We start from the raw sequence: 71,812 nt of genomic DNA, 5'->3' as shown, positions 1-71,812 counted from the left end.
CAAGTGCAGTTGATTTGCAAGCAAAACTTTAGAACTTGTAAGCAAAGAGGACTGATTTGCAAACAAAACTTTATAACTCGCAAGCAAAGTGGACTGATTAGCAAGCAAAGGTTTTTGACTTTAAAGCAAAGAGGACTGATTTATAAGCAAAATGGTCCGGGTATGAAAGTATAATCCGTTTTTCTGTCAAAACCAAAAAACCAATAAACTGAAACAGCGCCCCTTTTTCCTTCTTTCGTTTTGAATCAAAAACGAAAAAACCAAAACCAAATAACGGCCGAAATTTGGTTTTTGCAAATTCATTTTTTCGTTTTTCGTTTCTTTTTTTCATGAATATGATGGCGAATATGACGGCAGACAGACCGGAAGCGGAAGTGAAGTGTAAAACTGTCAAAATAATAGTTTAGCGTGCTGGCGCTAACTTCTTAGCATATTATAGACTACCATCCTCTTTCTACACCATATGGTTCACATTTATTTTACTTCTATGAAACTATAACAGCTGGTTGTTTGGAAGAACGTGTTAGGCCTATAATTATAATTTTATGCAGTTTATTCGACAATGCTGTAAACCAACAACCACGCCCCTTCCAGGAGGCTATCGTGGAACTGATCACTGTGTCGCGGCAGCAAGGGTAAAGACAAAAGGAAGAAAACAGATAGCTGTTGCTATCGTTTATTTTGTTTAAATGGGCGAAGGTTGATCTGCAATGCTCAGCTGTCAGAAATTAAAAGCTTGCCTCATTGTCATATTTGGCTGTGATCACTTTTTTGTAGGCTATTCCTCACAGCTCTCCATTAAATCAACCTGCTCCTCCCGACTGAAATGAAGTGATCACAGGCGCAGCTCATCACCGCCGTGACACCAGTTGGGTCTGTCAGGGGATTTAGTTTTTGTTGAGCCGCATCATGAACACAGAGCCTGGCTGTGTTGGCCATTATCCGCCGTGGTAGCCCTGAGGTCTACTATTCATGTAAAAACTGCGCCACCCTGTGGCTAAACAACTGCACTTAAATTCTCATTTTCAAAATCATTCAAGACAGTCTGGCTGCAGACCTGCACTGTCAGGACACCTAGTCTTGACTGTGGGTGACTTGATAGATGTTCTTAATTTAGGCAGGGAATGTAAAGCCTAGCTAATAGTAAAGTTTTTCCACAAAGTGCATTCACACACTCGGCTAAAATTATAATTATAGGCCTAACACGTTCTTCCAAACAACCAGCTGTTATAGTTTCACAGAAGTAAAATAAATGTGAACCATATGGTGTAGAGAGAGGACGGTAGTCTATAATATGCTAAGAAGTTAGCGCCAGCACGCTAAACTATTATTTTGACGGTTTTACACTTCACTTCCGCTTCCGGTCTGTCCTCCGTCATATTTGCCGTCATATTCATAAAAATAAAGAAACGAAAAACGAAAAAAATGAATTTGCAAAAACCAAATTTCAGCCGTTATTTGGTTTTGGTTTTTTGGTTTTCTCGTTTTTTGATGCTGACAGCAAAAACCGTTTTACCGTTTTTGATTCAAAACGAAAAAAGGAAAAAGTGGCGCTGTTTCCGTTTATTCGTTTTTTTGGTTTTGACAGAAAAACGGATTATACTTTCATACCCAGACCCAAAATGGTTGTATGTTTTTACTTACAAACATTAGTTTTGATTGAAGTTGAAGAAATTTGCTCTCTAACATTTGTCTTTAAATTGCAACCTGTTCTGTTTCGATCTAAAAAATAATAATAAATTGATTGCCACTTTCTCTCACATCTCTTTTTTGGTTTCAATTCTATTCTATTTGATTGAATAAAAAAAGGAACAAAATTCTCTCCATATTTCTCGGTATGAGCACACTCTGTATGAGAACTTTAACACAAAATTGTACAAATTCCATGATGTATCTTTTAAAGCAGAAACCCATTATTACATTTGTACTTGAACCCAATTCCTGTCCTCTCCATGTGTCCCTCTAGTTAGAAAAGTGCTATCCCCATTAAAAGAGAAGTTGACTGGATTCTCAAGATGTGGTTACAGTTATAAGTTAACTTGCACACAAGTCTAGGGTAAAATCATGCAGAGCTCACGTATCTAGGTTGTCTAATCAGGGTCTGGATTACCAGGCAAAGGTTATATGATTATTCTGAAAAATGTGTTGATGAAGGTTTGACCCCTTTTTACATTTGAACAGGAAAAAATTACTTATTTTATCAGTATGAACACTTTTAATACAAAATTGTGCAATTTCTGTGATGTATCTTTTTAAGCAGAAGCCCATGAGGGAGGGTGTGTCAGAAATTGATCCTTGCAGCCTTGATGAGGAGGGCAGTAAGACGGATGAGGTGAGAGTACCATCAGTGTCATTCAGTGTAGTGTAGTGGTTCTGAATCCAGGTCTTCAAGGCCACAGAACATTTTATTTTTTCATCTTGTATTTTTAACAGTCAGTGATTATGTCAGGGGTCTTGTCTTAGCCAGGACTTGGTTGCTCGATGTTGACTGGCTAAAGACAGTTGATGTAATGAAACAAGTGTCAGAGTATGGTGAAGTGGAAAACCTTCAGTGCTGTTGATGTAGAGGACGAAAGATTTAGGGCGAATCCTGGAGCGTTTACCCTATTGGTGCAGTTCGTTTGGGAAGGTGTGAACACATCAATCGCACTCGGGTGCGGACCTAAACAACTGGACCGAGACCTTGTTGAAGAGGTGGTCTCGGTCAAATTTCAAACAAACTCTGGTACGATTCGTTTGTGGTGAGAACATGATCCAACCTCGATCCGACCCAACTGCAGGAAGCATTAAGCATGTTTTCGACTAAACCACCTCCCATAGCCTGCTATGCTGTGCATTATTGCTAGAATAGCCTTTACAACATGCAGCATGAACAATGATGTACTCCAACAGAAAGTCTCCTCTGTCAAATGGAGCAGATGTGAAGATGCCAAGACCTATTTGAGACACAAAAAACAAAGTAGTGACATATAGTAAAATCATAATTTAAAGTTTAATCATGACTAAAAAGTCAGAAGATTCAACTTACTTTTGAAGGCATTGATGTATTTGATGTCAAGTCCCACTTTGTCCTTTCCAGTAGTCACATAAAATTTTGCATCTTCCTTTGGATTTATGCGTCTTCACCTTTGCCTGTTTCACTGGCAGGTGTCATTAGACTGATGATGATAGATAATCATGATCAGAAAAATAAAACAGCTTGTACACTACTGATAACATCGTTACTGAATCCAGACTTACTTTTACACTGCTTAACAAATTAATTTACTACATGTGCACATATTTATATAGCACAAAACAAGCTTACAAAGTCCTTCACAGAAGAAGAAAAAACATCAGATAAATAAACACAGATAACAAAACCAACTCCCGGGAACCTCTAGTAGGCCTCATGGACTATGATCACCATCTAAAAGTCCTACAGACAGGGCTAGGAGAGCAAAATGTTTGAACTGACATTCGCCAGCAACATAGCAGCTTAGCCAGACACACATTTCATATAAACTATAAAAATAAAGGGGGAAAAAAACAGGAGAAAAGTTATCAGTCAACTGTGCTGTTACTTTAATGGGGGATGCACATGTGAGATTCACAACGGTGTCAAGTCAATTGATGTGGCTGCAGAACCACTTCTAATAAGCATGAAAGAGGAAGATATCACATCAATACACAAGATGAGCAAGACGGGTGAGGTAATTCAGACATTAAACTCATTTGGTCAAATGCTCTAGTTGGATGAGCTGATGACATGTCATGGCACTGTAAAAAAAGATGGTGGTGTGAAACTGGAATAATGCACCCTAAAGTAAAATGTCATTGGCCATTTTAAACCTCACTTTGGGGCAAAGTCTAAGTCGATCTGAACTATCGCGAGTCTTGTTCATCTTGTCCGGCGCGGCTTCCGTTGTGCAATCGGCTGTGAGGGAGACTCGCGTTAACGCGGAGTGTGCCTCCAGTGGACGAGCAGTATGGAGGAATTTTACAAAGTTTTTGTGTAGTTTTATGGACCTTTTCCTCTCGGGCACAATTGACGCTCGTTATTAGGGCTGAGTACCGAACTTCGGGTCTTTAATGGCACCGACCGAAATGCTTCTGTAGTACCGAGTATCAAAATATGCCTTGTCTTTCGATGCCAAGTTTCGGTTCCCAGAGGTTAATCACGGGATCAAGATCTGATAATGCTGCCGATGATTGGCTGTAACGTTACGGCATGCCGGAAGTGTTTGACTGCAAGACAAGCGGACCGACCATCCTCCTCTCAGCACTTAAGTCCGCCTGTGCAGGGCTCTATACTGCGAGTATTTCACTCGCATTTGCCCCTTGAAAAATGTATGTGCGAACCGGGAAAATGATTTTGGAGTACAGTGTGCGAGCAAAGGTCACAAGTTACCATCACAACCACAAGTTACCAGCCCTTTTCACACAGACGCCGCATTATCGCCGTAGCGGCGGTTCGCCAATTCTCCACCATTGGTTGTTCACACAGAGCCGAGCAGCTCCAGCGTAAAAGACGAACCAGAGCATAATTCACACAGAAAGTCGGCGCCTGTGAGGGTTGACATACAGTTGGTGAGTTTAAGTTTTTTGACAGGGACAGATGCTGTTTTTCGGCCAGAAATGTGACGAAGAGTCGGTCGGACAGACAGGGGGCCAGAGGCTTTTCCTCATATAAGTTGCCGAAGACACGACCAGTTACTACCTTACAGTTGTATGGTCATGTGATGTTGCTTTGTGGGACATTTCTCTATATTTTGTTGAGTGATGGACCTGTTCAGTTATCAGACAGTGAACACAAAAATCATTGTTTTGCAAAAAAAAAAGTTTTGTGTTGCCTGCAATGAAAAAAATTAAATCAAATACTGTAAATCTGTTGAAAAACAGCTGAAAAATAAAACTCAAGATTTGTACTGTAATGTGTTATGTAATATTATTTGTGTTAGAACTAATATTATAAAATTGGTATCGAAAAAAGTATCGTTCAGGAACCGGTATAGAAATGAAGGTATCGGTATTGGTGCCGGTATCGAACATTTTTGATTGATACTCAGCCCTACTCGTTATATGGATTATTCCTGCTGGAGAGTACCCCCCTCGGGTCTCCAGCTGCACTTTGAGGAAAAAGAAACTACACCGGACTTCTCATCAGCATGAGGGTGAGTCGATAATGACTGAATTTTGTTTTAGAGTGAACTATTCCTTTAAAGCTATCTACAACCAGTGGGATTGAGACCTGTTGCCCAGGAGCTCAGCACGTCCCTGATCTGGAAGCAAAACTGACTGTGGACTCTTTTAATGGACTCTTAAAAGTATCTTTTAATTCATATTATTGACCTTGTAATAAAATAATATATTTGTAGAAGAACATTCCCCTCTGGTCTCTGCTGTTTGGGGTGGTTGCTCCCCTAACAGAAATAATTGTGGTCTTGCACCCTGTCCCAGTCACTCCACTCGGTGACAGATACACTAATAATAAATGTTATTTATTAATCACTGGCGATCAATAAAGCACTCGCTTTATGTGACGGGGCACCACCTCCATGGTTTGTCTGTTTGAATAATCCGGGGGGAATTAATCAAATCTGGACAAGGTTAACTTGTAACAATTCTAATCAATTTCAGATCAATTTATTCAATCTCATAGCTGAAGTAGTGATTTCTACAGTATCCATCGGTTCTCCACATTAAAAACAAACCTGCACAGACAACGACATACGGCTAAATATGTTTAACTAGATAAATCAGGGTGAATAAATGAAATGGTAATTTAAACAACAAAAGATAACAGTAAATTTGGAGTCTGTAATGATAAAGGTAATGGGATTATATGAACATGTGCGGATGGTAAGATCGCGGGTCGGGTGAAGCCTTCAAATATTACAAGAATAATTTTAGTACTAACAAAACCCTAACCGAATTTCTCTTAAGATAAACAGATATGAATCAGAAGCCAAAAGACACCAACTCGTGTTTCATGTGTGAATCAAGCTGTTATGAGCGATGGAGAACCTACTTTCTTAGCAGAGTTGTGGAGTCAGCAGCGGCAGGTTTCTCTCCAGTGATTTGCGACTCTAGCTGGCAGTCCCGGTCCAATGGCCGAGTGTCGCAGCTCGTCCGGTATCCGCCGGTTGGCGACCTCGGTCCGATGTCGTAGGAAGAGTGCAGCTCGTCCATTACCGAGCCGGTGACAATTTTGGCTCAATGCCCAGCGGGATGGTACTGCTAGTGAGCGTTGGGTTCAGAGCCGGTGTCGTGCCAAAAAGTGATCGTCTGCCAGAATTTGACTTCCGGTCGCGGGAGCGCGCACAGCAGCCCGTTGAGCGGTAGCGTTTAAACGTCTGGTTTTCTCTGGATTAAACGGTCATAATATGCAGATACACACATCTGTACGTCCGCAATTATAGCAAAGGTATGTGTCTTAGAAAGTGTAACGTTTGTTGTTACGTAATTATCACAACTGTGACCTAAAGAAGTGTAGTTTGTAGCGAAATCAGCCCTGACAATTACGTGATAGACATGTCTCTATGTGCTGGGTATGTCTGATGCCTTTGTTTAGCCCTGTTTTATGAATTAGACTGTAATGAATGTGATTTATAGGTGTGGATTTTCAATAAAGAAATGATCACTTTTGCAAGTATCCTCGTGACTCTGCATGATCTTTTATCTGATCTGGGCTCTACATTTGCTTCCCATGTTTGGATGTGTCTTGTATATCTAATATTCTTGTTTATGCCTAATATTTGGAGACAATACTATGAAAGACATGATTCGGGAGGGTCACATAAGCCTATAAACTAACGAACAGTTTTCACCTGCCAAAAAGGGATTGAAGGCCATATAGGCTACAGTTACTGAGAGGTTATTTCTGCCTAAATATGACTTGATCTCTTTCTTGAGCTTCATAATATAAAGATCTGAGCTCACAGGACAGCTTGAAATTCTTTTAAAGGACCATTACAACACAAAATAGTCGTTTTTCACCTGCCAAAAAGTGATTGAAGGCCATATACAGTTACTGAGAGGTTATTTCTGCCTAAATATGACTTGATCTCATTCTTGAGCTTCATAATATAAATATCTGAGCTCAAGAGACAGCTTAAAAATCTTTTAAAGGACCATTACAACACAAAATGGGCCTTTTCACCTGCCAAAAAGTGATTGAAGGACATATGCAGTTACTGGGAGGTTATTTCTGCCTAATTATGACTTGATCTCATTCCTGAGCTTCATAATATAAAGATCTGAGCTCACAGGACAGCTTGAAATTCTTTTAAAGGACCATTACAACACAAAATGGGCCTTTTCACCTGCCAAAAAGTGATTGAAGGACATATACAGTTACTGAAAAGTTATTTCTGCCTAAATATGACTTGATCTCTTTCTTGAGCTTCATAATATAAAGATCTGAGCTCAAGAGACAGCTTAAAAATCTTTTAAAGGACCATTACAACACAAAATGGGCCTTTTCACCTGCCAAAAAGTGATTGAAGGCCAAATACAGTTACTGAGAGGTTATTTCTGCCTAAATATGACTTGATCTCTTTCTTGAGCTTCATAATATAAAGATCTGAGCTCAAGAGACAGCTTGAAATTCTTTTAAAGGACCATTACAACACAAAATGGGCCTTTTCACCTGCCAAAAAGTGATTGAAGGCCAAATACAGTTACTGAGAGGTTATTTCTGCCTAAATATGACTTGATCTCTTTCTTGAGCTTCATAATATAAAGATCTGAGCTCACAGGACAGCTTGAAATTCTTTTAAAGGACCATTACAACACAAAATAGTCGTTTTTCACCTGCCAAAAAGTGATTGAAGGCCATATACAGTTACTGAGAGGTTATTTCTGCCTAAATATGACTTGATCTCATTCCTGAGCTTCATAATATAAATATCTGAGCTCAAGAGACAGCTTGAAATTCTTTTAAAGGACCATTACAACACAAAATGGGCCTTTTCACCTGCCAAAAAGTGATTGAAGGCCAAATACAGTTACTGAAAAGTTATTTCTGCCTAAATATGACTTGATCTCATTCTTAAGCTTTATAATATAAAGATCTGAGCTCAAGAGACAGCTTAAAATTCTTTTAAAGGACCATTACAACACAAAATGGGCCTTTTCACCTGCCAAAAAGTGATTGAAGGACATATACAGTTACTGAGAGGTTATTTCTGCCTAAATATGACTTGATCTCATTCTTGAGCTTCATAATATAAAGATCTGAGCTCACAGGACAGCTTGAAATTCTTTTAAAGGACCATTACAACACAAAATGGGCCTTTTCACCTGCCAAAAAGTGATTGAAGGCCAAATACAGTTACTGAGAGGTTATTTCTGCCTAAATATGACTTGATCTCTTTCTTGAGCTTCATAATATAAAGATCTGAGCTCAAGAGACAGCTTGAAATTCTTTTAAAGGACCATTACAACACAAAATGGGCCTTTTCACCTGCCAAAAAGTGATTGAAGGCCAAATACAGTTACTGAGAGGTTATTTCTGCCTAAATATGACTTGATCTCTTTCTTGAGCTTCATAATATAAAGATCTGAGCTCACAGGACAGCTTGAAATTCTTTTAAAGGACCATTACAACACAAAATAGTCGTTTTTCACCTGCCAAAAAGTGATTGAAGGCCATATACAGTTACTGAGAGGTTATTTCTGCCTAAATATGACTTGATCTCTTTCTTGAGCTTCATAATATAAAGATCTGAGCTCAAGAGACAGCTTGAAATTCTTTTAAAGGACCATTACAACACAAAATGGGCCTTTTCACCTGCCAAAAAGTGATTGAAGGCCAAATACAGTTACTGAGAGGTTATTTCTGCCTAAATATGACTTGATCTCTTTCTTGAGCTTCATAATATAAAGATCTGAGCTCACAGGACAGCTTGAAATTCTTTTAAAGGACCATTACAACACAAAATGGGCCTTTTCACCTGCCAAAAAGTGATTGAAGGCCAAATACAGTTACTGAGAGGTTATTTCTGCCTAAATATGACTTGATCTCATTCCTGAGCTTCATAATATAAATATCTGAGTTCAAGAGACAGCTTGAAATTCTTTTAAAGGACCATTACAACACAAAATGGGCCTTTTCACCTGCCAAAAAGTGATTGAAGGACATATGCAGTTACTGGGAGGTTATTTCTGCCTAATTATGACTTGATCTCATTCCTGAGCTTCATAATATAAATATCTGAGTTCAAGAGACAGCTTGAAATTCTTTTAAAGGACAATTACAACACAAAATGGGCCTTTTCACCTGCCAAAAAGTGATTGAAGGCCAAATACAGTTACTGAGAGGTTATCTCTGCCTAAATATGACTTGATCTCTTTCTTGAGCTTCATAATATAAAGATCTGAGCTCACAGGACAGCTTGAAATTCTTTTAAAGGACCATTACAACACAAAATGGGCCTTTTCACCTGCCAAAAAGTGATTGAAGGCCAAATACAGTTACTGAGAGGTTATTTCTGCCTAAATATGACTTGATCTCTTTCTTGAGCTTCATAATATAAAGATCTGAGCTCACAGGACAGCTTGAAAGTCTTTTAAAGGACCATTACAACACAAAATAGTCGTTTTTCACCTGCCAAAAAGTGATTGAAGGACATATGCAGTTACTGGGAGGTTATTTCTGCCTAATTATGACTTGATCTCATTCCTGAGCTTCATAATATAAATATCTGAGCTCACAGGACAGCTTGAAATTCTTTTAAAGGACCATTACAACACAAAATGGGCCTTCTCACCTGCCAAAAAGTGATTGAAGGCCAAATACAGTTACTGAGAGGTTATTTCTGCCTAAATATGACTTGATCTCTTTCTTGAGCTTCATAATATAAAGATCTGAGCTCACAGGACAGCTTGAAAGTCTTTTAAAGGACCATTACAACACAAAATGTGCTTTTTCACCTGCCAAAAATTGATTGGAGGCCAAATGCAGTTATTGAATGGTGATTTCTGCCTAAAAATGACTTGATCTCATTCAAGAGCTTCATAATATAAACCCTCGAGCTCACAGGACCATGTGGAACTCCTTTAAAGGACCATTACAACACAAAAAGTGCTTTTTCACCTGCCAAAAATTGATTGGAGGCCAAATGCAGTTATTGAATGGTGATTTCTGCCTAAAAATGACTTGATCTCATTCAAGAGCTTCATAATATAGACACTAAAGCTCACAGGGCCATGTGGAACTCTTTTAAAGGACCATTACAACATAAAATGTGCTTTTTCACCTGCCAAAAATTGATTGGAGGCCAAATGCAGTTACTGGTAGGTGATTTCTGCGTAAATATGACTTGATCTCATTCAAGAGCTTCATAATATAGACACTAAAGCTCACAGGGCCATGTGGAACTCATTTAAAGGACCATTACAACACAAAATGTGCTTTTTCACCTGCCAAAAATTGATTGGAGGCCAAATGCAGTTATTGAATGGTGATTTCTGCCTAAAAATGACTTGATCTCATTCAAGAGCTTCATAATATAGACACTAAAGCTCACAGGGCCATGTGGAACTCCTTTAAAGGACCATTACAACACAAAATGTGCTTTTTCACCTGCCAAAAATTGATTGGAGGCCAATTACAGTTACTGAATGGTGATTTCTGCCTAAAATTGACTTGATCTCATTCAAATCTGATACTTAAAATCATCTGAAGAATGTCTTCAATAAAACAATATTCCTACCCTATGACCGTAGAAACAGCATCTTAAAATAAGTAAGCCACTCCAAACATGTCATCACCAAATATTATTATTTTTTACATACATATACATACTTAGGCTACATACATTAACTATGAACTATGAACTGTCATTAAATGTCTTAACAGCATGCTACAGAAATACTACTATATACATTAGACAATAAAAAATATAACAAAATTCAACTATATACAATTGGGGTTACCAGCCAGTAGCTACCCTTGCTACTGGCATGCTGCACAAACAAATGTCTTCTTTTTTCCTCTGCCTGGCTTCTTTGTACATGTGCTATGGTACCACCGTGGGCACATGTCACAGCCAATCTGAAATTATTAGACATTTACAATATTAAACACTAAAATGTTTTTGGCTTTGTGTATTATTTTCTCATGAAATTTGAAATGATGTTTAGCCAAAAAAAACAAAAAAAGCTTAAGAAGGACAAAGAAAACATAAGCAGTTACCCAATTGGTGTCCCCATCCAGCTCCCCACAGATGTGACAGAGGTTTGACAAGTCATCTGCAAAAACATGGAATAAACATAATTTTCATAACTATGAGTAATGTTTGTCAGAGCAAATGAGCCTAATATATCTTAATTTTAAAATGTAAGAAAAAAGAATAACCTGTGTTCTCATGAAGAGAGACTGCAATGCCCTCTCTTATATGGTTGACACCTGTAGTGGAGTTGTCAAACTGCAAGGGCAGTCCACCCAAGATGCACTCAGCAAACTGTGAATAAAAGATGCAAGAATGTATTTATCATGGGAAGGAACAGTAATCCTAAAATAATTATTTGAATTTCATTGAACTGTACAATGCCCAACATCAACATTAGCTTTAATCTTTGTGTAATTTTAATTAATTAAAGCAACCCATGCATGTAAAATTTGACTGCCTTTGCATCCATGCATGGTTATTAAACATGTTTTTGTGTAACATCAAACACTTAAGGCAAAGTTCAGAGTTTATAACATCTAATCAATGATGGAGTTAATGTGAGTTGTACACAACTTTCAAACGTCTCTAGTAAATGTTTCTAGATTGACTACATCAAATCATCAATAGCCATGTGCACATTATCAATTAAACTTGCTATTTTGATGACCCAAGAGGTTTTGCTGCTTGTGATTAAACATTCAAATTCTTATAGTATGCTTAATCATACTGTATACCTTCAATGCATAGGCCCCACAGGACGTTGCATCATTTTGGATTGGGTGGGGCATGGTCTCACATGCCCATCTTGAGGGATTTAGCCCCCTGTGTCTCATGAATGATCTAAAAGACAAATACATATCATATGTAGTAAAAATTGGTGCAACGTTACTTGAAAAGTCATTTAACACAATGAACATTTTAAATGTCCATTGCATCACTGTCATTAAAAATTTGATAACACCAAAATATGCAAAGTTTCTTACAGTTTCAAACCACATTTTTATTGGAATACAGCACTGTGTCGCAAGTAAAATGTATTTATGTCTACTTCACTCTTATACACAGATTTTACTTTGCTGTCTATGATTTTTAACCTAATGTACTTAAAGTGTCAAAGAAGAATTCACACTAATTTACCTTGTAACATTCTTGCAGTGATTGACTGATGTTTTCTTTTCACCCAGTGGATCCAGAAAAAGAGTTTTTTTCTCTGCTGGCAAGATCACCTAAATATAGAGTTAAAAATTAATAAATATACTGTAAGAGTAGCGCTAAAGTTCTTCATCAATACTATGCAGACTGCATATTCACCATGTACACACACACACACACACACACACACACACACACACACACACACACACACACACACACACACACACACACAAAATTACCACCAGCATCCAGTGATGACCCTCGTTTACGATACCCACGATGAAATTGTATAGCAGTGGGTCAATCTGCAAGATAACATAAGAAATCAAAAAATTCTGGTGATTATACAGTAGCATATTTTGGTGTATTAATTATTGCAATAACATGAGATAATATTGTTTATTACCTTAACTTTGGGTTTCTGTCCCTCCCAAATGCGGGTGATTTCAAATGAGTCCAATACAAACGCCTTGTCTGTGTTCTCATCATTATATTTTTTGACAAGCAGGGTCAGATATGCATTGATAACCTGTAATTTAAAAAGAAAATGTTCAAAACATATTTTGCATGTCAAAAAAATAATTAAAAATGACTGTGCCTAACTTAAAGGTATGCTCAATACAGAAACCATTTCAAAAGAAAAAAAAAACTCCTCACCTCACTTTCAAACTCCCTTTGTGGCCCAGTGTTGTAAATATCCCCAAAGAAGATTTTATATGGGCCAATTTTGGAAAAGAGGACATAATCCTTCTTCCCCTCCCATGCGTCTTTCACATCTATAAAAGTAAGTTTTAAAGTTGTAGAATTACATTCTGTGAGGACTTATAAAATACACTTGAGATACAAAATAAATTTGCTCAAATGCTAAGCTTATTGAATAACATGTTTTTGTACACAAAAATGTTGTTTTTCTATTCATGATATAGGCTATTAAGGGTGTAATACATTACAATTGTTTAAATTTGGATTACTCTGATGTGTATTCGACTTCCAGGCTATTTCAAGTTTTCTGATGGAAAATATTGAGCAGAACTTTTAACTCATCACTAAATTCACAATTTATGTCTGTATTTTACTGTCATCTTTATTTGCGAAATCCTCTGAGTTGTTATGACTGATTATAAATATTTAGCAGACCGGAGCCCACCCATAAAATTTTCACCCTGAATATTTAAAACTGCAAGTGAAGTTAATAAAAGTGAATACATTTATCAAAAAGGTGCTTGCTGAGGAGTTTGTGGATGTGAGGCAGGCAGCTAACCTGAAAGGGTAGAGGCCCTTTGCCCTGAGGAGGTTGTGGTGGGTGGGACGGCCGATGAGGAGGAGGTGGGTGGAACAGCAGAGGATGAGGTGGGTGGAGCAGCAGAGGTGGAGGTGGTGGATAGGACAGCCGAGGAGGGGGTGGTGGGTGGAGCAGCAGAGGAGGAGTTAGTGGGTGGAACAGTAGAGGAGGAGGTGGTGGATGGGACAGCCGAGGAGGGGGTGGTGGATGGGACAGCCGAGGTGGAGGTGGTGGGTGGAGCAGCAGAGGAGGAGGTAGTGGGTGGAACAGTAGAGGAGGAGGTGGGTGGGACAGCCGAGGAGGGGGTGGTGGGTGGAGCAGCAGAGGAGGAGGTAGTGGGTGGAACAGTAGAGGAGGAGGTGGGTGGGACAGCCGAGGAGGGGGTGGTGGGTGGAGCAGCAGAGGAGGAGGTAGTGGGTGGAACAGTAGAGGAGGAGGTGGTGGATGGGACAGCCGAGGTGGAGGTGGTGGATGGGACAGCCGAGGTGGAGGTGGTGGGTGGAGCAGCAGAGGAGGAGGTGGTGGGTGGAACAGTAGAGGAGGGGGTGGTGGATGGGACAGTAGAGGAGGAGGTGGTGGATGGGACAGCCGAGGAGGGGGTGGTGGATGGGACAGCCGAGGAGGGGGTGGTGGATGGGACAGCCGATGAGGAGGAGGTGGGTGGAACAGCAGAGGATGAGGTGGGTGGGACAGTAGAGGAGGAGGTGGTGGATGGGACAGCCAAGGAGGGGGTGGTGGATGGGACAGCCGAGGTGGAGGTGGTGGGTGGAGCAGCAGAGGAGGAGGTAGTGGGTGGAACAGTAGAGGAGGAGGTGGGTGGGACAGCCGAGGAGGGGGTGGTGGGTGGAGCAGCAGAGGAGGAGGTAGTGGGTGGAACAGTAGAGGAGGAGGTGGTGGATGGGACAGCCGAGGTGGAGGTGGTGGATGGGACAGCCGAGGTGGAGGTGGTGGGTGGAGCAGCAGAGGAGGAGGTGGTGGGTGGAACAGTAGAGGAGGGGGTGGTGGATGGGACAGTAGAGGAGGAGGTGGTGGATGGGACAGCCGAGGAGGGGGTGGTGGATGGGACAGCCGAGGAGGGGGTGGTGGATGGGACAGCCGATGAGGAGGAGGTGGGTGGAACAGCAGAGGATGAGGTGGGTGGGACAGTAGAGGAGGAGGTGGTGGATGGGACAGCCGAGGAGGGGGTGGTGGGTGGAACAGTAGAGGAGGAGGTGGGTGGAACAGCAGAGGATGAGGTGGGTGGGACAGCAGAGGAGGTGGTGGATGGGACAGCCGAGGAGGGGGTGGTGGGTGGAACAGTAGAGGAGGAGGTGGTGGATGGGACAGCCGAGGTGGAGGTGGTGGATGGGAGTTTGTGGGGAACTCTTGGTTTTTCCTCTGTGAAAACAACCAAGTGATCTGTATTTATTTTAGGAACAGTCACTCCACGGCTGTCCAGGAGGTCCACACTTTTCCCTTGTATGGCCACAATCGTGTAGGGTCCAAGGTAAGTCGGGTCCAATTTACCCCCTTTCCTCTGCTGGCTCCTCACGTTCTTCCTCATAACTTTCATCCCCACCTTTAACTGAGGAGTGGGTTTTTTGCCTTTTGTTTTTTTTTGAGGTTTAGTGTTTTGAATGGCACTCTGAAGTGCATCATCCAGTTTGAGGATGCCCTCGGTAACCTCCTCAACAGAGAGGTTGTCCTCAACACTGCTATCCACCTATAAAAATTTCACAATTAAATTGAAGCACTAACACACAAAGTGTTGTTGTAATGTTACATTATGACTATAGTTAGTTTAGTTTGTTTATACAGAGTGCAACTCACCCTGTACTGTTCAGGTATTTGGGAGGGGTATCTCGCCTCTCTACCAAACATTAAATAGAATGGGGAATATTTTGTTGTCATTTGGCATTTGGTCCTCAGGCCAAACATGACAGCATCCAAATGTGTGTCCCAAGTTTCGGGCCTTTCCTTGACCAATTTGGACAGTGCCCTAGAAAAAAAGAAAAATAATAAAGCACTCCTTTTTAAGTCCTATATGTGCTTGTTTTTTGTTTTTTTTAAATATGAAGTTCAAAATTATTTCTACATGTTAAAATAGACATACCTCTGGATGGTCCCATTCATTCTTTCCACAAGGCCATTGGTCTGCGGATGATATGGTGAGCAAAGACTTCTTTTGATCCCCAAAATTCCGCAGACCTTTTGATTCATCTGTATTAGGGATAAATAATGACAGTAAATGTAAAAAATGCATAGATGTAATAAGATATGACTATGATATCTGAACATTTATTTAAGAGTAAAATAAGCCATTTCCAAAGTTATGTTTGCATTAGATGTTTGTTATGTATATTTATTTCATGTAGTTCTTCATACATACTTCATTAACAAATTCCCGGCCTTGATCTGTTAAAATCCTCTTGGGACATTCGAACTGGTAAACAAACTTTAAAATGCATTGGGTGACTTCTTCTGCTGATTTGTTTTTGATGGCATATGCTTGGGGCCACTTTGTCATGTAATCAATCAGTACACAGATGTACTGGTTTTCTGCTGTGCTGGTTTTAAGCTTTCCTATTAGGTCCATCCCAATGAGCTCAAATGGTGTGCTGACCTATAACAAAGACAATATAACTCATTAATAATAATAATAATTTTTTGTGTAAAAGGAAAAGATGAAACAAAAACAAAAATTCTTTCTTACCTTTATTGGTGTGTATTCCACCTCCTGCTTAATGACAGCACTGCTGGCCTGGCATGCAGTACACTGCTTCACCTGATAACAACAACCAATGAACAAAGTATTACAATGCCATAAAAGCACGTTTTCATTTCTACACCATGTAAATGTTTAGAGTGTAGCATTAACAGACAATTTCTAAAATAAAGGGAATGTTGTGTGATGGGAAACATTAGTTCATACTGACCCACAGATTTATGTCCTCTGACATGCCAGGCCAGTAAAATCTTTTTGAAATTGCAGTCCGAGTCTTCTTCTGGCCACAGTGTGCACCCACACTGCTTGCATGCAAGTCTACAAACACTGTGTTTGCCTCCTCTTGCCCACATACCACTTTTGCCTTAAGTGCTTGAGATGTTCCTTTGTACCGCAAGTAGTACAACTGTCCATCTGTAATGAGTCAAAAACATCCGAGTTGTAAGCCAGTATTAATGAAAGTGATAATATTGGAATCAGTTTCACTACAATACTAATATAATACTTCACTATTGTACAATTTTTTTTTACAGCAGCTCGTTTCAATATTTCATATGAGGCCCTATCCTGTTAAACATAAAATTATTTTCCAGCTATGTGCCCATGTGTCGCTGATGCTTCCCTGAATGGACGCAATAAACGCACTATCCATGCATCCCAGGTACGCGTAAAATCACTATCAGGGCAGGAAACCAGGACTTAACAGAAAAAACGAGGACTGAAGTTGGTTTTCATCAAAAACTACATGCTTTAACAATATTCTGAATTTAAATTGACATCAAGAAATAATGAGGGCAAAGTGCTCCGCGTTATTTCAGCACCACGACCACGGACAAGGAAAGGTCGAGACATGCGGACAGACGGCCGTCTACAGACGCTGTCGGTGCTGCGCTGCTGGAGCAGCCACTGGAGGCAGACAGACAGCTGTCTCCTCCATTATTACAATCTGTAAATAAACTGAGAATAATGTCACATTTTAGTTGTGCTCTTGCTGTGTTTTATTTCTCTGTTAAGTTAGGACTTAGTGACAGATCGTCTGTTTAGAGGCATTTTAACCCGAAGAAAAAAAGAAAAGAGGAGGAAAGTGATTGACAGACGTCAATCATCAGGTAGCGCACGTCAGGAGGAAAGCAGGAAAAACAAAAGGACATTAGAAATACTAAGAGAAAAGGAATAATAGTGGGAGAAGGAAAACCAGGGTCTATTGATAGTTTGCGGGCCGTTTTCAGCCTATAGGAGCGATTACTGTACCATCGCGTGTGGCATGATACGCGCATCAGTGCGGATCACGGGTGTGTGACAGGTAGACAGCTGTTTGCGTGTGTGGCGGTGGATGTACAGTAGGCCTGTGTGTGTATGTTAAGGTGAAACCTAGGTGATGAATTATTGTACTGTCTTTTACTTGGTGGCTGGCAGCTGGGCCCCCCCTGGTGGCTGGGGCCCGTTTCAATTGAAACGGTTGAAACATAGGTAAGGCCGCCTATAGGTGGGCCCCCAGCTGCCAGTGCGTGTATCATGCCACCGGAGGCTACTACTCGCTCCTAATTAATAATGCGGCAGGAAATATCAATAAAAGCGTGAAAACGGCCCGCAAACTATCAATAGACCCTGGTTTTCCTTCTCCCAATATTATTCCTCTTCTCTTAGTGTTTCTAATGTCCTTTAGTTTTTCCTGCTTTCCTCCTGACGTGCGCAACCTGATGATTGACGTCTGTCAATCACTTTCCTCCTCTTTTCTTTTTTCTTCGTGGGGTTAAAATGCCTCCAAACAGGCGATCTATGAGTAGGCTACGTCCTAACTTACCAGAGAAATAAAAGCAAGAGCACAACTAAAATTTGATATTATTGGCAGATTTTACTGTAATAATGGAGGAGACAGCTGGCTGCTCCAGCAACGCAGCACCGTGGTGCTGAAATAGCGCTGAGCACTTTGCTCTCATTACTTTAGTTGCCAATTTAAATTCAGAATATTGATAAAGCCTGTAGTTTCTGATTAAGATTCCTGTTCATGTCTGAAAATGTCATAATGATTTTGTTTCGACGAAAACCAACTTCAGTCCTCGTTTTTTCTGCTAGCCTAACACTCAATGTGTTGCGCAAACCTGGAGTGCATAGTGCGTTTATTAAAGCATCAGCGAACCATAAAACAAAGCTGATGCGAACCATAAAATTATTTGCCAGCTATGTGCCATAGCTGGCAAATAATTTTATGTTCAACAGGGTAGGGCCTCATATGAAAAATTGAAACGGGCCCCCAGATGTCTAAGGCCGCTGGTATAATGTGGTATAATGGTATAATCCATTTTTTCCCCTGGCTGGCAGCAATAGCCTACAGTATGCTGTCTTATCTTTTAATCTAAACTTAATTCAATTAAAAATGTAGGCTATGTACAATAAAATTAAACATTAAAATTTTGGGGGGGTCAACAGGTGTATTTAAATGGGACTATTTATGATGCACAATGTAAAGGGTACATTATACTCACCTTGCACTTCAAAGTTCTTCGTCTTTCGGTGAAAATTACTTTTTTGGGTTACTGTCATACCAACCGGGAAAGTTCCATCCTTTTTGAAAGCGAGTATCTGCTCAAACAGAGTGGGATCCATAGCGACAACAACTTGTACAGATAAAACTCCGAGATGTCAGGTGTTTCCTCCTGGATTTTTCTTGGCGGGGGGGGGGGTGCGCGCAAGATCACGGTGGTGGGGGTGGGGGAATCACGCCGTGAGCTGTGGCATTTTAATTACAGTGCATACACGAGCCACGTGTCAATCTTGATTGGAGGTCACTGTGAGGCCAATGTGTACATTTGTACATGTACATTTGTAGCCTATTTGTGTTTATTACTAACAGAGCCTTAGAGATGGAACTGGTAGTGGAAGACAAGCTTTACATTGTTTTAACATTTAGAAGAAAAAAAATCATTCTGAAGGTGTGGGGGCTTTTATTTTCAATGACATAGCCTAGAGGAAACCTTGATTTTTACAACAAAGTTATATCAAATTCTGCACGGGTCACTTGTGCGCATTGGATGCAAAATGTGCAGATTTGGATGTGTTAGCAGATTTGTATATGTGTGCACATGTGTGCAAAATTGTATATGTGTGCAGATTTTCATGTGTGCAGATATAATCAGGTAAATATGACTCTAAAGTTACATGAAGACATCGTGGCAGAAAAACATTTTAAGTATAAAATTTGGAGCAGGAATCAATTTTTGGCAAGTAAAAAACTGAATTTTGTATGCATTTGCCCTTTACACAATTTCCAGAGGGTACTATGGTTAATCTATAATGATCTTAATAATACTCTGTTGAGTAATAGACAGTCATTTTAGGCGAGAAAACACTTTTCATTAGCAAATTAATAGCCTCCAATCAATTTTTGGCAGGTGAAAAGGCACATTTTGTGTTGTAATGGTCCTTTAAAAGAGTTCCACATGGTCCTGTGAGCTTTAGTGTCTATTTTATGAAGCTCTTGAATGAGATCAAGTCATTTTTAGGCAGAAATCACCTACCAGTAACTGCATTTGGCCTCCAATCAATTTTTGGCAGGTGAAAAAGCACATTTTGTGTTGTAATGGTCCTTTAAAGGAGTTCCACATGGCCCTGTGAGCTTTAGTGTCTATATTATGAAGCTCTTGAATGAGATCAAGTCATTTTTAGGCAGAAATCACCATTCAGTAACTGCATTTGGCCTCCAATCAATTTTTGGCAGGTGAAAAAGCACTTTTTGTGTTGTAATGGTCCTTTAAAGGAGTTCCACATGGTCCTGTGAGCTCGAGGGTTTATATTATGAAGCTCTTGAATGAGATCAAGTCATTTTTAGGCAGAAATCACCATTCAGTAACTGTAATTGGCCTCCAATCAATTTTTGGCAGGTGAAAAAGCACTTTTTGTGTTGTACAGTAATGGTCCTTTAAAGGGGTTCCACATGGTCCTGTGAGCTCGAGGGTTTATATTATGAAGCTCTTGAATGAGATCAAGTCATATTTACGCAGAAATCACCTACCAGTAACTGCATTTGGCCTCCAATCAATTTTTGGCAGGTGAGAAAGCACTTTTTGTGTTGTAATGGTCCTTTAAAGGAGTTCCACATGGCCCTGTGAGCTTTAGTGTCTATATTATGAAGCTCTTGAATGAGATAAAGTCATTTTTAGGCAGAAATCACCATTCAGTAACTGTAATTGGCCTCCAATCAATTTTTGGCAGGTGAAAAAGCACTTTTTGTGTTGTAATGGTCCTTTAAAGGGGTTCCACATGGTCCTGTGAGCTCGAGGGTTTATATTATGAAGCTCTTGAATGAGATCAAGTCATATTTACGCAGAAATCACCTACCAGTAACTGCATTTGGCCTCCAATCAATTTTTGGCAGGTGAAAAAGCATTTTTTGTGTGGTAATGGTCCTTTAAAGGAGTTCCACATGGTCCTGTGAGCTCGAGGGTTTATATTATGAAGCTCTTGAATGAGATCAAGTCATTTTTAGGCAGAAATCACCATTCAATAACTGCATTTGGCCTCCAATCAATTTTTGGCAGGTGAAAAAGCACTTTTTGTGTTGTAATGGTCCTTTAAAGGAGTTCCACATGGTCCTGTGAGCTCGAGGGTTTATATTATGAAGCTCTTGAATGAGATCAAGTCATATTTACGCAGAAATCACCTACCAGTAACTGCATTTGGCCTCCAATCAATTTTTGGCAGGTGAAAAAGCACTTTTTGTGTTGTAATGGTCCTTTAAAGGAGTTCCACATGGTCCTGTGAGCTCGAGGGTTTATATTATGAAGCTCTTGAATGAGATCAAGTCATTTTTAGGCAGAAATCACCTACCAGTAACTGCATTTGGCCTCCAATCAATTTTTGGCAGGTGAAAAAGCACATTTTGTGTTGTAATGGTCCTTTAAAGGAGTTCCACATGGCCCTGTGAGCTTTAGTGTCTATATTATGAAGCTCTTGAATGAGATAAAGTCATTTTTAGGCAGAAATCACCATTCAGTAACTGTAATTGGCCTCCAATCAATTTTTGGCAGGTGAAAAAGCACTTTTTGTGTTGTAATGGTCCTTTAAAGGGGTTCCACATGGTCCTGTGAGCTCGAGGGTTTATATTATGAAGCTCTTGAATGAGATCAAGTCATATTTACGCAGAAATCACCTACCAGTAACTGCATTTGGCCTCCAATCAATTTTTGGCAGGTGAAAAAGCACTTTTTGTGTTGTAATGGTCCTTTAAAGGGGTTCCACATGGTCCTGTGAGCTCGAGGGTTTATATTATGAAGCTCTTGAATGAGATCAAGTCATATTTACGCAGAAATCACCTACCAGTAACTGCATTTGGCCTCCAATCAATTTTTGGCAGGTGAAAAAGCACTTTTTGTGTTGTAATGGTCCTTTAAAGGAGTTCCACATGGTCCTGTGAGCTCGAGGGTTTATATTATGAAGCTCTTGAATGAGATCAAGTCATTTTTAGGCAGAAATCACCATTCAGTAACTGCATTTGGCCTCCAATCAATTTTTGGCAGGTGAAAAAGCACTTTTTGTGTTGTAATGGTCCTTTAAAGGAGTTCCACATGGTCCTGTGAGCTCGAGGGTTTATATTATGAAGCTCTTGAATGAGATCAAGTCATTTTTAGGCAGAAATCACCATTCAGTAACTGTAATTGGCCTCCAATCAATTTTTGGCAGGTGAAAAAGCACTTTTTGTGTTGTACAGTAATGGTCCTTTAAAGGGGTTCCACATGGTCCTGTGAGCTCGAGGGTTTATATTATGAAGCTCTTGAATGAGATCAAGTCATATTTACGCAGAAATCACCTACCAGTAACTGCATTTGGCCTCCAATCAATTTTTGGCAGGTGAGAAAGCACTTTTTGTGTTGTAATGGTCCTTTAAAGGAGTTCCACATGGCCCTGTGAGCTTTAGTGTCTATATTATGAAGCTCTTGAATGAGATAAAGTCATTTTTAGGCAGAAATCACCATTCAGTAACTGTAATTGGCCTCCAATCAATTTTTGGCAGGTGAAAAAGCACTTTTTGTGTTGTAATGGTCCTTTAAAGGGGTTCCACATGGTCCTGTGAGCTCGAGGGTTTATATTATGAAGCTCTTGAATGAGATCAAGTCATATTTACGCAGAAATCACCTACCAGTAACTGCATTTGGCCTCCAATCAATTTTTGGCAGGTGAAAAAGCATTTTTTGTGTGGTAATGGTCCTTTAAAGGAGTTCCACATGGTCCTGTGAGCTCGAGGGTTTATATTATGAAGCTCTTGAATGAGATCAAGTCATTTTTAGGCAGAAATCACCATTCAATAACTGCATTTGGCCTCCAATCAATTTTTGGCAGGTGAAAAAGCACATTTTGTGTTGTAATGGTCCTTTAAAGGAGTTCCACATGGCCCTGTGAGCTTTAGTGTCTATATTATGAAGCTCTTGAATGAGATAAAGTCATTTTTAGGCAGAAATCACCATTCAGTAACTGTAATTGGCCTCCAATCAATTTTTGGCAGGTGAAAAAGCACTTTTTGTGTTGTAATGGTCCTTTAAAGGGGTTCCACATGGTCCTGTGAGCTCGAGGGTTTATATTATGAAGCTCTTGAATGAGATCAAGTCATATTTACGCAGAAATCACCTACCAGTAACTGCATTTGGCCTCCAATCAATTTTTGGCAGGTGAAAAAGCATTTTTTGTGTGGTAATGGTCCTTTAAAGGAGTTCCACATGGTCCTGTGAGCTCGAGGGTTTATATTATGAAGCTCTTGAATGAGATCAAGTCATTTTTAGGCAGAAATCACCATTCAATAACTGCATTTGGCCTCCAATCAATTTTTGGCAGGTGAAAAAGCACATTTTGTGTTGTAATGGTCCTTTAAAGGAGTTCCACATGGCCCTGTGAGCTTTAGTGTCTATATTATGAAGCTCTTGAATGAGATAAAGTCATTTTTAGGCAGAAATCACCATTTGGGCTCCAATCCATTTTTGGCAGGTGAAAACTGTATTTTAGGCATATTTTAGACACAAAACACATCCAAACATGGTAAGCAAATACTATAGGGCCCAGATCAGGTAAAAAAAAACAAAACAATGCAGAGTCATAAGGATCATTGCAAAAGTGACCATTACTTTATTGAAAACACGTTGTAACTTGGAGTCGGAGGAAAGATTAACAAAGGAGGCGTCACTGTGTGGCGTAAACTCTGATATATAGTGCTCTGGCTGTTAAATCAAACATACTGTAGAGACGTGTCTATCACGTAATTGCCATGCCTTATTTCGCTACAAACTACACTTCTTTTGGCCACAGCTGTGATAATGTGTGGTAAGTGTGTGTGTATATGCACATTATGACCGGTTAATCCAAAGAAAAGCAGACGTTTTATAGCGCTACCGCTCAACGGGCTGCTGTGCGCGCTCCCGCGGCCACAAATCAGATTCTGGCAGACGATCACTTTTTGGCACGACACCGGTATGGCTTGTCAAAGAGTTTCTTTCGCTGGAAACCGCTTGCACGGTTTAGGACAGCAAGTTGCTGTAGTGTCGTGATGATGATTTTAATAAAGATGTACTTCTTTGTTCCTTCGAGTGGCTCTCAGGCTGTGACTTTGTAAACTAAATTTAACTTCTTGAATAAAATAACTGAGGATGATACATTCCGTTATTACTCAATACAAGATAATTTAAATTAAGTTCACTTCCTCTAAATCAGGTTACAATACTTAACTGTATAAAACAAATTAAAACAGAACTTCGTTCTGCTAGAAACTTAATAAAAAGAAGTTAATGTGGTGAAAAATATAGTGAGAAAAATCAACGAGTGAGCACTTCGGCTGAGATCGCTGTCTTGAAGCGTGTTTCAAAGTAAAAAAATAAAGAGCGGAAAAATTAAAAGAAGAGGGTTTTTAAGAGTAGGAGATTTCAAGAGAGAGCGTTAAGAGTAAGAGTAGAGAGAAGTGATGTCTCTGTTTTGTTGTCTCCAAATGGCAGGCGTGCCTGGGGGCAGGGCTGCCGGCTTTTTGTCTCCAAGTAGATAGTAGAAAGTGTGAAAATTCACAGGAACTTACTAAAACTAAACTATAGTTTTAAATGTTTCAAAACCATGCTTCACCTTCCACAGAATGTCACCATGGCCTAATATGTGGACTTTGTCTTACACGAAATCATGTCATTATTAAAACCACTTTAACATTCAAAAAGGAATTAAAACTGGATCAAAACATCTAAACACATTTGATTATACAGAAGAACTAACCACTCATATATTTCTTACTTATTAAACAGGGCATATCAATTCACTGGTAATAATCCAAAAATGTATTAACAAGATGATTAAAAAGTTCTTCCCATTCATACCAGGACTCATCCTTAGAGGGTACTGTGGTTCCACGGAACACAGGACATTTTACACGTTGAATTTGATCTCAGTCAATCTTAATCGTAGGGAAATGTAAGAAAATCAGATTAAATAACTTTTCTGTTTAATAATTTTTTTTTAAATTAGGAAGATGAGGTTCTGGCTTAATAGCTATTTAGAATCTTGTTGAAATCTGGAGAAGTGTGGGGAACTTCACAGTGGAATGCAACCGATGAGAAAAACAAGATTGTAAATTTCTGAGCTGTTGACCCAGATCAGTAACGAAGAGGGGGGTTTTACCTTCACTCTGGAAATGTGTGTGTGTGTGTATGTTAATTTGGATCAGGAGAGAACATAGCAAATAAGCAATTGTAAATGAGATGAACAATGGCTAAGACATAAAATAACACATGATTGTCACAGTTCTTCTGTTCCTCTTGATATCTGGAGAGTGGATTAATTTGATGATGAACCTCTACTTGTCCTCCTTGCCAGGTGAAGAGGATAGCTCATATCTGTAAAGGAATGTTTGCCTTTCAGAAAACAAAACCGCAATTAAAAGCAGAGGCAAGGGACATGTTTTCCTACATTTGTAAAAGGACTTTTTTTTTACTCTGGTATGGTTAGTCCCTATTCAACGTGTAAAACCAAAATACCTTAAGAACATTCTCGTGTCCATGTTGAAGGATAAAATTTACAGGTTTATGGCCACTGATTAGAAAAGACAGACCTAGTTTACATTTCCCTAAAGATAGCCATTTCACACAAAGAAGAATAAACCAGACTTGAATCTGAGCCAAGTAATCCATCTGTGATTTAGTCAGGTTTTAGCAATACTGCTGAGACCATGGAATGTTTTGAAAGCCTGACGCTGAACACTCACGCTGATCAGCTATTCAAAAGCCATTGCATTTACAAACTGCATCAGAACACTTTATACCAGAAACAAACAACAAGAAACATGCATGTTGTTACAAGGACAGGCTTACTTTTAGTGCCAAATTAGGGCATGCATGACACACCAAGTTCTCCTGTTCACAAATACATTACCACAAATTAATAATTTAGACTTTCTCAAAAGACACCCTAGACTGTGATGGAGTACATGGCAAGTTAGTTTCGAATAAGGTGATTTCCTTACAATTCTATTTTTAAACATGGGAAATTAATTTGACATTCAACAATTTCAGGAACAGTGTTTTGCTGAGAAATCAGACTTTAGGAAAAAAAACAATGCTTCAGTACCAGCCTTTTCATTGTATTCTCCATACTATTTAAGCTGAATTTTCCTTTTGAGGGCTGTAATGCGGTTATAAACACAACATTTCAACTTCTGTCAATTCCGACTCTTCAGAGCTTGTGGTTCAGCCCTTAAACATTTCTCGCATTCACTCTTTGATGGTACAATACAAAAATGGATGAATCGATTCATTCGTCTCTCTACTGCCTCTACTTCTGCTTGCTGCCAGGGTGTTCCTTTACCTGTAAGTGAGGACAAAAACAAATGTTTAAATAAAAGTAAATGGAAGGAGCTACAGTTCCTATAAGTTGTAAGTCTTGTATGAGTATATGTATACCTACATCTATAGTAAAAGTGAAATTATGAGGCTGGTCAGACCTGGTATTACCATATGTCCTAAGTGATCTGATATAAACAGCTCTGTCTGTCAGTTCACAACTGACATTAACATGCGTCCGAGTGACCACTTGTGATCACATCTCACTTTACTGCACTATACAGATTAACACGTACATCACCAAATCACAAATAATTGAGAATTTGTCAGAGACAGTGTTTCACAAAGTTTCTCCCAATTCAACAACTCACAAAATTGAGCTTTTTTTTCAGGGAGTTTGGGGACTTTCTCCATGGGTGACAAACAAGAAGCCTACATTGGTTACTGTTTACTGTATTTTTAATATTTGACATGTTCACCGTCAATACAATGGTGCATGGTAATGGTAAGCTGGTAATTTGAGGGGCAGAGGTTGCATTAGACTTTGTCAGTGTCCGCCATTTTGGTGGACAAGGTCCTTAAATATCATAATATAGTTTTGTGGTCATTTGATATACGGGGAAAAAAAACAAAACTACAGAAAAGTGACCACATGTCCTTAAATTCTGTCAGTTGATTTGATAAACCTGATAGACATTCCATTTCAAACACCATTTCCCTTTATACAAATGGCAGCAGCAGAATTTTTTTTTTTTAAACTTTTTTTTTATTGGGTTTTGCAGACGTATACATTTGTATCAAAACATTTACAAGGAGTTAAGTATACATTTTTTCTTTTTAGAAAAACAACAGAAAGAAAAAGAGGTCACTGAGGCATTGCTGCATGCCCGAACAACTTGTATAAAACTAGAACAACCACAAAGAAGAAAATTAAATACAAAAAGTTGAAAAGTAGGACTAGGACAGAAATAGACAATTAGAAAGAAAAAGGAAAAAAAAGAAAAAGAAAAGAAAAAGAAACAAATAAGAAATACAGGCACATCAATCAGGTAACAGTAAACTGCAATACAGAAAGCAACAGAAATCCCAAGTCAAAGTAGCGACATATAACCCTCATCACAGCAGAAATAACATATCCACCTCTCTCTAAAAATCTCAGTCCAGTAATTATACAGACCCTTTCCAAAAAATTAGAATATCACGAAGAAGTTTATTTATTTCCATAATTCCATTCAAAAAGTTAAACTTTCATAGATTATAGATTCAGGGCCCACAATTTAAACGATTTCAAGTATTTATTTGTACATAATTTGGACTTCCAGCTCATAAAACCCACGAAAACAGGAATTCAAAAAATTAGAATACTGTGAAGAAATCAGCCCAAATTTTGCAGGGCACGAATGTTTTAAACTTAGTGTCACACACTAATCATCTACTAAACTCAAAGCACCTGCACAGGTTTCCCCAGGTGTCATTAAATTGCTTCACTTTGGTTCAATCATCATTGATACCCTCCATAGGATGGGTAAGCCACAAAAGTTCATAGCTAAGGAGGCTGGCTGTTCACAGAGTGCGGTGTCCAAGCATATCAATGGAAAGTCTAGTGGAAGGGCGAAATGTGGCAGGAGAAGATGCACCAGCAGAAGAGATGACCGTGGGCTTCAGCGGATTATCAAACAGAGAAGATTCAAGAATCTGGCAGAAATCCAGAAAGAGTGGAATGAGGCGGGAGTCACAGCTTCAAAAACCACCACATTCAGACACATCCGGGAGATGGGCTACAACTGTCGGGTTCCTCGGGTCAAGCCACTGCTGAGCCTGAGCCAACGTAGGAAGCGTCTCAACTGGGCCAAGGAGAAGAAGGACTGTACTGTTGGCCAGTGGTCCAAGGTCCTCTTTTCAGATGAAAGTAAAGTGTGCCTTTCATTCGGGAACCAAGGTCCAAGGGTTTGGAGGAAGACGTGTGAGGACCTAAACCCCATTGAGAATCTATGGGGTATTATCAAGAGGAAAATTAGGGGCACCAGACCCAAAAACAAAGAAGAGCTGACAGCAAGCATCAAGGAAATCTGGGCTTCCATAACTCCCAGGCAATGCCACAGGCTGATTGCCTCAATGCCACGGCGCATCGAGGCAGTGATTAAGGCAAAGGGATTCCCAACCAAGTATTGAAGATTGACATATCGTTTTGAAAGTACCATATTTTGGTTGATTTGATGTGATCCTAATTTATTTCTTTTTTTTCCTGCAAAAACTGAGAAGTAAATGGTGATTTCTTCACAGTATTCATATTTTTTGAATTCCTGTTTCCGTGGGAGCCAGAAGCACAAATTATGTACAAATAAACAAATACATACTTGAAATCGTTTAAATTGTGGGCCCTGAATCTATAATCTATGAAAGTTTAACTTTTTGAATGGAATTATGGAAATAAATAAACTTTTCCATGATATTCTAATTTTTTGGAAAGGGTCTGTATAGAGATGGACAATGCCAGAGCATTTGCAGGAGATTGCTGACACCTATCACAAGTTGGAGTTACCTATCACACCCTCATAAATGTTATTCAGTGCAAATTAGTATACCGTACCTATAATACCTGGTTTGACTGGCTAAGACTGTATTGCACAAATAGAAGATTTATGTACCCGTCTCAAAATCTCTGTCCAGACTTCCTCTGATATCGCTACCCCCAGGTCCTCCTCCCAGAGAGACTTTATTAAGCCTAAGGGCTCTGAACGTAAAAGAATCATTTGGTTATAGATATGAGATGGAGCCTTTAAGAGTGGTGATTGGTATCAAGAAAATCCTCCAAAGCTGAGTCAGAGGGTAAATTAGGAAAGCTAGGAAAAGTGTCATGACAATGCTTCGGACTTGTAAATATCTAAAGAAATGTTGCTTAGAAAGTGAGAATTTGTCTGGAAGTTGCTGAAATGAAGCAAAGACATTATTGATATACAGGTCTTTAAAGTTATGAATGCCAAAATGTGTCCACCTTAAGAAAACCCTGTCTATAAGGGAAGGAGGAAATGCATGGTTAGCTGCAAGTGGTGCATACATAAAGAAAGTCTGTAGGCCAAAGTAGCGCTTAAACTGAACCCAGATCCTGAGTGAGGTCTTAATCACATTTTTGGTGTAGGGAAAAGTGGAGGAGTGGATAGGGGAGTGCACTAAGGCTTTCAGGGAGACTGGCTTTGCTGAACTTGCCTCCATAACCAGCCATGCTGGGGGAGGATCAAAAGCCTCATATTGAAGCCAGTATTTAAGAATCCTGATATTGGTAGCCCAATAATAGAATCTAAGATTTGGCAGGGCCAGCCCTCCCAGTGGCTTTGGTCTTTGTAAATATTGTTTGCGCAGCCTAGGAATCTTTTTATTCCAGATAAATTCTGAAATCAGGCTATCTAGTTTATGGAAAAAAAGACTGAGGGAGGAAGATTGGTAAGCACTGGAACAGGTAGGAGAGTCTTGGGAGTATAGGGAGTATATTCATTTTAACGGAGTTGACACATGCAATCAAAGACAGATTGAGCAGAGACCATCATTCAAAGTCTTTCTGGATTCGGGTCAATAGGGGGGCAAAGTTAGCTTTGTAGAGGTCTTCAAATGTATGTGTAACATGGACTACAAGATATACAAAACTATAATGGGCAACTTTAAAGGGGAAATTTTCCAGGGGATACATCTTAGCAGCGGGGTTAATGGGAAATATCTCACTTTTGTTCAGATTTAACTCGTAACCAGATATTTGACCAAATGAATGAAGGGTGGCAAGAGCAACGGGAACTGAGACAGGCAGGTCAGAAACATATAAAAGTAGGTCATCTGCATAAAGGGAAACTCTCAGCTGAGTATGGTTGCTAAATATGCCTGTAATAAGGGGATTAGACCAAGGGCTATCGAGAGAGGTTCATTGGCGATTGCGAATAATAAGGGGTTCAAAGGACAGTCCTGTCTAGTAGAGCGATAAAGGCGAAAATATTCTGATTGGATATTATTTGTCCTGACTGAAGCTTGTGGGGCTGAATAGAGCAACTTAATCCATGAAATAGTTCTCCAAGGCATAGAAGAGGTAATCCCACTGAACCCTATCGAATACCTTTTCGGCATTTAACGAAATTATGGCTTCAGGACGTTGTAAAGTACACAAACGTCTAAGGTTTGAGAAAGAGTGCCTATTTCGAATGAACCCCGTTTGGTCCAAGGAAATGATAGAAGGGAGGAAGGGAGGAAGGATTCCAGGCGTAGGGCTAATAGTTTGGATAACAATTTAAAATCAGCATTCGATAAACTTAATGGACGATAAGAGGTGCAGTCTAACGGGTCCTTGCCTTTTTTAAGGAGAAGGGAAATGGAGGCTTGATTGAGAGTTTGAGGAAGGCGGCCCGATTCAGATGATTCATTGAACATATCCAATAACAAAGGGGCAAAAACTTTTGCCAAAACTTTTTGAAAAATTTGGAGGGAAAGCCATCTGGCCCAGGACTCTTCCCATTTTGCAGAGATGAAGCAGCTGTATTAAGTTCAGTAATAGTGATTGGCCTCTCTAACTCTTCCGCAGCTGCTTGCTCAAGCGAGGGTACGACCAAATTTTTTTTTTTTTAAATGTCAAAATCAGGAGTGACATCTTGATCAGATGAATAGAGAGACGTGTAAAATTCCTTAAACACATTGTTAATTTCCATGCGTTCAGTGGTGTTACATGAGTTAGTCTGAATTTGTGGGATAAGGTGAGATGCTGATGCCTGACGTAATTGGTGCTCTAACCATTTGCTGGCCTTATCTCCATGCTCATAGAACTGGGACTTTGTTTGTAGGAGAAGTTCAGTAGTACGTCGTGTCGTCAGAACATCGAATTCTGCCTGTAAACAGAGGCGCTATTTATATAGCTCTGGAGGTTTGCAAGTAGCATACAACCTGTCAAGTTTAGATATAAGTTGTGTCAGCTTAGTTAATTTTTTCTTTCTAAGTTTCTTCTCATAACCTGTGTAGGAGATTATCTCCCCCCGATGTATGCCTTTAAGGCCTCCCATAGTACCGAGGCAGATACATCGGGTGTTTTATTAAAACTCACAAAAAAATCAATTTGTTGTGAGACAACAAACTAACCCTAAGTTAACAAAATTATCATTTGAAAATAAGCGTGTATTGAGACGCCATGGTGCATGCGTAGAATTAAAGTTCTTAAAGCATATATTCATATCAAATCAAACTATTTATATAGCACTTTTCATACACGGGCGTGCAGCACAAAGTGCTTTACACATGAAAGATAAAACAATAATAAAGAAAGCGCCTCCCTCCCACCCTCCATACTGCACACACACACACACACACACACACACACACACACACACAACTGACAATTGGGAGACATGGCAAGGCACTGAGGATTGAGGAAGCGCCACCTTTGGGGTCGTCCATATTGGGAGGAGTCACAGGCTGTGCCACAGGGGGCACCAGTGCTCAGGCCCCCCGACCCCAACAGACCCGAGGCTGGGCCGAAGGGACCCAAGGACAGCACCCCCAGCAGCAGCCCAGACACAACTAACCCTAACCCTAACCCTGTGGAGGACCCCCTGGGGAAACACTGGAGTTAAACCTTAAAGACTAAAAACATAAGATAGGATAAAAACCCAGACAAAAGATAAGTAAATAGAGTGAACAGTTAAAGGATAAAAATACATAAGATAATGAATAAAATAAAGTAATACCGCAGATAAATAAAACAAATACAATTTTTTGGCTGTTCCACAGGTGGGGGCCATAGTGGCTAAATGCCACCTTACCATGGGTTTTAGTTCTTGGTTTTGGTATGGATAAAAGGCCGGTGCCAGAGGACCTCAGTTTCCGCAAGGGTTGATATGGTAAAAGCAGGTCAGATAAGTAGCAGGGCGCAAGGCCATTAAGACATTTAAAAAACAGTAAAAGAACCTTAAAATCAATCCTGAAGTGGACGGGGAGCCAATGCAGCGACTCTAAAATCGGTGTAATGTGCTTCCGCCCTCTGGTCCTCGTCAGCACGCGTGCGGCTGAGTTTTGTAATAGTTGGAGATTTAAAATACTCTTTTTGGGAAGACCAGAGAACAGGGCATTACAGTAATCTAAGCGACAGGAAATAAAAGCATGCATTAGCACCTCCGTACTGGCCTGGGAGAGAAACGGGCGGACTCTGGCTATGTTCTTTAGATGATAAAAACCTATTCTCGTCATATTTTTTATATGTGGAATAAAATTCAGCTCAGAATCAAAAATCACACCCAGACTTTTTACTGACTGTGTTGGATTAAGATCTTGTAGTTTTGGTAAAAAAGTTTCTCGCTCTGGCCTTCAGGACCTATAACTAAAACCTCAGTTTTGTCCTGGTTGAGCTGTAGGAAATTCACTGCCATCCATGACTTGATGTCTACAATGCAGTTAAAAAGGGCATCAATTTGCCCTGTGTCATCAGGAGACAACAATGTACAGTTGTGTATCATCAGCGTAACTATGGAAGCTGATGCCGTGTCTCCTGAATTGACCCTTGGGGAACCCCACATCCACTTTAGTTGCCTCGTAGTAATAGGGGCGTGATCAGAAATAACAATAGCATCATATTTACAGTTCGATACCGATGACAGCAGTCTATTATCAACCAAAAAATAATCAAAAGGTGAAAGTGTGATGGACCTGAGAAAAGAAAGAATATTCCCTCTTAGAAGGGTTGAAAAAGCACCAGACGTCGGTGACAGCAAATTCCTTCATAAAGGACTGGATTTCCTTAGCCGACTTCAATGGAGCGCAAGCTCTGGAGGAGGAACGGTCCAGCTGATGGTCAAGCCAGCAATTAAAGTCTCCACCTAATATTAATAGAGGTGGGTGCAATTCATCGATGTGGCGATGCATCGCGATGCGTCACGTGACGATTCGGCATCGATTAATTAACGTCGATGCTTTGCTAGGTCCGCGCATTTAGACAGAAGGCGGCAAATTGGCGGTCTGTTTTGGTCCGCCAATTTGACGCCTCTGAGGGTACACTTACTGCCGCCTCCATTGCTATCTAAATCCGAGGCGTCAATGTCCCGGCAATTGCGGGACATAGGCGGAGGTGTCGATAACGTGCACTGTTGTGCGACCCGCAGCCGGGAGTTTTAAAACCAGGAAACAGCTGATCACAGCAGTCAGTTCATCACTTCATCCGCGGATGTCAAGATGAGCAACTGGAAAGCCGCTGAGATCCGGGAGATGCTACCGTCTCCTCGGTCTCTGTAGCTGACAGCTAGCGGACACAACCAAACAGCTAGTAAATCAAATCAAATCAAATCAAATTTTATTTGTATAGCCCAAATTCACAAATCACAGTTTGCCTCAGAGGGCTTTACAATCTGTACAGAGACGACACCCTCTGTCCTTCGACCCTCGATTCGAGTGAGGAAAAACTTGCCCCAAAAAAAAGGCCCTTTTAACAGGGAAAAAAAAAATGCGGAAGAAACCTCAGGGAGAGCCACAGAGGAGGGATCCCTCTCCCAGGACAGTAGTAGCTGCTGACTGTCAGCTGTTGTGTAGCGGCAAGTTACGAACGGTCGCTACTTTCAAATTAAAAGCCCCCCGCTAAGAACCCAGTTCTAAAATCCAATGGGGTGCAATGTAAAGCTCTTATTTTGAAGACAACTTTGTTGTCACTGATCACTGCCCAACTTCGTGCTTCACGCTACGTCACGTCACATGTTTACGCCTCATTAAATCCAGGGCTTGACTGTTTTCAGTGTTTTCCGCCAATAGAGGGGGCTCTCCTGCAAGTGGAGCTTTCCCTGGTCAAAGTTAAGTAGGTCAAAGTGCAAATGTTTACATAGTCATAAAATAAAATATTTTGTGTCTTTGAAAAATACAAGTCAAATGTTCAAAAAACCTTGTTATTTACTTTATGAGTGTAGTTTTAGGAGACTGAGTTAATTGATAGGCTATTTATTTACAAATATAGCCACAGATGAAGACAAAATCAATCTTGTATGGAAAAAAGCATAAAAAATTGCAATAATCGAAGAATCGTGGCCAATAATCGAATCGAAGCTCCCATAATCGAAATCGAAACGAATCGTGAGGTACCCTTGTTGGAACACCCCTAAATGTTAAGTGATGTGACGACAAATCAGAGCGATTTAGAAAAAGGCTTTTACAGAAAGCATCGTTGTCACAATTGGGAGCATAAATGTTAGCCAAAACCACCCGGGTGTTGTGGAATCTTGCCAGCAACTATGATAAATCTGCCTATTAGGGTCAGAGATGGTAATGGAACGCACAAAGGGAACAGATTTATGTAACAAGATGGCTGCACCCCGAGATTTGCCTTGAAATGAGAAATGATAAGTCTGACCTACCCATCCCCTCTTCAATTTAGAATGGTCCGAGTCTCTGAGGTGGGTCTCTTGCAAAAAAATCAAAACGGCACCAAGATGGTAAAGATGGTGCAGTATCTTACTTAGTTTTATAGGATTATTGAGCCCTTTACAGTTGAAACTAGTGAATCTAATGGCACACTCACTGGCTGAAGTTGCATTAGATGGGGTCATAGCCAGCTAACAGGAGTATTATGTAAGAGATATTATGATGATCTGAGGCAAAGCTGGAAGTGAAAACTTGACTGATGTAAGACAAGAAGAAACAAAACAAAAAGAGACAGAAACAGAAAAAGAATAAACCTTTCCGTACCTTTCCCCTCCCACCCGTCCCTCCACCCACATGGACTTTAGCAGAAGCATCCCCCCAATCTGTCACACCTCTTGAAGAGAGCCTATAATAAACAACTGAAGAACTACAACTAATTAGGCGTTGGAACTGTAACATGGGGTAAAGTCAATGAAATTACACTGTAATAAATGTACTTACAACCAAGCCAGGTAACTAAAGCTGACTAATAAATCAATACATTAAACAATCCTATTGAACAATAATACGAACATTAAGCAATAAAGAACACTTGCAGCATCTCACAATCAATTGTGTCATAACAGTAAGGCACCTATAGTGCTACAGTTTTTGCCTGAGGTATTCCTGCATTCAAGTGGTCACTAGGGCTGGGCGATATATCGATATGAAAAATATATCGATATATTTTTAAATGTGATATGGAATTAGACCATATCGCATATATCGATATAGTTCCTTGCTCCAGGCAAGCTGCTGACCCGGAGCTCTCTGCACTGCTCCCCCCGCCCCTCCTTTTTTACCACAGAGGGGGGAGGGGCAGGAACACACACTCCGGCACTCTTCAACAAACATGGAGGAAGCAACAACGTCTGCGGAGCACACACATCCCTAAACTTGTGTATGAAAGACACGTAGACTTGTAGTTCATCAGACTTGTGTTTTTAAAGACTGGACATTTGACAGGACTACAGACGGTAAGGGGAGACGATTAGCCCGGGTCAACTTCCTTAGCCGCTGTCGGACACCGCCTTTCTTTCCCCTCTTCCTCCTCCTCGTCTCACTCCAAGTGTTTGTAGAGGTGCGCATAAAGTCATTGTTGCAGTTAAAAACATATTCGTCACTGGAAGGGGAAAAGTCCACAGTTAGATCCACTGGGAGACCATGGGATTGAAATCCGAAAAGGATGTCACGACTGTATTGAATCCTACTTGTGTGAGGAGGATTGACAACCAGTCCCAGTGTGAGATTCAGCGTGGCCATCAGGAAAAGTAAAAATACTATCTACCATCTTCGACTCAAGCGCTACAAAACTATCTGAAAAGTGCGCATAAGAGCGTTAAAGACAGGATGCCACTGGTTTGGAAGTTAGTAAACACTGTTGAGTTAATAAACAACTAAAAACACACACACGCCAACGCCTTCTGCCGGTCGCCACAAGAGCAGCGCCCAATATATATACACTCACCGGCCACTTTATTAGGTACACCTGTCCAACTGCTCGTTAACGCAAATTTCTAATCAGCCAATCACATGGCAGCAACTCAATGCATTTAGGCATGTAGACGAGGGCCGTTTCTCAATACCCAGTACGCAAGTTCGAACTTGTGAACTCCGGGAGTCTGGACTTGCGGAGTTCAGTTGGAAGCACGAACTCCCGGGGAACGGGAGGACGGGAGAACGGGAGGACGGTCTTTCTGCAATTGGAACAGGAACGTACTTGATGACGTCATCGTCATCGTCTTCGCTGGTTTCGGCACTTCAACTTCTGGTTATTTTCTGATTAAAATAAAAAATAAACCCAATAAAAAAACTCCGTTTCATTTGTATATTTTAATATATATTATATGCAGATATAATATAGAATTTTCTTTTTATACAGATATGAATATAGAATTTCAGAAAAGTGGCTATATAAAGGGCGAGTGGCGGGAAAATATTGTGGGTTTTATTGTAGTGGACAGAGCAGTGACGCAGCGGCAATTGAAGCACTAACTATCTATTTATTTTGTTATTCATACTGTTATCGTTAATATTGTTGTCAAATTGACGACATATGGCGCAGTTGGTCGCTACTTTAATCGCCGGGGCGATGTACAAGGAAGCGGAAGACGAAGCGGACTGTTTGAGGAGGAGCATCCGCCGGAGGAGTGCCGGCATTCGGCGACAGACAGAGAGGAGGCGTGCCATCCTGGCATGTCTCTCTGGAAAAGTTAGTTTGTGTAATCATAACATTTTATTTAGTCCTAATTTAAAAAAATGACGTGACCTTTTTGAAAATTGCTGTTATGTTTAACTACAACACCTATAGGTTTGTTCACATAACTATATAATGCATAGAATTTCAAGTCTAACAGTTTTATTGTATGTGGTCCCTGTCAAATTAACTCAACTACTTTTACTACATTGATTACTATACATGATTAAAAACAGACTTCATAATAATAAATCGATGATTACATACAATATAATAATAAATAACTAATAAATCAAATATTTCCTCTGATATAGGACCAAGGCCCTGTGCATATGTATGCACAGCTGAATGACCAGGTGCCTATCCTGGCCACATTCTTTTCTGGGGCTGAAGTGAAGCCGGCGTTCAGGCTCTCCAGGGACAGCATCACCATGCTGCTCCAGATGTTGCCCCGGGAGAAGAGCCATGGATGGAGCCATGAGCTGGAGGTGCTGGTGACACTCTACTGGCTCGCCTGTGGAGCGTCGTACCGGGTCACCTCCAATGTCTTCTCTGTACCACAAGCCACTGTGTGCAGGATTGTGCACAGGGTTGTGGAGGAAATGATGACCATCCTGCCTAGAGTGATCCACTTCCCCAGGGCTGAGCAGATGGCAGAGGTGGGGGCTGGCTTTGCGCTGCTTGCCGTGCATGAGGCATTTCAGGCTGCTGCTGGTGCCATCGACGGGTGCCATATAAAGATTGTTCCTCCTGCTGAGCCACAAAAAAAAAAGCTATATAAATAGAAAGCTCTTCCCCTCCATTATACTCCAGGGAATGTGTGATGCCAAAGGCTCTTTCCTGGACATTTATGTAGGTCAGCCAGGGTCAGTGCATGATGCACTGGTCCTCCGGAGGTCACCATTGTACCACCAGGCCCTGTATCCACCAGCTGGATACTTTCTACTGGGAGATGGAGGGTACCCATGCCTGCAGCGCCCTGTGGCCATCATGACCCCGTATCGCCAGCCTGTAGCAAGTATGAAAACATACACAGACACGCACACACAGATAATTTGGGGAGTTTCAAATACACTATACATTTTCACATTTTACATTTTAATATTTCTTTCTAACCTTGAATAGCCCAAGTTGAAGCCCGCTTCAACAGGCACCATTCAAGGGCAAGGAACATAATTGAGCGCACCTTTGGGATCCTCAAGACAAGGTGGCGCTCAATCTTCCTGAGGGCCCTTGAGATCCGGCCCGTGTTTGCCCCAAAGGTGGTTGGTGCCTGCTGCATCCTCCACAACATATGTGTTGTAGCTGAGGACATCCTGGAGGAGGAGATGGAGCAAGAGGAGGACGAGATGGTGGAGGTCCCCGGCGGCGAGGCTGACCCAGGAATTGAAGAGGGGGATGAAAGGGGCCTGGCAGGGAGGGAGGTCCGGGGACGTCTGGCTGCCCAGCTCTCTGCTCCTCGGGACCTGCCTGCATGTCTGGGTGAACATGATTACATCTAGAGAGTAAATATTCACTCGCGCTCTCTAGATGTAGTCATGTTCACTTGGGAGTGTGTAAATATGTACATATGGTTAGATGTCAATGTATATATTGTGTAAATCAGATGAATATAGATTGTATAGGTGTAAATATGTTGTACATATGTAGTATGTATTTTTTTTATATTGTATTTTTTTCAGGTTAGCCCAAATTTAAATTCAATGAAATCACTGTAAATAATATTTTTTCTTTTCAATGTAATTGGTTTTGTTTTTTTGGTTCATTCTAATTTAAACACAACTGTAAATAAAAGTATATATGTTGTCTATCCAATGTTCTTTTTTGTATAAATGTAAATAATTACACATATTGAATATGTACAGTATCGCTTAAATATGAATTGTCTCAAACACATTTTAAACAAAATTTAATAAACACAAGAACACAGAACAAAAAATAATTAAATATCACAACACACAACTAAAACTTATTTACAAGCCTCTCAAACAATGAGAGGTACCTCTCGGTCCTGCCAGCTGCTGCCCTCTCCCTCTCCTCCTCCCTAACCAAGGCCTCTCTCTCTCTCTCATCCTCTCTCTCAGCTTGTCTTTTCAAAAAGTCCAACAGTTCATTCTCCCTCTTCCTCTTTCGTCCTGTCCTGCTTTCCTCTCTTTCCTCTCTCACTTCATCTTCCTCTGCAGAGGTAGAGGCCGGGGTGCTGCTGACCACGCCACCTGGCGTGGCACTGGCCACAACCAGGGGCGGGTTGATGGCATGCTGCCCCTGGAGTACAGCGTCCATGAGGCTGTACCACTGCCAGGTGGCAGCGGTCACACTCCCGGCCTCTACCCCTTTCCCAGTTGGTGGGTCTTTTAACTCCTAGAAATAAGTTATTAATCATTACATTGTGACACTGAAAGTCTTTGTTTGGTTTAATTTATGACATGAGAAAAAGTATTTTTTTCAAAAATCTGAAAAATCCAACAGAGCTTTCCATCACCATTTTAAACACAAAGATATAATTGGTACCTTATACTTGTCCTTCAGATTGTTCCTTTTTTTTTTTTGCCTGTTTGGCAGTGATGGGAAGGCCACATATTCTAACAAAGTCCCTTGGAAAATACATAAATACATTAAATTGCATACTCCTCCATAATATGGTTTATGACTGGCAAAGTCGAACCCTTCCCCAGATATACAGGCTATGATGAAAATAATATACTCACTCCCATCCCGTCTTTGCAGAGTTTTTACGCCCTGTGAAAAGGGCCTTGTTCTCCGAGCGCCATTTGATCAGGGCCCGGGTCTCCTCAGCTGTCCCTTGAATGAAATTACGGTCGACAGATTTAATACACAAAACCGTAAATTTTTACACTTCTGATGTGTTTAAGTAGTCAAGCTAATAGGGAACAACAGGGAGTATGAGCGGATAACGTTACGCGTTTTGGTCGGCGACAAGTGCTTCATGTTAAATGAAATATAAAACTTAAATAAAACCCTCGCACCCCACACAGACCAATTTATCCGGTATCAAAAACCCTAAAGTATTTCGTTTCAGACACTTACCCATTAAATGCAAAGTGAACGGTCACGTTTTACCACTACAACGATACAGAACCAGCGGGCGGCTGATTTCAGAGGGTCACGCCGGGACACGGCTGTAATCTGCGGGGTAGCAGTAATGCTAAGCACCCGGGCCAATTTGCTAGCAGCTAGCGGAGTACGATAGCTGTTAGCGGGTGGTTACCACCGAAAACGTCGAAGCAAAAACTACGTGCGGCAGTAATGAATCGACCACAGCACTAATTTGCTGTTATAACAATTACATTCTCGTACAAAAAATTAAAACTTACATTTCGTGACCCTAAATCAAACGTTTAAAACTTGTAACTTACAGTTGTGAGTCCGCTCCTCGGCCATTGCTATCACGAAATGCATTCTGGGATACGTAACTTCCAAAAGTCCACACAAGTCTCCACCGATGCATCCTCGATGAAACGGGTGGGGCGAGAACACATCCGGGGTATTCGACCGTACTTGGCCAGATGCGAACTTTGAATTGGAACAGTACTTGGTCCGGCGCTAATGACGTTTCTCAAGTCCACAAGAACAGAAGTACAGAGAAGAACGCATATTGAGAAACGGCCATGGTCAAGACGATCTGCTGCAGTTCAAACCGAGCATCAGAATGGGGAAGAAAGGTGATTTAAGTGACTTTGAACGTGGCATGGTTGTTGGTGCCAGACGGGCTGGTCTGAGTATTTCAGAAACTGCTGATCTACTGGGATTTTCACGCACAACCATCTCTAGGGTTTACAGAGAATGGTCCGAAAAAGAGAAAATATCCAGTGAGCGGCAGTTCTGTGGGCGCAAATGCCTTGTTGATGCCAGAGGTCAGAGGAGAATGGCCAGACTGGTTCGAGCTGATAGAAAGGCAACAGTAACTCAAATAACCACTCGTTACAACCGAGGTATGCAGAAGAGCATCTCTGAACGCACAACACGTCGAACCTTGAGGCGGATGGGCTACAGCAGCAGAAGACCACACCGGGTGCCACTCCTGTCAGCTAAGAACAGGAAACTGAGGTTACAATTCGCACAGGCTCACCAAAATTGGACAATAGAAGATTGGAAAAACGTTGCCTGGTCTGATGAGTCTCGATTTCTGCTGCGACATTCGGATGGTAGGGTCAGAATTTGGCGTGAACAACATGACAGCATGGATCCATCCTGCCTTGTATCAACGGTTCAGGCTGGTGGTGGTGGTGTAGTGGTGTGGGGGATATTTTCTTGGCACACTTTGGCCCATTAGTACCAATTGAGCATCGTGTCAATGCCACAGCCTGAGTATTGTTGCTGACCATGTCCATCCCTTTATGACCACAGTGTACCCATCTTCTGATGGCTACTTCCAGCAGGATAACGCGCCATGTCATAAAGCGCGAATCATCTCAGACTGGTTTCTTGAACATGACAATGAGTTCACTGTACTCAAATGGCCTCCACAGTCACCAGATCTCAATCCAATAGAGCACCTTTGGGATGTGGTGGAACAGGAGAGTCGCATCATGGATATGCAGCCGACAAATCTGCAGCAACTGCGTGATGCTATCATGTCAATATGGACCAAACTCTCTGAGGAATGTTTCCAGTACCTTGTTGAATCTATGCCACGTAGGATTAAAGCAGTTCTGAAGGCCCGGTACTAGCAAGGTGTACCTAATAAAGTGGCCGGTGAGTGTAAATGCTGCCCTTACTAGTGTTTGTCATATTTTGTTCTTTTGTAATGTTCGTTATTTGCATCTGTGGATTTGTTAGAGAGAAGAAAATCTGTAATTTGATTTTAATAAGCCTTTTATAGTTGTCAAACTAAAAAAAATTTGATATTGTACTTTACTCATATAAATATATTTATTTCAGAAAAAGATTGGCCTGTTTTTTTTATAGGCTATTTTCATTTAAGATATTTTTTTATTTAAATGTGCACCTTACGGAGCTTTGATTTCAAAAAAGGTACTCCTGTTGTTATACAGTATGTTTACATTTTATTGGTATTTGAACAGCTGAGCATTTATTCATGAACCAGGTGAAGAAACCCGTTTATTATTTTTTCATTTGATTTTGCAACTGTTTACTGAAATAGCCGGTTTCAATAAAACTACTTGCTAAAACTTGCTCTCACTTTGCGGAAAAAATATCAGGATATATATTGTATATCGATATTCAGCCTAAATATATCGGGATATGACTTTTGGTCCACATAGCCCAGCCCTAGTGGTCACCATGAGCCTTGTTGAAGAAAATCAAGACTGGCAGGAGTAAACAAGAAAAATAAATAAATAAATAAATAAATTAAAAAATTGGTGTCATATCAGAACTGTAGTTCACTGAACACATTAAGAAAACATGACATCCAGGATGAATGGCAAGTGTAGTCCTCAGGACTAGTAACAGTAGCAGCCCAATAGCAAGTTAACATGCTAAATAGTGTCAGGAGTGCTGTGATGTAAAGCGTAGAGTGCGATGGGCCCGGTCCAGCATAGGTTTGTTATCAAGACCAAGTATGTCTTGTAGGAGCTGGGCAGCAAACTCGGTAGGACGAGGACCTTCTGTGCCCTCAGGCAGGCCAACTAAACGAACATTATTCCATCTTGAAAGACCCTCCAGGTCCTCGCATTTCTTTGACAGGGAGTCAACAGTGGCGGTTGGTCGGATAGCTCCATGTCGTGAGCATTGTCTGAGCGCTCGAGGTCCGTGATCGATTCGCCATATAAAGCAAGTCTGTTCTTAAAGGGCTCCAAAGCCGCCACGATCTCTCTTAACTGCTGCCGAGATGGTGGTATCAAACTTACTGAGGATGTCCGAGCGCATTTCGTCCATCATCTCCCTCATGTTCGGCAACAGGGTGATGTGGCCGGGTGAGCCATCTCTCCACTGGTCACTGCATGGCGCTGTGCCAGCCTGTGCAGGTTAATGTGGGGCAGCGCTGCGGGTGATTAAAACCAGGCGTGTTGGTCGCCGCTCTCCCGATCTGCTTCTGCTGTGCGGTGAGTCTGGCGTGTTGGTCGGCGTGCATGTCCGTGTCTCCCCGTCGTGTTATTAAGGTAGGTACCCTTTATTATCTGCTGTTTCATCGCAAATTTATTTGGCTCTGGGGCTTCATCCTCCCGCTGCAGTGCTGGGAGCGACAGTGAGCCGGCGGGCGCGAGCAGGTTGGGTGCAGTAGAGCTCAGAGGTATGCTGCTCGTATTTGTCTGCTGCTGCAGTTTTTCACTTATTGCCCTAGTTGTGACACATTCTCTTTTGCTGTGCAGCGAGGCTGCCGTAACCAGCGGTCCCCCGTTCTCCTAGTTCTGCATCTATCCATTTGGCGTCCTGGTGCGTTCCAGTCATCGGCCACCATGATAAGGGTTGCTGCTGTCCTGGCTCGGCTCCAGGTGGACTGAGATGTGTCATACTGTCTCAGGTCACTGTATGTGGTTACAGCCTCAGGCCCAGTTTGAAGGCGTCACGCCATTATTGTACCCACACCACGAAATCCAGTCCGAGTCCAGCAGAGTTGGCTCACCTGTCTTCTCTTGATTTAACACATTATTTTCCTTTATTAATTGAAATATCAAAGATTGTTTTGTGGATTTAATTTAGGTTGCACTTAGTTTATTATTTGTTTGCTAATAGTTTAGATTGTCTTTATTGCATTAAGCTGATTTTGGGTTAAAATATTATTTTCTTTCTTTGTTTAATATTTGATCCAAACCTAAGTTGGTTTATATTGTGGTGTTAATTTTCTTAAATTCCTTAGTTATAAACTGAATTTGTTATTTCCTTTTTTTTTGTGATATATAAAATATTTCTATTTTGTTCTGATATTTTCTTTGGGTTTCTTTGGTATTAATTAATTGATTAATTGTGTATTTGGTTTCCTTTTCTTGCTTTTTAAACCGTAGATTCCCCCAGAGGTCCCCACACTGTGCCTTGTGTTAATTTTGTGTTTTTCTTGTTTTACAACAGGTGCTGAGGCCCAAGCGAGTGGCAGTCCTCCCCTGGTGGTGGTGTTTGACACAGTCTTTTGGTTGCAGTGCACTGTTGGTTTATAGTTTGGATTTTGTCCCTTTTTGAGTTCCCTGCCGCCATGGTGAGCCCCAGCTCACCATTGTTTCTTTTGCCAGTGTGGTGGCTCTATCTGCATATTCCCCCTTGGGTCAGCTAAGCCTGCAACCCTCCTTTAGTCATTTTAAGCCATTTTGTTAAAGTATATTTCTTTGAAACCACGTCCTCTGGCCCTCGTGATTGTACAAACCTGTGTTGGCTAGGGCTGCAACGATTAGTCGACGTAATCGATTATGTCAACAATAAAAATTTGTCGACGCAAAACTTTTGCGTTATACCGATGCCTAGAGTCTTATGCCGTTCCTCGGAGAGGTGGCCAAAGTTATGCCGATTGCTGCTCAGCGGCTTATACCGATGCCTAGCCTTATGCCGTTCCTCGGAGAGGTGGCCAAATTTATGTCGATTGCTGCTCAGCGGCTTATACCGATGCCTAGAGCCTTATGCCGTTCCTCGTAGAGGTGGCCAAATTTATGTCGATTGCTGCTCAGTGGCTTATACCGATCCCCAGACTCTTATACCGTTCCTAGGAGTGGTGTGCCGCTGTTATGCCGCTGATATTCCGCCGACACATGACGGTGTGTGCTGCTAGAGAGCGTTATGCTTCTGAGAGACTGCTGGATGGGTACCGTCCCCTGATGGATATGCAAATGTAGTGCCACTGGGCTGGTTTTACGACAAGTGCTGCCATAAATGTATACATTGTTGTAGTCTTTTTTAACAATGCTAACTTAACACATTGCCGTAAATAAAGGAACGTAGGCTATGTGTTTCTTTTGGATGTTATGTTGGTGGGATGTAGGCATATAGACAGTAATTACACGTGGGATTCTTGCAATATGATAGCAAAGTAATATGTCTAAATTTGGGCCAATACACTACTTAAAGCTAATGAAAGCGATAGCCTTAGCTAACATGGCTACTGTAAGTCCAGCCACCGTAGCCAGTCTGACTAATCGATAGCAGAAACTTTGAGCCAACCAACTAAACAATACTTCCTGACAGGCTTCCTTTACTAGGAGAACACAACAATACATTACTTCGTATAAAAAATTCAGTCTGAATCATTGTATCAAACAACTGTTGGAAATTAATGTATTGGGGTATTTTCTATGATCCACCTTCAGATAGTCTGAAATGACAATCCACATATGTATTGTTTACACCACATATTACTGTTAATTCAAACATTTGCTTGAGAGTGAAGATTCAGTTAGATAGACATACTAGTACATTACTAGTATATGAAATGTGTTTCTATGAGTATTTTAGGCTAATTGGACAGGGTAAATACGTAACAAACATTAGAGGGTGTAGTCATTTTTTATTGTCAAAAACTCTCCATAACACAGATAACCATTGTTGAACAGGTCAGGAACGATTAGTTGCTGAAGGGTGAATGGTTCAGCAGAGAGACCTGGTGAAAGTAGGAGGAGGAAGATGAGAGAAATGAGAGAGAGTGAGGGGGACAGAAAAAAACAGAGCTTGCAGAAAAGCTTGAAGAAAATTTACAAAAAAGTCTAGTTCGTTGCTTTCTTCTTGGCAGAACACAAATGAACCATTAGTACTACACTAGGGATGAGAGATTCATTAAGCCTGACAATGACACACTGAAAGGATAATGGTAACAGGTGTGAGGCATATTAAAAACAGTGACTTCAAACTACAAAAATATAGTCTAGAAATGGTTGTTTTGGTGTTAGAGGGTTATTGACACTGTGACTGATCTAACTATTAATCACAGTCATGGCCTGTGGGAAGTTTTGGGCCAATGAAAACCCTCATATGTGGACAAACAAAAATTCTGCTGCAGGCACAGGTTTGGAGAGGTGACCATGACCACTGGGCTGAACAGCGTGCATGCTATAGATAATGTGTGAAACATCAACCGCTAAAAAGGCAACTCATACTGAGTAGCGTTTGAGAAGAATGCTTAGTATTTTTACTTAAGTATGATTTTTTTTGCAGTTGGCTGCAGACTGCAGTTGGCCTCACAAAACAATGCCCGGTCCCCCACTGACACTGACACTGAAAATGACTCTTACCTCTTGCTTGACCCCCACTGACACCATATCTCTTTCACTTTGTTATCACTTATGGTTCTGTCTGTCTCGTTATCATGTTGTCTATTTATTGTTTATTGTTTGGCACACATAGCTTCGAGACCAAAACAAATTCCTTGTATGTGAAAACCTACTTGGCAATAAACTTCTTTCTCATTCTGATTCTGATTTTAAGACCAGAAGTTGAAATTGAGTTTTAGTTTTAATATTTTAGTAATGTAACTGTATTCATACTTTAACACAGATTTTCAGTACTCGTTCTACCACTGGGTTCCTCGTACAGAGCTCACAGCGCTTACCAGAGGGGAGGAGTTTGAACAGGTTGTGTCCAGTTGTGCACAAATGTTTCCTACCCGTTTTAATCGCCTGGTTCCTCTGTCGGAGCGCAGGTATGGCTACAGAACCCTGGGTGAGGTGGCTCACTGTAGTACCCACGACTCTCTCCTCTACTATGGAGCCAGAACGGTGACTTTAAAATTTGGCATCCAAAAAAAAAATTGGCATTGAAAACAAAACCAGTACTGAAAAAGGAAACATTGGCATTGAAACATTTGTATTGAAAACAGTTGTATTGGCATTGAAACAAGTATTGGCACTGAAAAAGGAAACTAATTAAAATAATTAAAATCTGAAAATCTTATTATTTTATTTTATTGGGATTTTTTGTATTTTTCAATGACAATCTTGAGATTTTTTCTTCATGTCACTTTTTTTTCAGTGACAGATTTTTTTACAATGTCAGTATTTTTTCAGTGTCACTGATTTTCAGTTTCAACTTTCTGTCACTGTTTTGGCGTCGAGAGGGAGGGGTCTGAGGGGAGGGGCAAGTAGAGCGTGGTTTGCATATAATTTGCATATCGGCATCCTGAAGAAGTGCGCAACCCGCCATCAGCCCGAAGCCTGTGGCATGGTGGCATTGCTAAAATGTCCAGTCCACCGGGAACTTCCAAACCGCAAGTAAGTCTGTTTTTTTTCTCTGCTATTTACATGTTTATTCACATGCAACCTGGCCTGTTTGGTTAGCTTTTAACGGCCGTTATGTTGTTTTTGTAGAGGTCCGCTGGAACATGTAAGTTTCTAACATTAGCCGTGTTGGCTAACTTAACCTGTGGTTAATGCAGGATCAAAAATAAACACCCGCCAAGCGCCGAACACGGCTAAAAGTCGGTTTTGGCAGAAAAATAAATTAATGTCATGTGTCACCGGCCTGGCGGTAAATACTTGTTGCTGCCAAGTAATAATACATCACAACGGCGGCTAACAGTAACATAGCCTGGGACGTTAACATTGACATGATAAACAGCAGGGCTTCGGCTGTGTAGTTAAGCTACTGACATCCCCAGCACACGCACACACACACCATACAGAGTCTCATCTTTGAGCCGCTAGCTCAGCTTCAACGCAGGTATGCCACAATAACTCTTACAAGGGCCGCGAATTTGCTTCTGGTGACGATAAAAATGTTCCAGCGGACTCTGTTTCCAGCGCGGTCATGGAGAGTCTGAGCAGCTAACTTACTGAGCTGTGACTACCAGCTCTGCTTTTCTCAGTTTACCTGCCACTGACAGATGAGCCAGAAAGTTAAATGTGGACCCTGAGTAAATGGTAGCTAATGTTAAGTCTCCAGCCCTGTGATGTTTTGCCGTTGTGTTTTTCACAAAGACCCTGGCCGAGTGAAAGTTAACTTTAAACGGCTGTTGTGCTGGTTTGGCAGCGGTCCACTGAAACCAATGCTAAGTTATTAGGTGTTGGCTAGCTAATCTGTGGTTAATGATAGTTAGCGTTAATTCTCCAGCCCTGTGATGTCTCTTTTCTTTTTCTTTAGGAGTTAGAGGCCAGTGTTATTGCTGCTGCACAAGGCCTCATAAACGTGCTAACGCAAAATATTCAGCAGCATCACACCCCAGCACAGCAGAATCCAGTGCAGTCACATGAGCAACAGAATCGACAAGCACAAACAACAAAACAAACAGTGCAGGAGGAGATGACCAGGTGTTTAATTTATTTGTGATCATATGTTTGACTTATTTGATGGAAAATTATATTTCATAATGTTGATTTATTTTCATCTGTTAACCTCCCACATGCAGGTCATTTCCTGGCTTCTTTACCAAAAGGAAAGGCAAAAACCGCTTTTCACCCTTACAAACCACTCCAGGGAAGCCGAAAGTCTGTAAGCCATTCAGTGTGTATGTATATTTGGTGAATAAGGGCTGTACCAGCACGCCTTCTGCACCTGAAGAGCTGGAGTTGAGCCAAGCAGGGTTGGGGAAGAGGTCCCTCACTTTGACGGATGATATGAGCCATGCAATGGTATTGCAACCACTCTTTAAATTTAAGTTAATCATAATTTTGGCATTACAGTCCAACTGCATGCACACTATTAAACTTGTCAATATACAGTAGTTATTGTGATGCTATTACTATACAAAACAATTTAAAGTATTAGTTATAAATACTTTTATTCGTTTTATTATACTGTCCTTTTTTAACCGCCTTTTCCCATTTCTGTTATTGATTTCTCAGGTAAATAAAATTCTCATTGAAGAATATCCCAAAATGGAGGGGGTGGAAGGGTGGTTGTTCTACAAGGCTTCAGGTGCATACCATTTTCAAACACCTTTCCTTTGGATGGTGCAGGAACACCAACATTCAGAACTCTTTCTCTCACTTTCTGTATTTGCAGGTGGCCACGGTAGAAGAAAATTGCTTGCCATTCCTCCTGATGTAGACGGGTATACAGGTAGACTGATTCGCAGTGTTTCGGGTGCTGGGAAGACGACCATGTACATTGTTCCACTGCAGCAGGACCTTGATCTTACTCCACTGCCATCTGATGCCACTGAATTTCAAAAAATGCCTAAGGCTGCATGCCAAGTGTGCAAAGAAAACATGCCTCTGCATATCCTAGAATTGCACATCGAGGGTTGTATGGAGTCTGCAGCAGATGATGATGATGAGGTAAATGCATATAACAGAGAAGATATGGCGAAACAGTACATATATTTGGGAATCACAGTGTAATAAATGGTAAAATACCATCACATTGTTTTGTAGATGGTAACACTATTTCATAACACATAAAACATATCTCAATATCTTATATATAAACTATACTCCCAACAATGATACATTTGAACTTTACGAAGCAAGAATTAAACCCTGTACTGTAATAATTCAGAACATCATGAAGTGCTCTGAGTTCCTCAGATGTTTTTTATAGACAGTTGAGATAATACACTGTTTGCAAAAAAGTGTCCGGAAATTTTTATTGTTTCTATGTATGTCGTAGCATTGATTATTTCTCCTCCTATGTATTTATGGATACAGCTGTTTGTTACTTTACAGGACTGGCAGAATGAGGTCGAGGTTCTTTCTGTCACAAACTCACCACTTGCGCACCCTAACAAAGAGTCCAGAGATTGTGGCCAGGTAATGATTTTGAGCTGATATCTTGAAAGATATGTAAAATTGCAGACAGAGACCTTGTGCAATTGATTTGAATATCTGTTGTCTACAGGATAGAAAGGAATGCCCTATATGTTGTGGCTGCTTTCCATCAGATGAAATTGTTCTGCATGCAAGCCTGTGTGGGGAAAGGTTTGCCATTCTATCATGTTATCATACATTTTATTTCCCCAACATATTGTCTTTGTTAAAGCTGTGTCTCCTTGTAATATATCTACTATGCACTATATCAGGGATTTGGGATTAATTTAAATATAATTTGCATCTTTATTTTAGCCTTCATAATGCACAAGAAATGCTGTGATAACACAAGAGTGTAATGGCAAGGTTACTCAATGGGCATCTAGGTTGACACATAGGTCCAAAATAACATCAGTAGAATGCCTTTTTACCATTGTTTTTCAGGTGTGCTGAAACATAAACATTGATATATTATACTGAATATTACATACAAATTGAATGTTTTAATGTGTTTTTGTTGATCCTTGTCAGTCTACAGGACATGTTGAACTACAGTACAGACAGCTGTGTGCTACGGGAGGGAAGCGTATCTATGGCCGATATGTCTAGGTGATTTTTTACCCCCATCTTTTTTCATCAGTCATTTGTTTTCCTACGGTGTCATTAAATTCAAAGTTAAGTAATTGATTTTTCTCTCTTTTTTTTTCTTTTTTTCTTGCTGCTTTTTAATAGTGACGATGATGTCCTCCAGTGGCTTGCAAGCCAAGTAGATGCAAGCAAAGATTTTAAGATCTGCATCACCCGGGACAACCTCGTCCAAAGAGGCCTAATTCAGTGGCAGAGACAGAAGAAGGGCTCCCCTGTCAACAAACTCAATGTGACTTTCATTGGCGAAGCTGGAATCGACACTGGAGCATTAAGCAAAGAATTTTTGACTGGTAATGTATCTTTTATGACAATCTCTCGCACCAAACACTACTGAAATCAGGTTCATAGGTACAATATTTTTTTATTTACTGAACGGTGTTTTCTGTCATCATTTATTGTATTTAGAAATGATGCATGGCATTGAGAGGCGATTGTTTGAGGGCAGTGGCAAGAAGGGAAAGAGTCCTGTCTACTCTATGTGTGACCTAGAAAATGGTTTCTACAGGTTTGCATTGTTTCCTAGTTATCCTACATTATGCAGTTTATGCAAGTAAAAGTAAAAAGTCACAATTACAATGTCTGCACTGTTTGTTGATGACATGCAGAACTGCAGGAGAAGTGTTTTCTGTCAGCCTAGCTCAGGGTGGCCCAGCACCATGCTTCTTCAGAAATTGGTGTTACCAGTTTCTTGCAACAGGGGACTTTGATGCTCTGCAGCTGACCAAAGATGATGTGGATGATCTTGAATATGCCTCACTCATAGAAAAGGTGAGTACATCTGCTATGAACAACTGTGCAAGACCATTAAAGGCTTTTCTTAGTGTACAGTATTTCATTGCTATACTGTTAATAAATTTGTTGTAATATTAGGTGGAGGCAGCAACTGATCTGACACAGTTGACAGATGAAATCGTGAGTTGTGGTTACACTGGTTTGCTAAAGATGGACCGAAAGGACAGAATCATAAGGTCCGTACTTATTTTCCAGAGTACAATTTTTATTTTTATATAATTCATTTTGATGCACCCAGCATCAGTAGCCACTATAACAGAATAGTATTATTACTGTTTTTAGAAATGCAGCATTTGAACTTAAAATATAAATTTGTACAGCCTTGTCTTAGTCTTAATTTAGTTGTGTGGAAAAAAGCATGTATTTCCCTTTTGTTTATGGGTCTTCTGCAAATCAAGACAAACTTTGTTCCCTGTTCTCAATAGAGCCATTGTTCTGCATGCTACAATGCGTCTGACTCCTATGCTTCAGCAAATTAGAAATGGGATGAAGGTCTACAACCTTCTGGATGTGATTGGGAAGCATCAAACTCTCTGCTCAAACCTGTTTGTCCCCAAAGAGGACGATGACAGAGTAAGGATTCTGGGCATTAAATCATCCAGATTTGCTTTACTGCTATGACTTGATAATATGCTTAGAAACCCTACAGGATGTAGTAGTAGAGCTGCATCTCTTTATGATTGATACCATTATCTTTTTATGACTTTCTGTTATTGCTTTGCTTAACCTTTTTTGTTTTTGAAGAATACAAAGTCATATGTAATGTGGACCTGTGGTCTTTTTTCAAAGTTTCTATGTGTTCCTATATGTGTAGTCAACCCTCCTCCTTTTTTCCCCCCTTTTGCCCCCCCCCCCAGCCGGATGCTGATTACATAATGAGTATCCTAGTGCCTGAGCTGAGTAAGAAGGGAAGTCCAAGGCAAGCAAGAGAAAATGCCATCATCAACTTCCTCCAGGACTTTCTACAAGACCTGGAAAACACAGGTTTGACTTAACCTGTCTTTCTCACATTTTAAAGTACTATACATATTTGCCATGCAAACAGCTGTTACCTAAAATGAGTAGAGCAGAATATGATTCCACGTACATGACCTACATTTGGCACTTATTATAGCACTCCACCAAAAAGGACCATCAATAGATTTCCTTTTTAGAAACATTAATTTTGTGGGTAATGGCGGGTGGCAATGCTTATGGCAAAATGGTCCAGGTTTTGAACTTCACTAGAGCCTTTCTGGACTTTGCCCTCCACAGCCCAAAGACATAAGTAATAGATCAAAATACATGTTTCTTAAGAAAAAAAAAAATTCCCAGAATGCAGGAATATTGTTTAAGCTTGTGTCCCCTCCAATGTTGAATGGAAACATATGCCTGTGGTGACAACATAGTACACTACAAATGTAATCAAAAGATTTCATACTGTATACCTGGTATTCTTTTGGATTACATTATTCTAGGACTATTCCTACCTTTTGTTTTTATCTTTCAGTTATGTCAGTGTATATTAAATAGAAATGAATGCAGTAGGGTTAGTTGAAATAGGCCTTTGGGATTAATCGTGCAAATTGGTAAATAGGGTTGGCTTCTTGCAGTGTTGGATTTTTACTCCATTGTAATGAAATACTCTGATTTGTTTTATCATGCAGATCAGAATGAAGACCAGAAAATGTGTGAGCCTCTGACCCAAGAGGAGCTGCTAAGTGAAGGGCACTGGAATCAACAAAAGCACGCAAGCCTGTCTGTCCCAACAGTAATGCAGTGGTTAACTGGACAAAGGCACAAGCCCCTTCTTCCATCAGAGAGGGCAGATTTTAAAATAAATCTAATATTTGAACACCACTGTAATGAGAAAATGCCTGGTCACCACATTTGTTTCCCACTTGTAAGTGCCTGCACAAATACAATAACTATTCCTGTCGAACATATGAAAACATACACAGAGTTCAGAGATATAATGACAGTAGCAATCAGAATGGGTAGAGACTTCGGTCGTGTGTAGAGGTCATGTTTTGTGACCACTGATGTTTACTTGAAAGTCAGCCAGTATTGTGAATTTTTTTTGGCATTTTTGTTAAATCTGTTCAGTGAGCTATTTATTGTTCTGTGAGAGTCTTAATAAAAAAAATACAGATAGCAAATACAGATAAGTCAAACCATAAAAACAGCTCAATATTACGGTTTGGTTCTTCACACTTGATTCTCCCATTGCATTGTTTTTTTAGTTTGGGATCACTGCTAACAGTTTATTTGAAAAAAGGTCATTTAAGAACTCTGTATTTGCATTTTGTTTACAGCGCACTGACAAATGTACATGTAATGTAAAACCTTGAAATGTGATGCTGTTCCTCAAATTACAAGGTTACGTGTACTATTGAAAAGTTGAAATTGTTCAGTCTTCCACATACACATTAGTTTCAACATGTGTATGGCAAATTCATGTCATTTAAGTGAAATCAACTTTGTGGGGGTTTGGATTTTTTACTAAATCGTCAGCAAAAATTAACTTGACAACAATAAATATGGACATAATGCGGTCTGTGGCCTTTATCATTTTTTCATTGTGAATATTAACTGAAGTGTTTTACTTGAGTATGTCTACAGTATTATGCTGTAAAATGGAACTAATGTGCTGTTTTCCACTGAAAAAAACCCCCAGCATTTCACTTAAGAGCCCAACACAATACAGATGCACATTATACAGCATGAAAGTGTTCAAATTCACATAGCTTTATTTTAAATTCTTCATTACCAAGATATCAAACATGACATACTGAGTTTGGTAGATGTGTAATGCAGTGCGAGATAACTGTCTAATGGTATTTAAGACGCCAGTTTAAAATATCTGCATACACTAGATTTAAAAGTTTGGCCAATAAAATTGTGGGAGGTTACATTTGGTTGTTTAAAACAAGTAACAGCAGAATAAAACTGGATCTCTTTTTACCATGACAGACTGAGTTGTTTATATACTGCATAGTAAAACCTATATATCCTAAACAATCTCCACAATAGTTCTGCACAAATACCTATTCATGCAAGCAATTACAATTTCATTTGTCTAAGAATCGGAAACAATTTTTTTGAAATCACAGAAACTGTTGAACATCTATTCTATATTGCAGACTGCATGTTATCCTGCAAAGTTTGAGTGAAATGTTACATAGTCAAGCGCAGCCTTGTAAATGTCTCTTCCATTGTCCTGGGAGGGAGTGATAGGATTGATGGCTGCCCTCAGTCCAGCCATAGCCTGTGGCCCCAGAGGGCACTGGATGGGTGGTAGAACTACTCCACCAGCAGCAGCAGCAGCAGCAGGAGCATCTTCTCTCAAACTGTCAGGGTTGAAGTCCAACAAGTGATCTTGCAAATCCTATAAATGGCAAGTAATTTTGTTATAACACTTGCCTTTTGTATACTTCACACATTTGATCTTCAAAGAATTCATTTTAATTTGTTGAGAGTACGAAAATACTGAATATACATTGTCGTTAAAACATTTTTTGACTTCTGATTTGATCTATTTTTGCATTATTTGTCACAATTGTTTCAGATCTTAAAATATGAGACAATGGGTAAACCTGATTAAACATAGCTTGGATTCAACATTTTTGAGGTCTACCTCTAGATTCTCTGGAGCAGCCACAGGATACTGGAGAAATCCAATGGTCCAAAGTTGATTGGGAGTCAGGTTTTGTTCCGTACGCAGAGGATGGTTATCCCACCCAGCTGTAAAAGTGTCTAGGTCCATTTGGAGGCGTGGTACCAATATGTACTGGGCACAGAATAACTGCAGGCTGTTGGAGGGATCAAGCAGGCACTCCTCTTCAAGACCATGAAGTAGCTCATAATATACCCTTGTTACTGCCATCCACACGTCACGCCATAAGCGCTCCACTCTTAAGGAACAAAAATACAAAAAGTGCACCGTATTAATATTAGAATCACAGCCAGGGACACTCAAAATGTAGGTCAGACTTGGTTTCTCCTCTCTGCCTGCTTGGTGAACTGACTGACGCAACTGTCTTGATATGGATGCACTGCTATCCATTTCCTAGGTAACCCAAGGTTGAGATCATCTGTATTTTGTTTCATTACAGATAGACTCTCTGTAGAAAGTGTTGCATGTATTGTAACATAATAGATTGCTTCTCTATTTTTCTCTGCAAAACGTTGAATGGGTTGCCAAATATACCCGGGCTGGCCATCCATATACCTGGGTGGCCCGCCCAAGTAAAGTCTATATGTGGGAAACATTGACTTAAGTTAACTTAGGTAAGCATGGTGTCTTGATTTGAACAAAAATCCAAGACTCTTCACGCATGTATAAAGTGGTGAACAATAACCTAATTTGGACACAGTGCATCTCTGTAGGCCTACGAAGGATAAATGCTTCCTGTGAGGATGTATCCTTCAGATTTGGTTTGGTACTGCAGTGTTCACTCTGTATTACTGTTGCAAGTCTCCCCGGCTGGCCGTCAATAAGAATTGACTTGCTCCCAAGAATTTCTATGACAGAAATCATTTTTACATAAATCATTTCTGGTGAAGACTGTTTACAGCGAGTCTGTGGATTATCCAAATTTACTAGGACAGAGATGTTGGTGTTACGGTCTTTGCAATGCAATTCTTTAATGCTTTAGGCATCAAAAAACAAATCATTGGGTTAGGGTTACTTAAAAGAAACACAACTTTGATATTTACCTTTGATTATGCACACTTTTCCCAGATATGTAGCTTGCTCTGCCACAGCCACGAATAGTGAACATGCATTGAGCAATGCCGACATTTTCAACCCCTTGGTCTCCTCTAACTCTAAATTATGACATAAGAAACAGAGATAAAGTCAAATGTTTTCAGTCAATGAATTTTGACAAAAAGACAATCATGCTCTTGCTGTTTTCTTACCTTAATGGAAAGCCAAACTTTTCAACTGAGCTCATGAAGAAGCCAAGTGCTGTTGATGCCTTGTTATTATTCGCAGAACCCAGGTACATTATCTAGAGTATAGTGACAAAATACTTGCGTGAATGTGCCACACTAAATAGAATATGGTAATACTAGGCTCAGCCGCATTGCTTTTTGAAAAAGTGTCAAATGTTTACCTTTCGTGAATAACCATCAATTCCAGCGAAGATAACAATACCATATCAGAAAGTGTATCAACTCTTAAAATTATAATAGCTCTACATACACAAATCATTAAGTGGGTCAATTCAGATTTTCATACAAGGTATTTCCCAGGTACCCATGTAACATTTAGAATCTTTTCCCTACAGAATTGCATGTTTCTTTTCTCACTGTGCAGTTATACTGTCAAAAAAAGTTATCTTCATGATTCTGCTTTAACCAAATTACAATAAAAAAAATTAGGGTATTCAAAAAGGTTTAATCAGCAAAGATGGGCAGCATCCTCCGGTATATTTTCCACAATATTAAATGGATGGTTTACTAGGGGGGTATACAAGACATCTACCATCACTTTATTAAATAATTTCTTAATTAATTAATTTCACACTGTCCAAAGAGGACTACACATTCACTGGAGACAACTGCAAAGACCTTAAAGAAAAACTGTCAGTATTCAAGATGATGTTCTTGAGATGGTCTCATAGAGTGAAGTCCAATTATTTGTAAAAGCTGCACTTTAGACGGGACATCCCCCTATAATATGATGAAATGAAACTAGCCTCAGTGTGTAAATGACTGGTTTTTCCCTCCTTTATTTCATGTAACAGTTAAACCAATGTTGTACACATAACCATGTTTCATTATGTGTGGCACAGTAGACTTTTTCCTGACTGTATGACATCCTCATCCTGTTTTTTTATGGTAAACTACTGCATTTACTGCCTAACGCTGAATTAAAGAACCTTAAAGAACCATGCTAAAATGATCAAGGCTTCTTCAGGAATGTTCTTAATTTACAGCATGCATGCTGATCCACACAGTGTGGAATGGACTAAGAGTCACTAAGCAACAATCATTAAATAGCTACCCATTCACATGTTGAAATTTTATAGAATGGGGGCACAAACTAACTGTATGTGCAGCTTAATTAATAAACTGTATTACAAAAGTTTGTTTTGTTGTAATACAGCTCCAGCAATCTATAGCCTATGTTGTAATAGCATACAAAATCTACCAGCATCCTTCAAACATGAATAGAACTTATTTGTAAAAGCTCAAGCAAGACTCCCTCTGCAAACAATTTCAACATTTATACATATAAATATATGAACATATTATAACAATATTCTTGTAAAACATAACAAACACACACACACACCTGATAAGTTTGTGGTTTGTGTCCACGTGGACCAGTGAGTGGGGACCCTTGACAGAATATGTTCTTCTAGCAACACAGCCTAAACGTGCCATTCTCTCCAAGATCCCTGCAGAATCCACCCTGCGCATGGATGCTGAAACCTGCTCCCATCTGACTCGGTGTCCCATCGCTTGCAGTTCGCCCTTCATCATTCTATAGCCTATGTGCGGCATCCTCAATTTAACTGAGCGCACAAGATTGTCCAGCTCCATATCTGTGATATTGCTGTATGATCCCGTAACTGATAGTCCATACTCACGCATCCGCCGATATACTGTCCTTTTGCAGACACCCAGGAGCTTAGCTACACAGGGGATGGACAACTGCATGTCGATAAGGTTTTGGAGACATTCTTTAGAAATTGCAAGTTTTGGCTGTCCCCTACCACCCCCCAGAACCTCTACATAGGTGGCAGCTGGATAACTCTCCTCTTGTAAACGAAGAAGTCTTAATAAGTCAGATAAAGCACGAACAACATCTTGAGGCAGCTCTACTACATTGGCAAAAGAGCGTAGAAGTCCCACTTCATGACTTAAAACAAAGTGCAAATAATCCAAATCCACAGGCTGACGTCGCAGAACTTCCTGAAGCCTTCTCAGCATTCTCTCCATGAACTGCCTCACAATCGAAGGTTCCTGTAATTAATATAAAAAAAAAAAAACACTAATGTGATGACACATTTATCAGAGCTCAAGTTGCCATGACAAGCTACTCTACCTTAGATCTGCCATACAGCTATAGAAATGTTGAATTGGCGCACATTTAATTAAATATTAATTACGTTTAAATCAAATAATTTAATGTTAGAAACCCCCCTTTCCACATATGAGCAAATGCAAAACTTTAATTTTGATTTCAAATTAGCTAAGCAGAACTCAGTGCAATTCATGAAATAACAAAAGATGTTATTTAAAGAAACTTGTCATTTCCTTGGATCGTCAGCGCAAAAAGCCAAATATATAAAAGTTAATAGGTAAACATATTTTGATTAACTTACCGTCATCTGTTGGGGTCGCGAATCTGCCATCTCTCTCAACTTCAACAACACCTCCCTTGAACTGAAGTAATATTCCGGGTTTGTGCTTGTCGATTCTGTTGCTCATGTGACTGCACTGGATTCTGCTGTGCTGGGGTGTGATGCTGCTGAATATTTTGCGTTAGCACGTTTATGAGGCCTTGTGCAGCAGCAATAACACTGGCCTCTAACTCCTAAAGAAAAAGAAAAGAGACATCACAGGGCTGGAGAATTAACGCTAACTATCATTAACCACAGATTAGCTAGCCAACACCTAATAACTTAGCATTGGTTTCAGTGGACCGCTGCCAAACCAGCACAACAGCCGTTTAAAGTTAACTTTCACTCGGCCAGGGTCTTTGTGAAAAACACAACGGCAAAACATCACAGGGCTGGAGACTTAACATTAGCTACCATTTACTCAGGGTCCACATTTAACTTTCTGGCTCATCTGTCAGTGGCAGGTAAACTGAGAAAAGCAGAGCTGGTAGTCACAGCTCAGTAAGTTAGCTGCTCAGACTCTCCATGACCGCGCTGGAAACAGAGTCCGCTGGAACATTTTTATCGTCACCAGAAGCAAATTCGCGGCCCTTGTAAGAGTTATTGTGGCATACCTGCGTTGAAGCTGAGCTAGCGGCTCAAAGATGAGACTCTGTATGGTGTGTGTGTGTGCGTGTGCTGGGGATGTCAGTAGCTTAACTACACAGCCGAAGCCCTGCTGTTTATCATGTCAATGTTAACGTCCCAGGCTATGTTACTGTTAGCCGCCGTTGTGATGTATTATTACTTGGCAGCAACAAGTATTTACCGCCAGGCCGGTGACACATGACATTAATTTATTTTTCTGCCAAAACCGACTTTTAGCCGTGTTCGGCGCTTGGCGGGTGTTTATTTTTGATCCTGCATTAACCACAGGTTAAGTTAGCCAACACGGCTAATGTTAGAAACTTACATGTTCCAGCGGACCTCTACAAAAACAACATAACGGCCGTTAAAAGCTAACCAAACAGGCCAGGTTGCATGTGAATAAACATGTAAATAGCAGAGAAAAAAAACAGACTTACTTGCGGTTTGGAAGTTCCCGGTGGACTGGACATTTTAGCAATGCCACCATGCCACAGGCTTCGGGCTGATGGCGGGTTGCGCACTTCTTCAGGATGCCGATATGCAAATTATATGCAAACCACGCTCTACTTGCCCCTCCCCTCAGACCCCTCCCTCTCGACGCCAAAACAGTGACAGAAAGTTGAAACTGAAAATCAGTGACACTGAAAAAATACTGACATTGTAAAAAAATCTGTCACTGAAAAAAAAGTGACATGAAGAAAAAATCTCAAGATTGTCATTGAAAAATACAAAAAATCCCAATAAAATAAAATAATAAGATTTTCAGATTTTAATTATTTTAATTAGTTTCCTTTTTCAGTGCCAATACTTGTTTCAATGCCAATACAACTGTTTTCAATACAAATGTTTCAATGCCAATGTTTCCTTTTTCAGTACTGGTTTTGTTTTCAATGCCAATTTTTTTTTTGGATTAAATTTTAAAGTCACCGTTCTGGCTCCATACTCTCCTCCCTTGCCCAATATATCCTTGAAGAAGAAGAGAGATATGAACAGTTAAGGTTGACATTACAACACATTACAGGTGTTTGCTGATATGAAATGTAGCTCAACAAAGCCAAAAAACTGCAACTGAGCGCACTGTTATGAATCAGAAAACTGGCATTTATACCTCCAGGGAAGGATTTGTATAGCAATCCACAGGCAGTGCAAGGTTCAATAGTGTACATGCTTTTGAGTTCTTCTTGAAAAGCAGAAGAAAACTTTTGAAGATTCACAACACCTATTGAGAAAAAAACAACACATTAATACATAATTAAAACACAGAAGGAGGCTAGTGAGGGAGGCCACCAAGACACCTATGACTACTCTGAAGGAGTTAAAAGCTTCAGCAGCTGAAATGGGAGAGACTCTGTATACAACAACTGTTGCCCGGGTTCTTCACCAGCCAAAGCTTATGGGAATACTTTTTATAGGCACTGTATATACATTTGCTTACGTTATTGTTACTTACTTTGTAGCCATCTGTAATGTGCTCTCTTCCGGAACCATTTACTTGATACAATGTCCCTAAACGTCTTGCATACAAGTGCAATCTTTGCGATGGCCATCTCCTTCCATGAGGATGACTTCCAGAAACACCTCCACAAGAAGTTCATCAGAAAGCTGTGCAGACAAATTCAAATAAAATTTTAAAAATTACTGCACCAAAACTTTACTTGAGTATTTATCCAAATTAGAACACTGATGTACTTTGTACCTTTTGGCATATATGTGGATGTGTTGGGTTGCACAAAATGTCAGTGAATGATGATGATCGCTTATGACTGGTAATTACTATGCAAGTAAAAATTGTAGTTATCATTGAATAATAAAGTACCTCCTCAAAGTGCGTTGTGTGAGGCCCTCCTGTTGTCTGCACACATTTGGCACCTGGGGCAGTTCCACTTTCCAACCTGCCAAGTCATGGAAAAGGCATTAAGTTTATTTGTGGAAGCTTGAATATGTAACTGCAGCACTTGAACTCTTTCGTGATTAGTTGAAAAACAGTGGTGTGATGATACACCCAGCTCATGACAGAGACACTACATGATTTTGGGTTCACGAGAATGAGACGTTTTTTGAACACTATTTGCAAAGACAGAGAGAGACAATGTTTTAAATAGTTCTTATCTTGTAATGAACGTCATTTCAGTTCTAGTGTGTGACCTTGTTACTGAACTCCTTTCCATAAATTCAAATGAGAAATTAATAGATAATAATAATAACAATAATAATAATAATAATAATAATAATAATAATAATAGTCTCTCAATACTTAAAGTGCAAACACAGACTGACACATTTTTTGTTCAAGCGTGATAAAGACAGCTGGCTACAACTACAACGACAATTTGCGTAAATTGTCGGTCACAGTAGCAACACCATGGTTTAGCATCTGAAGCTCGCAGTCACTCGCAGATGCTTGTAAAACTTCGGCTATGCTATCTGTGGGTGTCTTTGCATAGTGCTCGTGTTAGCCGCAGTGTACGGCACTATTTTGTAGTATTAGTGCTTATAATAGTGCTTACATGTTGTTCCCGTCTTGTCTGTCACCGTGTGCCGCTTATTGCTTCCACCAAGCACTCTAAATGTTGCCAGTTGAACGTCAGACTCCGTTATACGAGCTGCCGCTCTACATTTGTTCTGTAGCTACTCATATCGCGAGACAGCTTTTAACCTCCACGAAAAATAGCTTAACGATTTTATATCGCGAGATCTCGTGGTACGGGATGATTGTTGATCACTATACTAATTTGTGACATTTGTGATGCTGCAATAATGTCATTGCTTAATGTATTAGAAAATGACATAGACTTTATTTTCTTCAAAATTGCTCTAGGGGCTTCTGTTAGAAATTCAAAATGTTTTTTATTTTGAGATGTGTATTTTTGTGCCATTTTTAGACGTTCTGTTGTTTTAAAAAAATATATTGACACTTTTACACAGTAAATGTTTTTATACAAAAATGGACTACTGTTATCAAATATCCACTTGATTTGACAAATTTGGATGGGTAACGCTACATAAATAGAAGACAGACTTGAAATATTGCCCTATGCTTTACCACTCACCTAACCCTAACCCTAACCCTAACCCTGACTTGCAAATACTGTTTCTAAATGTTAATACATTACCATTCCATCTTGTTCCACAAAAAGGTGGTACTTAGCAGAATACATTCTGCTTCATACCGGCAGATGCTGAACCGCTGTGTTAGCCACTCGATGACTACCTGGAACAATTTTTTTTTTTATTTGTCATTGTGGTTTTATTGTCACAATTCATTTAATCCCCCGGGCAAGAAATAATTAACTTTTTATTTGTCTAACTTGGATACAAAAAATTATGTTGTACTTACCTCTGGCAAAATGACCTCAATTAAGTAGGCATCTCTTTCAGCAACAGCCACTTGTTTGGCAACAAGCCCTTCTAACCTGACAATGAGTTCTCCTGTCTGAAATATTGATAATGACAACATTAATATTTGCCTTTATTTTCATATTGTATGCGTTTCATACGTAGAGACACCATGAACTATTTTTTTCATTTGTAAGGTGTTTATTAATATATTAGCATTACATGCATGTATAATCTTTACCTTTATGTCGTCAAAAACAGACAGGTGGTCAGCATAGAATGCTTTCAGTGTTGGGTCTTATCCTGTGTTCCTGAACAGGTACATTCTGTTTGACAGAATGCGACCTGACAGAAGATCTATCTCCAAACACTGAGAATACAAAATAGTTTAATCAGTCCAAATACCTTTAAAAAGCAACATGTCAGGTTTGAAAAAGGATGTCATTATTCTTTCAAACCAAACCCCAAACCCAAAAAGGGAAATCTGTCAGTAATACCTTGATCTCTTTGTCAGTCAAAATGCTGTCTGCCTGCGTGGATTCCACAATATCTTTATCCCTGCAAGAAGTAAAAGCATGAACTATGAGGTCGGCTTGTAATTGCAATATAGCAAAGACATGTATTTGAGAAAATGTTCCTATTTGACTTTTGAGCTGGAGGACAACACTTAAAAACATTGTAATTTCTTTGAAAGTCAGCTTGCTAAAGTACCGTACTACTAGCACAATTTAAAAACATCACTGTTCAACAAATTATGGTCATATTTCATACAGTAATGACAGAACGATAAAATTACAGCAAATTATTTGAGATATTTTATTAGGTTTTTTTTATTTATTTATTTATTTTTTTAGGTTATTTAATGGAACATGAGCATGTGTCATATACTTACAGATATGTAGTCATGTCGCGATCACAACCACAATGGAACTCTCTGGTGGTCCAGTCTCCTTGCACACCTGCGCATTCAAAATGTATCCAACCTCCACAGCTTTTACACTCGAGCCAAGAAAAGTTTTTCACTTGACTGTGGAGTGTTCTACAAGACAAATCGAAACAGTCTATCAGCTTATTCGACTATATTTATCTTAAAACTGTAGACACCTTTATTATGCTCTACTTTTGTATCAAACACCTGGCATTAATCATTACACAAATGCTGCGTATTGCTGTTCAATTTCTTTCTTCAATACCTCTTTGAGCCAGTTACCCGCTGAAACACGCAGGCTTGTTTTTCCCAGGCTAAGCAATGACAGTTGGAGTCGCTTGCTTTTTTTTCCTGTTGCTGAATCCTGTCCTCCTCAAATTTTATTTTTTCCAGGTCTTCTTTGGTGAGTGGGAAAGTCTGTGTGAATGACAAAAAATAAAAAAATAAAAACATAAATAACATTACTCTGAATTCTCTTTGAGTAAACATTGGCTTTAAGCGAAAAGTTTAATATATCTGACCTGAACACTCAGGCCTTTTATCATCTCAGCCGCATTGTGTCTTCTTAGAGTTCGACACTGGTTGAGGGAGAGATCGTCATTGCTGACATCTCTGTTTTGGACCTCATTCTCAGCTGCCTTTTTTTGGGATAAAAACATAGTCACAAATGGCATACAAAACAGTTATTTCTTGTTGTCATCCTGTTTGTGTGTTTTACAAATGATGACAGCTCCTAACAAAGCTGAAACAGTTTACTTACCGAGCACACAAAGATCCCACAGTTATCATGGTCTCTCAGCCTCCACTGCTTTGGGAATGTGACCTTCCATCCCTTGAGACCTCCGTGGTTTCTGAAGACATTACTTTGATAACAAAACATAAGGGGTCACATTTCTATGACAGTAATTCCCTTGCCTAAATTTTTGAACCACCCTCTGAATTTTGTGTCTTCACTTCTCACGTCAGAAGAGCCATGTCGTCATCTGTCATTGTTGTTTGAATCCTCAAAGAATCGTACAAACTCAATTCTTTGTTTGAGAAGTCTAGTACCTAAGTCATAAAGATACCAGAAGCACATATATCTGCAGTTACATCTTTTGTTTTGTCTAACAGAGAAAAAGTAATGCTTTTGATAGCCACAGTGATAACTTTCTAACCAAGTTATCGGTGCATTTATACATTTATATATTGTCCATCAGTCTCTGTCTTATCACACCATTAAGGCTATACAAAATAACATATCAATTATACAGTACATCATTACAAATGTTCTTACCTAATGTTCTATGACTTTTTTATTGCAGCATGTCCACTGTGTGAGACCTATATTTATATGCTGGACTTGAGTAAATATGATTGTCTTCTTAAAAGATAAAAATGCATATTTACATGTCAAATATGAGCTCAACTACCATGGGGGAATGCAAAACTCCCCTTTAGTAACTGATAAAATGTCTCACATTACACTTATTATTTGTGTTATTTATTAATATAAGTGTTAAACATTTCTTGCATAGTATTTCAAATATAGCATCATATGTTTATTGCATTCTTCATTCTGAATGCATGTTTGGGTGATAACTTTTATACTACTTTGGCTACTGTTTACCTGCTGTTCACTTTAATTCTTGAAGTAAAATTACACACAAATTTAACATGTTGCTAACACTTTGCTGCAGCAAACATGGTCCAAGCATCTCTTTTGAATAATTATAGTGATATACATGTGTTTAACATCATTTTTATGACATGGTTGATGTGCTGTCATGTTGGCCTACCCAAAGGATAAAGTGGTTTCCAGTCTCAGGAGTGCTGTGACCCACAAGCCTTGGCAGAAATATTCGGTCTGCAGTCTAGTGCAGTGGAGACAATAGCGATTTCAGTATTAAATGTCCATGTTAAAAAGACAGATTGTAAAGACATACATCTTTCAAGAATGGCAAACCCACCTTTAAGTGTTTGACAGTTTTGTCCTGGACATGGCCATTTCTTATCCAGTCCCGACTCCACAGAATGTTGTCAAAGTGAGCCAAACTCACAGACTGTGCAGTGGGGATAAAGATTTATAAGTGTTACTGTCTCCTACCTTTACTGAGGATGTTGTGTTTGTTCAGAATTGACAAAAGCATACACACAAGTACTTCATATTACCTTACTGCAGGCCCGTGTAATCTGTGCCACTCTGAAATTGACAGCCTGAATAAAAAAGATGGTGATATCAGTTTTTGCAGGATTTAGCACATAAAAATTGTCACCACACACTTGAGTGCACACTGACATGAGCCACAGCATTTATCTTTAGTCAGACTGCATGTCTGACTGTAAACATATACGTCTTAATAGATTTAATAATGTTAACAGTACTGTCATACTCACATCATCTGTCAGCCACGGCATCGTCCATGAGGTGTCGTCCAGTAAATCCAGAGGGCAAACACTCTTAATGTCTTTTATTGAAATCTGGAACTTTCTCCCGATTTTAGTCAAAACTCGATTTTCGTCCCGAGATCCAGTTAGAAGACTTTTCAAAGTGCTCTACAAACAGCAGTGTTTTCTATTAGCTTATACAATTCATAATCATTATGGAAGTACAAAATGAGAAAAGTTATGTTCACATTGTACGATTTTCAAACTGTTTTTATGTGAAAAACATCAGATGCAGCTACTAACCTTGTCCTCTTCAGATATGCTGTAGTTGCTGGCCTGAAAAGTGATGTCTTGGACCTTGTCTGCTGGAACAGCAATAGGTGGCGGTGGAAGTGGCAGTGTCCCACTGCGGTGGAAGTGGCAGTGTCCCATATATTATTATTTGGTCTTTACACATGTATAAAGGCACTATTCCTTAACAGCGGTGTTATTTATAATGTAAGGGTGTATTGCATGTCCTCGGTTGTTAAATAATGGAAGAGCAATGCAATAGGTTGCATCCTGTGTGCTGTGATCACAGAAATACAGAATTTTAGTTTTTCACTGTCATAGTTGTGCGGGTGGTTCATAGTGTCACAATGTTTTTTATAATACAACTCCTATATTTCTACTCCCATATACTAAACACACCACTTGAGTCTCCAGCTGGTCCAGAATGCTGCAGCACGTGTACTGACAGGAACTAAGAAAAGAGATCATATTACTCCTGTATTGGCCTCTCTGCACTGGCTCCCTGTGAAATCAAGAATAGAGTTTAAAATCCTTCTCCTCACTTACAAAGCTGTTAATGGTCAGGCACCATCATATCTCCAGGAGCTCATACTACCCTATTACCCAACTAGAGCATTGCGCTCCCAGAACGCAAGCTTACTTGTAGTTCCTAAAGTCTCCAAAAGCAGAATGGGAGCCAGAGCCTTCAGTTATCAAGCTCCTCTTCTGTGGAACCATCTTCCTGTTTTGGTCCGGAAGGCAGACACCCTCTCTACCTTTAAGAGTAGACTTAAGACCTTCCTTTTCGATAGAGCTTATAGTTAGGGCTGGCCCAGGCCTGTCTTGGACCAGCTCTTAGTTATGCTGCTATAGGCCTAGTCCGGGGGACAAATGACACACTGAGCTTCTCTCTTCTCCTCTCCTCTCCATCTGTATACATTATGCCTGTATACATGCCCCATCTCTGCATGTCACTGACTTCACTTCTTCCCCGGAGTCCTTGTGCTCTCTAGTCCTACAGGCTCCCATGGATCCTGGCCGCGCCCGGTTCGTGGATCGTGGATGCGCCTACTGCTATGGCCCTGCCTGATTATGGATGCGCCTACTGCCATGGCCCTGCCTGACACCCACCACTACTGTCGCTAATATTAGTCATATCTCTGTTACATACGTTCCACTACTATTATTGTAATGCAATACTACATACTATCCTTACCGTTAACCACTACTACTGTTATCACTAGTAATCACATTTCCATGTGCATTTCATTGTTGTTGCTGTGATGCCTCTTTATGTGCTTTCATTCCTGTCAACCATCCATTATAATTGTATACATCGTGATCTCGTTGATCTGCTCTGTACATGCGACATCTATTGCACGTCTGTCCGTCCTGGGAAAGGGATCCCTCCTCTGTGGCTCTTCCTGAGGTTTCTTCCGCATTTTTTTTTTCCCCTGTTAAAAGGGCTTTTTTTTGGGGCAAGTTTTTCCTCACTCGAATCGAGGGTCGAAGGACAGAGGGTGTCGTCTCTGTACAGATTGTAAAGCCCTCTGAGGCAAACTGTGATTTGTGAATTTGGGCTATACAAATAAAATTTGATTTGATTTGATTTGACCACTGTTGAAAACATGTAAACAAACCTGAAGACCTGAAGACCAGTGTGCCCAGCGGACCCAATGTCAGGGGCACGGATGACAGTTTTCTGATGTCATCAAGGAATTTGTTGTTAATGCAGCAGTTGTGCATCTCCAACAAAATCCTCACTGTCTGCTTGAAATGTACCTCGTTCATTTGGGTGAGCGAGTACCTGGTAGCTGCTAACTCGCGATTCAGCTGTTCTGCTACAGATGAATTTATTTTGGAGCGTAAATTGGGGCACAAGTTCAAACTCCTTAAACTTTCCTCTGGTCTCTTCTGGTGGAAACGGTCGTACAATGCGTACCTCTCAGTGGTTTTGGTAACTGGATGGGGCAGTATCCATCGGTCATCGTTTTTTGTTGGTGGTTGTAAGGGGGAATGTGTACTGAGGTTTTTTACCCAGGCCATTTCAATTTGGAGTTTCTTTTCTGCTGCACTTGCCAAATTGTCTGTGGTTGGTGGACACAATCGCCCTGCTTCGATTGTTCATGTGTCTGGCAACTTGGCCAGACACATCTGAGATATAGCATGTTGGGAATGCTTTAAAACTAAGCAAACCATCAACATGGTCCCTAGCGGACTCAGTCCAGAACAAAAAGTTCAAATAGTAGACCACTCCATGAGGGCAAGAGAAATGCAGTACTCCACCTGTAAATAATAAAAGAAAGCATAAACATAGAAAAAAAGACCAACGACACATAATCATTTTAAAGACATCTCATTTTGAAGTCTAACCTCCAGTCTTTTGCAGCTTCAAGAAAAGCTTTGGGTACACTTCCTTGAAGTTGACGAGCTCCTCCAATCTGTTCACGAGGTCAGTGACAGATCCCTCATCACTGACACCAAGTGCATTACAGGCCTCTTGCAGGTCTTTCTTTAGAGGCTGTGGGTGTTTTGGACAGTAGTAGTTTTTTTGTATTACATTGTTTAGACAATATAAATGACGAAAATAACTACTGACATTTTCAATATAACACACCTTCTTCAATTCAAGCAGGGACAGAATCGTGTCTTCATCCAACTGCTTTGCTGGCACTTTTGAATCTTCTTTTCTTTTTTTCATGCCTTTCTTTGCCTCTGTTTTTGGCAGCATGTCCCCCTTTCTAACATCCTCCCCCATCCAAGGAGCCAATGTTGAGTATGATGTCTTGGTCTCATATGGGTTTCTAGTTGATGTACCTGGGGATATTTTTAAATGATAAAAATAACTTTCATTAACATTAACAACATACTCTATGTAATTTATAGATATGCAGGCCTGTGTACTGCGTGTGATATGTATGTCCAATTATACTGTTTTCCGGTTACTCTGAATAACGTGTTTTTTCTTTAGCTCACTCACAGTCCTGGCTACCTTGACAAAACTTAAAATGCACAATAAGTGACTTTAAATGAGGGAAAACATACAAATCCCCTCAAAGAAATAACAACACAGAAGACAGCACCTTGGTCCCAAAAATAAAATGTAAATCAGTACATGTGCAGTAAGCCAACAGAAAAGTCCTATATTCATTACTACAAAATATGAAATTGGGCTGATTTTAAATGAGCATTTCTAGCAAAAAGTGTACTGGAAGCATTCATGATCGTTGTTGTGGACTGATGGCTGTGATCTGTATGCACTTTTTATATCAAATGAATTATGTGAATAACAGTTTACTCTGGACAGAACTCACTTAAGGGTATACTCCCTCTTGTGGCATAAGCGAGCAACAATGTGGTAAACTTTTATAACAGGTATGTATAGTCCTGTCCAGCTTTGATTATAATTTTGGCCACAGGCAAGTGATGAGAGATCAGTGTGAATTTTCTGTACAGGCCATTCAATTCTTTTGGATGCATACTTAGAAGAAAAATGAGGGTTGTGAGTGATAAAAAAAATTTAGTCTTATTCTACCAAATTCTATTGTATTTTGTGAAAACGCGAGGATATCTCCCTTTTTCAAATTAGATGACAAACCATAATTAAAAGAACACTCTTTTTTCCAGTTTTCGTTTCAGAATAGGCAATTGATTGATATGAAGGTACACAGATAAGCTAATAATTACCTCACAAAAGTTCACTTGTAGCTTATAAAAACAAATCAAAGTTATGCCAAAAGTGTTTTCAATTTTCCGTACAAGAACAATGTAAATCAAATGTTAACAGTTTCTGTTTGACAAACCCATCCCCTTTCCTTGAGCCATTTTTGTCTTGTCATGTAAATGTGGTTATGGGGCCTAGGATAGGAACTTTAAATGTCTAATGCAATAAACTAACCTGATATAAACCCCTCGGCGATCATTTACTGTCCCCCACACTGGTAACAACTGAACATGAATCTGAAGTCTGTCAATGACAGAAAGTGGTGAAAAGCTCTTCGAACAGTTTGGTGGTGGAAACGGTTGTCATTGAAGAATGACAGGGTTGACGGCATGCGACCAGGAGCGGTTTTGTTCTGAGAAATGCATAAAAACCTGAGTCAAAAAAATACATCCAATTGCTGTTGTCACACACAACAGTCCTGAGACATAACTTTTCTGTTACCAATAACCTCAACGACTACTTAAAATAGAGAGTTAGTACATTTAATGATGTCATAACACGTAAAGCATAATATAGTGTCTAATTTCAATGAAAAGTAGCTTAAAATAAAGAACAAAGGCCCCTGGCAGTAGTTCATCATTATTTGCATGACAGATGACGTTCAATAAAGATTTTCACTCTAAACATTAACACTTACGGTCAATGCAGAAAGCAGAAGTTCACATAACGGGAGGGTCAGGAAGACACGGTCATTGAAATTGTGGAACCCAGACTTGTAGTCCTGAAAACGCACATGGTTCTTGCATAGGGGACACTGCTTGATGGCCACGGAGATACCTGTAGATCATTTAGGGCCAAATGAAAACAAGATGACAAACAAACACAGATGAAGACTTAATATGTACAGTATGTGTAACATAATGACTGATAGACAGACAGACAGACAGACAGTCAGAAAGGACAGACAGAAACAGATGCATGTTTTTTAAACTATCAACATCACTTGCTTTTTTTAATGTATGTGTAGCCATAAACAGTTGCCTGAGTGGTAATAATGTTGTAGGGCAGTAGATCTGGTGGTGTGGGTCCCGGACAATATGGGCAAGTGGTCTCTTCTGGAAAGAAAACATTGGGGGGATCCTTCTCTTTACTTCTGAGATCCACTGGTAGCTCCTGGAGTGGTGGGATTTTCTTTTTAGTATACAAATAGTTGGTCATTTGACATACATTTCTGTCATTTTCGGCATACGCTGAAATTTCAGCTTCCAACATGTGTATTTCTGTTTCCAGATCGTCTATGTCATTTATCAGGATGTCTGAATTAGGCAGGAGAAGATCTGGGGATTCCTGAAAGATCCACCACATTGCCAGCATGCGGTGGAGACAACAATGTGATTTCCCAGTCCCTCTACACTGGCAGTTCCACTTACCAGACACTGAGTCAAAGGTTACTCTAGTGCGCCCACATTTGCACCAGTTATCCATCTGGCCAGTGTATATAGAGAAGAACACCCATCTTTTGGAGTATCCCATGTCACCATAAAAGAGGGGGTATACTGTGTCCACTACATTTTCTAAGGCAGCTTTATGCATGCTCTCACACTGGTCAGACCACTCCTGTGATATTAATCCCTTGTCTTTCATTGCCTGCAATGACTGGAAGGTCAGGCTGGCAGGTGGGCTACAGTTGTTAGAAAAAAAAAAGCGTCGTAACCGCCATTACGCGTTTTTTCGATGGCACCATTTCTAAAAATGTTGAGGGGCCACAACAATACAACTGACCACCTATTTTAAGGCTTTTATGAAAAAGTGAACGGTTCACCTCAACTTATTGTAATGTATTATAATTCCAACTCGAACACAGCAACTGCAACTTGGCTGTAAACTTCGGTAATGGCTTCACGTAAGCTTGCTTGTAGAATTATGACAAGGTGATTCGGACTTTTTCAGTTAGAGTAATTCCATTGCCAGTCTAGCATACTACTTAAATATTGTAAGGAATACTGTAAAATCATGGAAACCACTTTTTTTTTTCCTTGTGAGAGCTTGTATGCGAGCAAAACTTACCAGCTATGTCTTCAAGTCATCAGGTAAACACTGTCTCTGGTATCAAAGAGTGGTAGACGTACTGACCTCACGCAACACACTTGAACTATGGGTAATGGCTTACAATGATCTACTTTGCTATAGCCTACATAGCCTATGATTCATATCGTTGGTGGTATGACGTAAGGCAATTGATATTGGGGGTTGTATAGAGGCGGTGGATGAGCTGTATACACTACCCAGCAAGCAACTTTCTGTGTAATAAACATGTAATAGCCGTCAATTGCAAACCTGATGACTAGGCTAGAACAAGGCTAAATTTGGGTATGAGGATGTTGATTAAATCTTCACATATAGACCACATTTCACCAGTATTTGCAATACTGGCTTAGATGTGAGAAATTAGAAAAATGAGGATAAGATCTAATTTGCACATTTTAAAGGATAAAAGGTTTGTTTATGGCACAAAAGAAAGAGAAAGTTGCATAAAGCAGCCCCTTTGGATCAGCGGTCTCGTGCTTA

General features: G+C 40.2%; 1 protein-coding gene and 7 long non-coding RNA genes across 10 annotated transcripts; 1 reads left to right on the top strand and 7 right to left on the bottom strand.

Annotated features, from left to right (window-relative positions):
- Nucleotides 1-48,766: 48,766 nt before the first annotated feature.
- Nucleotides 48,767-53,251, top strand: LOC311253644 (G2/M phase-specific E3 ubiquitin-protein ligase-like). The gene is made up of 11 exons (XM_084384152.1): nt 48,767-48,807; nt 49,195-49,278; nt 49,367-49,446; nt 49,807-49,884; nt 50,008-50,213; nt 50,329-50,428; nt 50,529-50,691; nt 50,794-50,891; nt 51,141-51,288; nt 51,573-51,699; nt 52,362-53,251. The coding sequence occupies exons 1-11, from the start codon at nt 48,778-48,780 to the stop codon at nt 52,712-52,714; spliced, it is 1,467 nt and encodes a 488-aa protein (XP_084240278.1). The 5' UTR covers nt 48,767-48,777; the 3' UTR covers nt 52,715-53,251.
- A 175-nt stretch (nt 53,252-53,426) lies between these two features.
- LOC311253635 lies at nt 53,427-54,464 on the bottom strand. The gene is made up of 2 exons (XR_014621742.1): nt 54,332-54,464; nt 53,427-54,082 (listed from the first exon to the last, which is right to left on the bottom strand). It is a non-coding gene; the product is annotated as an uncharacterized lncRNA (long non-coding RNA).
- A 37-nt stretch (nt 54,465-54,501) lies between these two features.
- On the bottom strand, nt 54,502-55,860 carry LOC311253634. Its single transcript, XR_014621741.1, has 4 exons — nt 55,815-55,860; nt 55,618-55,709; nt 55,414-55,524; nt 54,502-54,608 (listed from the first exon to the last, which is right to left on the bottom strand). It is a non-coding gene; the product is annotated as an uncharacterized lncRNA (long non-coding RNA).
- Nucleotides 55,861-55,961: 101 nt separating this feature from the next.
- On the bottom strand, nt 55,962-59,179 carry LOC311253637. 2 transcript variants are annotated; one of them, XR_014621744.1, is made up of 4 exons: nt 59,117-59,179; nt 58,035-58,246; nt 56,999-57,672; nt 55,962-56,022 (listed from the first exon to the last, which is right to left on the bottom strand). It is a non-coding gene; the product is annotated as an uncharacterized lncRNA (long non-coding RNA). The 2 variants fall into 2 exon arrangements; XR_014621745.1 differs by lacking the exon at nt 55,962-56,022 and having other exon boundaries at nt 56,481-57,672.
- A 418-nt stretch (nt 59,180-59,597) lies between these two features.
- On the bottom strand, nt 59,598-62,377 carry LOC311253645. 2 transcript variants are annotated; one of them, XR_014621758.1, is made up of 6 exons: nt 62,257-62,377; nt 62,017-62,112; nt 60,496-60,571; nt 60,130-60,281; nt 59,788-59,898; nt 59,598-59,645 (listed from the first exon to the last, which is right to left on the bottom strand). It is a non-coding gene; the product is annotated as an uncharacterized lncRNA (long non-coding RNA). The 2 variants fall into 2 exon arrangements; XR_014621759.1 differs by lacking the exons at nt 62,017-62,112; nt 62,257-62,377 and adding an exon at nt 61,793-61,879.
- Nucleotides 62,378-62,964: 587 nt separating this feature from the next.
- Nucleotides 62,965-63,788, bottom strand: LOC311253643. The gene is made up of 4 exons (XR_014621757.1): nt 63,704-63,788; nt 63,465-63,581; nt 63,209-63,360; nt 62,965-63,054 (listed from the first exon to the last, which is right to left on the bottom strand). It is a non-coding gene; the product is annotated as an uncharacterized lncRNA (long non-coding RNA).
- A 947-nt stretch (nt 63,789-64,735) lies between these two features.
- LOC311253639 lies at nt 64,736-65,406 on the bottom strand. Its single transcript, XR_014621747.1, has 4 exons — nt 65,320-65,406; nt 65,095-65,139; nt 64,893-64,985; nt 64,736-64,796 (listed from the first exon to the last, which is right to left on the bottom strand). It is a non-coding gene; the product is annotated as an uncharacterized lncRNA (long non-coding RNA).
- Nucleotides 65,407-67,208: 1,802 nt separating this feature from the next.
- Nucleotides 67,209-68,392, bottom strand: LOC311253631. The gene is made up of 3 exons (XR_014621740.1): nt 68,198-68,392; nt 67,954-68,101; nt 67,209-67,866 (listed from the first exon to the last, which is right to left on the bottom strand). It is a non-coding gene; the product is annotated as an uncharacterized lncRNA (long non-coding RNA).
- Nucleotides 68,393-71,812: the final 3,420 nt, after the last annotated feature.

Source organism: Pagrus pagrus, assembly GCF_965226575.1.
Source record: "Pagrus pagrus genome assembly, contig: HAP1_SCAFFOLD_27, whole genome shotgun sequence".
In the NCBI taxonomy this organism is placed as follows: Eukaryota; Metazoa; Chordata; class Actinopteri; order Spariformes; family Sparidae; genus Pagrus; species Pagrus pagrus.
The sequence above is the reverse complement of the archived record's forward strand: the minus strand, read 5'-3'. Positions and strand labels throughout refer to the sequence as shown.

What these genes read in the sequence shown, in the direction of transcription:
- LOC311253644 (XM_084384152.1), top strand. Translation starts at nt 48,778, where the DNA reads ATGGAGTCTGCAGCAGATGATGATGATGAG. An exon ending in GCAAGCCTGTGTGGGGAAAG is followed by an intron (nt 49,447 to 49,806) that starts GTTTGCCATTCT and finishes GATCCTTGTCAG; the next exon opens with TCTACAGGACATGTTGAACT. An exon ending in AAGCAAAGAATTTTTGACTG is followed by an intron (nt 50,214 to 50,328) that starts GTAATGTATCTT and finishes TATTGTATTTAG; the next exon opens with AAATGATGCATGGCATTGAG.